This window comes from Beta vulgaris, chromosome 2, assembly GCF_026745355.1.
Source record: "Beta vulgaris subsp. vulgaris cultivar EL10 chromosome 2, EL10.2, whole genome shotgun sequence".
Taxonomy (NCBI): domain Eukaryota; kingdom Viridiplantae; phylum Streptophyta; class Magnoliopsida; order Caryophyllales; family Amaranthaceae; genus Beta; species Beta vulgaris.
In genome coordinates this window covers 29,704,849-29,761,309 of record NC_079203.1, presented here as the reverse complement: position 1 = coordinate 29,761,309, position 56,461 = coordinate 29,704,849, and the positions used below count along the sequence as shown (strand labels likewise).

General features: G+C 37.4%; 3 protein-coding genes across 7 annotated transcripts; 2 read left to right on the top strand and 1 right to left on the bottom strand.

Annotated features, from left to right (window-relative positions):
- Window positions 1-4,175: 4,175 nt before the first annotated feature.
- LOC104887023 (uncharacterized) lies at window positions 4,176-14,618 on the bottom strand. 5 transcript variants are annotated; one of them, XM_048638925.2, is made up of 8 exons: window positions 14,409-14,618; window positions 14,266-14,306; window positions 12,379-12,907; window positions 11,399-11,550; window positions 10,714-10,809; window positions 9,477-9,733; window positions 5,782-6,002; window positions 4,176-4,699 (listed from the first exon to the last, which is right to left on the bottom strand). In XM_048638925.2, the coding sequence occupies exons 3-8, from the start codon at window positions 12,727-12,729 to the stop codon at window positions 4,346-4,348; spliced, it is 1,431 nt and encodes a 476-aa protein (XP_048494882.1). In that variant the 5' UTR covers window positions 12,730-12,907; window positions 14,266-14,306; window positions 14,409-14,618; the 3' UTR covers window positions 4,176-4,345. The 5 variants fall into 5 exon arrangements, with proteins under 5 accessions (XP_048494882.1, XP_048494884.1, XP_048494881.1 ...); XM_048638927.2 differs by having other exon boundaries at window positions 12,379-12,810; XM_048638924.2 differs by having other exon boundaries at window positions 12,379-12,810; window positions 14,266-14,618.
- A 9,489-nt stretch (window positions 14,619-24,107) lies between these two features.
- LOC125494790 (uncharacterized) lies at window positions 24,108-25,917 on the top strand. Its single transcript, XM_057392943.1, has 3 exons — window positions 24,108-24,479; window positions 24,583-24,855; window positions 25,900-25,917. The coding sequence occupies exons 1-3, from the start codon at window positions 24,108-24,110 to the stop codon at window positions 25,915-25,917; spliced, it is 663 nt and encodes a 220-aa protein (XP_057248926.1).
- An 11,810-nt stretch (window positions 25,918-37,727) lies between these two features.
- Window positions 37,728-40,256, top strand: LOC104887022 (major allergen Mal d 1). The gene is made up of 2 exons (XM_010671598.4): window positions 37,728-38,054; window positions 39,705-40,256. Exons 1-2 carry the CDS (start codon window positions 37,865-37,867, stop codon window positions 40,001-40,003), a joined length of 489 nt encoding a protein of 162 aa, XP_010669900.1. The 5' UTR covers window positions 37,728-37,864; the 3' UTR covers window positions 40,004-40,256.
- Window positions 40,257-56,461: the final 16,205 nt, after the last annotated feature.

The following is a 56,461-nucleotide window of genomic DNA, read 5'->3' as shown; positions in this document are numbered from 1 at the left end:
TTAATTTAAAGTAGTTTTTAAAATTTGTTTTTAGTTTGATTGTGTTTAAATGTTTTAGTTTGATGATTTAAGTATTGATGAAATAAAAATTCAGATTTACTTATTATGTTTAGATTGGATTTTTAATTACCAAAGCATGGATTTTTAGTGAGCATTCTCTAGGGATCAATAGTGGATTGTCCATATACAGGTTTGTAGATGATGCATCATTGGGTTCGGGATTGGAGAGCTTGTGTAGCTTAATTACCGTACTTTGGATTTATACATTTTATAGTTGTTTTGGTTTTGAGCTAACTTTGACTTTTTTAGTTGACTTTTGGAGTTAACTTTGTAGTTGATTAAATTTTAATTCTAAAAGTTATTTATTATGTTTTCCGCTGCAAATTATGAATAAGCCGACACGTTATCACACTGGTGATAATGCTTTGTTGATTCTCTAAGTTTTATATTGAAAAGTATTTTTAGAAAAGAAAGAATTATTGGGGCGTTATAATAATACTAGCATTTTTAGGAAAAATTGACAATAATAGAGGTGTGAACTTTGGGAGATGATATTAAAAAAGTTTGAACTATTGATTAACGGTCCCAACTTTAGGGGGTCTTAACTTTTAGCAGGCCTAGGTGACTTATATAAAACTAATGTTTTTTTTTTTAAATCTCACTTAGTTCCTACTTTCCTCCTTCAATTAACCCTTCTGGTCTGACCCAAGTTTTACAAGTTATGACCTATTAAGCCAGTTTCAAGTCACTAGCCCACTAAAAGTTAAGACCCCCTAAAGTTGGGACCTACACAAGTTAATCAATAGTTCAAACCTTTTAAAAATTATCATTCAAAGTTAAGACCTTTATTTTCAATTTTTCTAGCATTTTTATCTAATGTTTGTCATAAATTTTAATTCAAATAATTAAACTAACTTCCTAAAACATTATTATACATTTAGCTATATACATTGTTCATTTGAATCCAGATAACTAACAATAGGCAAGACGTATATGCACTACCAAGCTCAATCTTCTGGGATAAGCTGGGTGGATGAACATGATAGTTGAAGCTTTCTTTGTTATTGTAACATAATAGTTGGGTCATCACCCAAAGCCCCATAGTTGGATCATCACCCAAATTCCCATAGTTGGGTCATCACCCCAAAGGCCGATAGTTGGGTCATCGCCCAAAGCCCCATAGTTGGGTCATCACCCAAGAACCCCCCAAAATTGGAAAAGGCCCAACAGTCAAGTCCTGTTGAATTTGATAAAACATTGAAAAACCCAAAAATCGATTAAACGCAAAGCAAGATTGAAGAACATGATGGTTTTGTTCATGCGAAATGGAGGATAGACCTAAATCAAACAAATGAAGACAACTAAAATCAAATTTTTCCCAAAACCAAAACCCTAGATATGTAAAGAAGACTGAAATTGAGCTTTCCCTAAAAGCACACTTCCACCCTTTGTGTTTGTGTAAGAAGATTCACACAAGTGAAGAGTAGAGTAACAAAAGAGTAGTTGATTGATTGAAAATGGTCGAGGAAGGAGATGAGATGGGTGGAGAGAGAACGCAGGGAAGGAAGAAGGATGAAATCGGGATTCGGGGGAAAAAGAGGAGAGAGAAAAAAAGATGGGTAAGTTTTTTTTGGTGAAAATAATTAATTTTAGAAATATGAAATATTAATTTTTTTAGGTTTTTCTTCTTATTTTTTTTTTTTGGAATTTGCAAATTTATTTTAAGTATTTACCAAAAATATTTCTATTTTTAGCAAAACAAATGAAAAGAAAAGGGATAGCTGAGTTGGTAGAACTTGTGGTTCTAAAGCCACTTGACTTTCATTGACTTCGGTGATCATATTTTTACTATGATAAGTTAAGAATCATCCTTCAAATGTAGTGGTGGACCGTGGAGGAATGCGCATAAACAATTATCGAAATTAGACATGAGGCTCTCACAAATACAACTGCCGACTTATTATGAGCTTGACACGAACACAATAAAAATACTAGAGAGGGGGTTTGATGACATAAAATGGTGATGGGTCGTGAGTTGTTGAATTGCAACATTATTGAAAAATAGTGTAAGCTTGACACGTGTGTGACAGAATGGTCTATTCGTAGGGTCACTTATTTTTCAACTAAAGAGATACAAATCATGAATTTCTCAAGGGGTCCCATTGGAGGCACGTAGGTTGAGTGGTGCAAAGGGCCTCTTTCGAAAATGTGGCATGAGCCTAGCACGTCATGACTTTTTACAGGTTTATCAGCCCACTGCATTACGAGGCTCATGACCAACTCTCTAGACGTGGCCCGTGGGGATAGCATAAGAAAGAGAAATACTCATAAACTATTGGTTCCAACAATACGAGAAAAAACATTAAAAATAAAAGGTAATGGATATCCTAATCATTTTTTAGAAGACTTGTGATTTATAAAGTACAAACGAAAATTTTGAGCATTGCAATCGACACAAGATACAGTATCACTTATATTTGGCTTGTAAATATACTTTTTAAACTTTTTCTAAAATGAAAAAAAACATGTATTATACGAGTTGTAAAGCAAATGAACCGAAAATTTAGTTTTCTTTATTATTACAGTATACCTTGCTCGGATATTCCATTCCAACTTTAAAAACAAGTGTGAAAAGAATAAGGGGAATTCCCAATCCCATATTTACCCTGTAGGTAGGGGTGTGCAGTGTTGGACCGGGACCGGAAAATTCCGGACCGGTCCATGAAAACTTGGGATTTTGGGTTAATTTTTTTTATAAAAAAATAGGTTTGGTGGTTAAAAAAAAGGTTAAAACTTAGAAAGTTAGAAAGTTAAAACATCATCTTTATTGCATTTAAGATTATTGCTTTTAGTATTATTAATTTTTAATCTATCGAATTTATTAATATGTTTATACCTTAGCAAAAGAAGATTTTTTTGAATAAAAAAACACAAATTTCGGACCAAAACCGGACCAAACCCACAAAAAATTGGATTTCGGTTCACCGGTCCAAAACCGGACCCGTGAACACCTCTACTTGTGGGATTGAATCACACAATCTCATAGTTGTGATATAAACCTTTACTAATAAATAATCTAGAAAACAGACCTACAAGGAAATATACAAGAAAGGATTCCAAGTGTGTGTAGGCCATGTTTCTTTAATATATAATTAAAAAAATTGAGCATTTTTTTTATAGAAGGAAAAATCAATTTTAGTTAGTATTAATCAATTTTAGTCAATAAACTCAGTTCTAATTAATAATCACTTGTAAATTGAACTACATCCTTACAAGATAAACACCAATAATCCAGCAAAATCTAATTCATCATCTCTCTCCACCTCTATTTTACTTTGTTAAATTGACTGAACCTGAATTTTGTTAGATATAAATAATTTATACTAATAAAAAGATAAACTTAACTAATTGAAACAACTTTCCAATGATTAAATCAATTCGTGTTGTTTCTCAGCTTTAAATGATGTTTTTGTGATATGCAATGTATTGATTATTAGCAATTTAAACTTCACTAAAAATTAGATTTGGCAATTGAAACTGATATCGGTTTAGTAAACTGGTAAAGAATAAGCACCTTGGTCTTGAAAACTAATTACGCATTATAACAGAATAAATTTCACCATTTTCAGTTTCTGTCTAAAATAGGTCCCGGCATATTTGTAGTGGAATCTTCTGTTATATATATACCTTTGTAAGAAAAATGTAGATAAGGTCATTAAACCTGTTAGAGGAGATTCAACATGCCAGACAGATAAACAGACAAAAGATCCCTTAATTTTGGTACTTCCTCCGTTTCTTTTTAGATGTTACACTTTCTATTTTAGGAAGTTTTAAATTAGATGTTACACTTTTATTTTGGGTAATAACTACTCTCTATCTCTCTCCTATTACATGTTCACATGGGACCCTTTTGTTTTTCATTCTCTCTATCTCTCTCCTCTCCAAAAATTACCTAGGAGTCTGTGATTTGAAAAGTGTAACATCTAATAAAAAACGGAGGAAGTATATATATTAGGCAATCATGAAAGTTGAAACAACCAAGATGGAATAAACCCATCAATTCTTCGAATAGTGTTAGATCCATAATGGAGTAGCCCAGAATATTCACAGGTGCAGATGGCATATACTATCCCTTTGAAATAATCAAGTGAACCAATTTAACAGAAGCCAAAAGAAAACAAAAACATGAATGGCCTGATAAAGATTATTTATTTAGGAGGAAACCACACTATCTCACAGAACATTTTGATCTAAGACTTCTTCCACTGGATACAATTTCTATACGTATAAGATACAACTTAGTGTTCACAAAAAGAGTGTCAAAAAGAGCTGACGGTTTTACAGACTACCAGCCACTTCTGTACAACTGTATGTCTTTCAAGCTTTGAAACCGAGCAGGAAAAACAACGCATACCAGAAGAAGAAGAAGAGCAATGACGGTGCTTTTCCAGATCCTATCACACTTGATATATTTGAACTCATGAGCGTGATAAGCAGAATGAAGAGATGGGAGATTCTCCACCTCGGTTTGTAAACTCGGTCCAACCACATTGTTATCTTTACCCATAAACTTTGCGCATTTTGGGCACGAGCAATCACCACCAAGTAAAGAAGGAAGAACCTGAAGATGCTCTGACAAAACCTTTTGGTAGTCCTCCCCCAAAATTCGGAGTTTTCGCCTGGTGCCTGGTCTCAACACCTGGTAAGAGCAATAGAGCAGATTAGACTAAACAACAGATAAAGTTGGTTCCACTCTGAAACAGTAAGGATTCAAGGAGGAAAAAAATGTTCAATTACCAAACTAATAAGCCAAAATACAAGGTTTGTTACCTGCTAATAAATCTTTCATTTGCTACAGTTGATATGTTCAATTCAAAAAAAAAAAAAAAAATGTCCTTGACTCTTACACAGGTCAGGCAGTCGGGATAAGGCAATTTCAGCCAAACCTTGACCAGAGCTGTAAGAGAGTGACCTACTGCAGAGCAGATGACAATTCGTTTGGCAAGTACAGGGGTAAATCCCCACTATCTAAGCCAGAAAGTCAAGGTACAACCTGTTTTCCATCTAGTGAAGGCATAACTCGTTTGCTTCCAAATACAAATTATATTGACGTGTGAGCTAGCTAGTAGCTAACAATATAATATAAGCCCCGTCTTTTCATTTTTTTCCCTTATGGCAGTAAGGTAAGAATTCTTTTTCCTCTTTCTTTCTGAGACACACTATTTGGCTACCAGTTAGATGGAAAACATAACATGTAATTACATTTACACTTGTTCAATAGAACTAGTAAAGGGCCTATGGAAAAGGATGTCCTTTCAATGTCTTGGTAAGGGAAAGGAAGAGAGTCCCCTTGGCAATTCCATCTTAACATTAGCCAACAAGTGTTTTGCTTTCTATTAAGGTCACACTGAGACGTAGGTTTGCTCCCTGGTCACCTACGCACTCCCCAGATAAGAAAAGTGGAATTGGGAAGACGCAACAGAAAATAACGTCACACCTTGTCTCACAAGCAAAAAAAAAAGTGAATATTATACCCCTTGATATTCTGTAGTTTGCCCACATGAGTATGTGCATCGGTAAAGTTAATCAGTGCAGTAGAAGGTTGGCATGGAGGTTTAGATCAATCACTTGCGAATTATTATAAGAACTTTCTCAGAATAAACAAATACTGATCACAATATCAGATCTATATAACTAGATAAGCGTCGCAACAGTAGATTTAGAAACCATATGTACAGAGAACATGCAAAGAAAAATGTGAACAAAAGCTCAAGAGCTCACCTGAAATAAAGTTTGTGCAATTACACGAGCGATTGGAGGCAATCGTAGAACAAATAGAGCAGCAAGTCTATTTGGGTAATGGTCTTGCAAAAGGATAGCACAGGATCTCATCATATGTATAGGGAAACCAAATGGACTCAACCCCTCACAGTCCATTAGCACTGTGACTAGAGGATCTTCTGCACGAACTAGGTGGAGAATCCCATACTCTATCTGAGAAACTAATCAAGAAAGAAAAGTAAGCAATCTGATTTCACACATGACAAGGAGAACAGTTGCTATGCTGATACCAGATACTCCCTATGTCCCATTATATTTGCATAGTTTCTTTTAAGATATCATGGTGACTAGTGAGACTGTGTGCCTAAAAATAAATTCCGCCCTTTGATACGTTGCTTATTCCATTTGTGTTCCTTGTGAGTTAAAAAAAAGGTCAACTATCTACAAGAGATTATTCCAACCGTTTGCATGATAAGAGTCAGAAATGTTCCAAGTTGAAACCTGTACAAATCTAGAGTAAATACGGGTATCAAATATTTAAATATGAGTATGTTTCAAGACAATAATAGTAAAACTTTAGGACACAGGAGCTATCTTAAATTTAGAAATGTAAGAGAGCACATTCTTTAATGAAAATTTTACCTTAAAGGGGGAAACCAAGATTATGCAAATCAGAAGATTCTACAAAAAGGTGGAAAGGACAAGTTCATAAAGAAATGATGGACCAATTAGAATATATTCACCAAAGGGGAAAACCAAGATTAAGGTTGATTCTATTCGCATAACAGATTAATCTGCCCCATTCCAAATAAAAAAACACAAAACATAGAAATCCTAGCTTCCAAATTATAGTGGTATGTCTCTCTCTCTCCTCTCTCCGTCCTTCATCCTATCCACCCTCTCTTTGTCCAACGGCAATCTAAGGACCACTTTTCCGAACAAGATGACAGATTGACATCGACCGAGAAGGGTCTTACCTTTTTCCTAACGCTACCGACATCTTGGAAGGGTAGTTCTTGACTTCTTGGTGATGGTCTTCAAACTCCTTTAGCTCAGATATAAAGCAGTGAATATGTAGATATATATACAAACAACTTCCCTTAATGGTTTGTTTGGTTCACCTAGAATTAATTCCCATGTCCATCCACTTTCCACCTATTACGGCATCCTGTGATCTTAAAGCGCGCCCCCTAAAATTCAAACTTCTCGCAAACCTCCACCACAACAACCGTCAACCACTGTTTATCGACGGCCTCCTTTGACCACTATCATCTGTTCAGCATTGACTGCCGGCGTATCATCTTTGTCAATGACTACCACCGCAATCTCAATCGTCAAAATCTTCAAAAGACTATTGGTGGTCCAATCCGATCCACCAAGACACAGATTTTGAAGTCTAAAAATTGGGTTATATATGGTTTTAGGGGAGGGTGTAACGGTTAGGAAAGGGTTCGAGATGGCTGATACTGAAATGAGTGGTGGTGATCCTTGCGCCAATAATGGCGATGGTTGTTTCCGATGATGGTGTTTGTGAAGGATCGTGGCCATTTTCAAGTTGGGTGTTCACAAGGTGGCATAGGTGGTTTTGATTGGTGAAATGACAGTGGTTGTAATGGCAGATCGAGGTGGCAATGGTGGAAGTAGTGGCGGTGAACCGGTGAACTTATGATTTGGCAATTGGTGAGATGAAAGATGATGCAGAACTCGATTGTGGGGAGTTCAAATCAGGTTGAGTGGGATCAGGATTCATTGATATGTTAAAAGCCTCAAAAGTAGTGAAAGGAAACTAAAATAAGTGAGCCAAATTTCTAAAAAGGGCACTGGAGGAGAACCATCCTTTTGTCATGCATTTCGTATCTTGACTTTACCCTTTATTAAACAACCCCTAAATCCTTCTAGGGAAGGTGTGCGACCCATCTTATATGCCAGGAACTGGATTGACAATGGCCCATGAGTCATTTGGCATGGGTATGAACAGACATAGCAAGGTAGGGTGGTATAGGTGACAATAAAATGACAAAATAGTATTGAGAATATTCCGAGTCTCTGAATAGTCTGTACAGAAGCATTAAAAATCCATCAAACAGCAGGAAATTTTTATTGTCATCCTAATGGAGCATGTTAAAGTTGCTGCTTCTGCATGCCACATTATAGAAATCAGCATGTCTCCAAAGTCCAAACCTCTCAGTTTTCATAGAATACAAAGGAATATGAATTGTCAGATCACCACTCCCATGACTCTTGCAAGGTTTGGATGCGGAAGCATGTCCAGTATTTCACAGGAAGGGCAATTGGACTTAAAATGGAAGAGTCATTATACTTCTCGAAAGGAAAGAATGAAATTAGCACATAAAAGATCAGTGTCTTACAACAGTATCCTTTTCTCAATCAGAAAAGGTATCAGACGATCTTTTACTAGTATCGCCACCATTTTCACAGTACAAGCAATTTTAACTTTGTGAAATAGTGGAAAAATAAATTATCCTGGGAAAAGCTAGAATAGAACAGATAGCAGCATCAGAGCGCCACAATGGTGTCCTTTTCTCTGTTTGAAGAGGTAATTAGACCATTTTTAACTACTTGTACCATCATTATATCCTTTCTCTTACTGACGACTCAACTTGATCAAATAAATTGCTAAGTCCCCTACCAGATTCATCCCCCCTATTATAGACACGTATTCTAGAAGGAGAGGAAGGCAGCCAGAGGGCACAGGAGTCATTACTCTCAACAATACAGCTGGCACTAGTGGAGAGGAGGAAGAAGAATTATGCCTTGACCTTCATAACAGAAACTGTTAGGACTTAGGAGAGAGGGTGAGGTGGCAGATGCCTAGATATTTGTACTGCTGTGCATATAAATAGGTGCTTAGCTCACCAGCCAGATTATCCAGAATTTGAGCGAGAAAGTTATGTAATGGGACTCAATGGGAGAGTCCTTACCTCTCGAAAGTAAGGATTGTATTTGAGAGTCTCATCTTAATACAAATTACTATCCTGGGTGACCATTTCACTGTGTTATTTTAGCTTGATTGTTAGCCTAACATCTGGGTCTTAGCATAAATCTTCTTGCACTCATAATATCAGGTAAATACTGGAAAAAAATCAGATTAAGTTTTGTGTGAGGCAGCTATTTTAAAGACGATTCCTACATCAGGAAGCCATAACACAGGCTTCGACCTGATCTTGTTATAGAAGAATTCTGATGATGTTAAGAGCAAGGACAATTGCCAGACCACTACAAGCCATTGTCCACCTTATTGATTTCAGAATCCTAGGAGATCACACACAAAAAGAAAAAAAGGGGGCAGCTAGGAGGAACTTACTTTAGTTTGTTAATCCCTACCCAGCGTACTATGATCTGAAATGCTACTGCTACACTTTAAGACTAGCTTAGAAAAACTAAGCAGGATTGCTTTCTCAAAACCATGCACATCTCAAAGCTTACTCACAAATTAGTAACAGTGCCGGGGGGGGGGGGGTGTTGTCAGAAGATTATGCAGAGGATCAGGTGAAGAGGTAAACAGCCAATTGTAGTCCTTGCAATCCATGTGAAATCATAACATATAAGAAAAATGCCCCTGATGCAAATTCCCCTCTCAACTTTGAAGAGTACTCGGGAAACGTGATGACCATCATGAAAGAAAAACACTTTACCCTACACAATAATATGATCATAATGTTATGAACACATACCAACTACTTCAGGCAAGCGAGATCTCTCCGTTGACATTATATTAGAGCATGCAGATTGAACGCGAATAATTAAGCAAGGGTGTTGCTTAGCATCAATTCCATGCCAAAACACCATCTCTGACCAGTCTTCAAGTTCTTGAATGGACATAAATCTAAAATTTTGTCTCCAGTTGATTGTTCTCTTGACTGAAGATAAGAAACTTGAAAAATCACCATTTGCAACATGATAAAATCTACGAAGGTCATCTTCGGTAATCCTGCAGAAAGGTGATATCAATTCTCTGAACCGTTATATGCTTTATGCCATGTTTAGTTTTATCCTATAAATGACACCATGGAATTAGAGCTTTTAACTAAAACATAACTAAAGAATCATCCAAATAAGTTACTAGAGTCCAACAAAAATGCACATATATCTAGAACTCGGATAAGATCGAACAACTTTGTTCCATCACCCAATACTCTCAATTTTTAAATGATCTAAGATCGACTTCCCTTCTGCCCTCATATTTAAGGTTTTAGCATTTAGTAAGGTAGAGAGTTTCACAGAACCAACTTAAGGAATTAACTTTTCTAGATTGTTATTAGCCTTTGACAACGTCTTTTAGTTTAGAAGTCATACCATAACTAATATGTCTTCCTCGCATGAGATACCACTAAACGGCCTTTTATAAATTAGGATTTAAGCAGGTAAGCAGCAGCTAAGCTCAACAATGAAACCGAAATTGGATGTGAACCATAGTTAAAATTTATGGTAGTCACTGCTCATTTGTTTTGGGGGAAGGAGAGAGGTTGAAAATACAGTAGCCAATATTGCACGGCAGTATTTCAGCCTCACATCATGGCTATCGCTCATGCAGTTAAAACAAGACTTTATGAGTGCACAAAAAAAGCCCTAAATATATATGGTCTTCCAGATCTTTCACCGTTCCAAACCACATCATTACATGAGAGCAAGCCAATAATTTTCAGCCCAATAAAACTGAAAAATCGCGCAAAAGAAATTGCTCAGTCCACCGTCAAAGCAAGAGAAAAAAGAGAAAGGTGTAGGTGGGTTTTTTCTCCCATGATACTCATAAAATCAATATCAGCCAACAAGGAATTACTCAAATATTATACTTGTCATGACAATCCTTCAAATGCTCATAACAAATGCAAGGCCTTGAGCCACTGGATTGAAAGTACTAAGAACAGCTACCAAGCCATCTATGTAACAAAAAGTATACAACATGAATACCTCTCTGGCAGAATTATTTCCTCCTTTTCTAGCTCAGCAAAAAGTTGTAACATCCACCTCTCAGGGGATTGACTTTCGTTTTCTCCGCTGCAAGAACTCACAAACAAAATAAAGAAGGAAATCAGTTTGATCGTAAATATGAAAAACACTAATACTGGGTCTCCTGCCATAGGCGACATTTTAGAAAGTCCAAATGCACACTCTTAATCCAAATAGTCAACACTTAGCTTACATCTCAGGGGAAGAAGATTCACATCTAGTAGACACAAAAAAAGCACTAACAATTACGGCATTAAATAGGTAGATAGTGTAATTAAGATGTCAAATCTCAAATCCATGCACATGTCATAATTTTTTATGCTATCCATCTGCTCTAGGGGGCTATATCGGCTATATCTTGAATCTCACTTTGTCAAATGGTAATGGTAAGGAAAGCAAAGCTTTTGATTGCGCCATTGCTTCTTGCTATCACTAAGTAATTTCAATAAATGATCCTAAGACATTGAAATAGCACAACGTTGTCTCTTTCAGAATGATTGCGACAGAAAAATTATCAAAATCACACATTTTAAAGCAAAAAGAAGAACTGCCAAACATTTAAAGTTTTGAGAGCTGAAATGAGTGCAAGTATGATGAAAAGCAACAGTAAAATGCATAAGAACTGATGATCAGAAAAATTCATCACCTTGAATCTGATGGTCTATTAGCCAAAGAATCAGATTGTAGATCAGTCCTTGGCTGGGAAGCATCTACACTTCCTGAATTGTCTTCGACATTGGCTGATCGATTGGAGACAGATGATGCAACAGAGAGAAGTAAAAGTGGTCTTGACAAAGCCTATCACCAGAAACATGATTGTAAAGAAATAATTAAATTATAGAATAACAAAATCACAATTCATACCTATAAACAAGTAAACAGTAATAACTGGCAAGTTCCTGTAATAAGAAATAAGCAGCACCCCAAGGGAAATATGTTCAACATTTAAAGAGATAAGCAGACAGACAATTTGATTATAATATGTCCCGGCCATTTTCTCTTCACCAAATGGTATCGACACTTGGGGAATGTGCTTTAGCACTGAGAGCAGTTTCTCAGACATTTATTGTACAGGTCAAACGGTAAAGAATTACATGAAATGTGAGCATAAAAGGTCTTCTTTAATTAGAACTCTTTCCTTTCTTGTTTTTCCTATATATGACATTATCTTTGAATTCTTGCCTACTTCTCACTTCTTGTGTTGCACATAATATTTTATAATACAGAAAATGTCAAAAATGCATTTCCGAGACTGACCGAAACCCAACAATTGGAAGATGTCTTCACCGAATTACTTCTTATTTCAAAAATGCATATAATTCTTATAAGCATATACTCGAAAAGCTCTCCAGTGTGACAAAAGTTTGACATATCAATTCCATTGGGCTAACCAAAGATGCAAGCATGGGCAGCTTCCTGTAACTTTAACCCTGAAGTACCATCTTTAGTCAATTTATAAACACCAAATATCTCAAAATATATCTCAAGGTCAATTTGATGTTCCCAAAAGGATATTGCCTAAGTTAAAATTATTATTTACTTTGTACATAATACAAATGATAGGCCATGGAGTATATAACTTAATTGAACAAGATGCACGTAGGCTTTATAAAGTAATGGACCAACCTGCATGCCCTTAACCAAACCTCTAAACAAACCCCACTTCTGAATCCACTTAAATGGTGGTAAACAAACAAATTGCAGAGCCTGGAGACTTTGCCACAAGAATGGACAGTGGGCCTTCGAAAATCTCCTCACTGCCTCTAAAATTGCTGTTTTTAAAAGGAAAAGTCCAACTTCAGAGATAGTACCCATACCCAATATACCTTGCTCCACATTCACAATCCGTCTTAGAGATTTCATTGAACAGTACTTTGGGATAGAAGCAACTATATGATTTTTGGTTTGAGATGTGCTACAAATCATAGTACGCTTGAGCTCCTTTTTGTTATCACCAACATGCAAGGAATCCGCCATGAGCAAAAGCTGGCTCACTCTTCAGCAAGAACACTCAAGTGCTCAATTCGAAATATAAAAACGGGAAGAGCCCATGGGAATCTGTAATTAACGCAAGCAGCATGCCCGAATCAAGAACTCAAACCATGATCTCATATTGAAGTATCCCTTATGGTGATGTCAGAATCTTCAGCAACAGCTGCCACAAATATACAGACACAAAGGAAAAAGAATACTTACTAAAAGAAAACATCAACAAAAAAAAATTGTTCCAATTCATAGATAACAAGTAACAAATCGGGAACTAGCAGAGCTTTAGTGATTTACTAAATTTTCCACAAGAAGATTGGTAAGAAGGGTTTTAATAAGAATTCGTCCCTGAGCTAGCAGACCAGAAGGCCAGAAAATAGCTAGGATTTCGCAAGCCATTTCATTTTATCTCCATATCTATATCTATGTTACTCCGACTCCTCATCTTTCTTTAGATACCCGTATCACATACTCAACACTTCGCCACAAGCATCGTAGTATGGATACTTCAGCACTTCATTTTGGGTCAAAATTACATATAGTTCATATTAATAAATGAGTCAGACACTTAGACATGTACTCTTGCCCGACATGGGTATCCAAGTACGAGTAACATAGACTATAATGTTTTGGGGTGTTGATTTTTCTAAAAGAGTGTGTTTTTGGAGTATACTACATAGTCTAGTACACTAATCATTTTTCATAATTCAATTGCCTACTCAATATTTTTGGAGTACTGTTGTTAGGATTCGGAATACATAGTTACGATAATAATATGACCTACTAATAGAGTAATAGTGGTGCATACTCTAGGATCAGCTTAATAATCATATGAAACCTAGATAATTAACCTGTTGAATATAGAAAAATGCTTGTAAAGCACATTCCTACTTCCCAATACCATACAACTCTTCCAATGATCATGATGCAATTATCAACGATCTCACAACAATAGATCAAGAACCAAAATACATACTTCTATAAACCATAATATATAGCTATCACCTTATTTATTCTTTTAAAAAGTCATATCCGAATAATATGACCTACTAATAGAGTAATAGTGGTGCATACTCTAGGATCAGCTTAATAATCATATGAAACCTAGATAATTAACCTGTTGAATATAGAAAAATGCTTGTAAAGCACATTCCTACTTCCCAATACCATACAACTCTTCCAATGATCATGATGCAATTATCAACGATCTCACAACAATAGATCAAGAACCAAAATACATACTTCTATAAACCATAATATATAGCTATCACCTTATTTATTCTTTTAAAAAGTCATATCCGAATAAACCCACCAATTTCACATAAACATTATTCATCCAATGCCACAAAATGACCCATTAAAGCTTTCATCTTCAAGAATATTAATCTTTCTTTGAATAAAATTTCCCCACTTCATCATTCCACCAAAAAAATTGACATAAAAGGATCATTACATAAATTGAGAAGGAGAATGTCATAAACAAGATACAACAAACAGCTACAAGGTGAAAAAAATAAATTCACATACCAAAATTCGGGGAATTGAGAAGCAAAAGGAGGTCAGAAAACCTAATCAGAAAATTTTGCAATGAGGAAAATCAATAGCAAAGAAAGGAATAATATAAGCTGGTAAAAAGAACTTGAGAAAATTCAATTTAGGATGAATCTAACCACCAATATACGTTGCCAACAAGTTTTAGTAAGGCAAATAAGAAGAAAATTAGAAACTTTGCAAAATTTGATTTCTGAGAAATGAGAATTGTGTAGGTTTTCGAAATTGGCAGAATGTTTGGAATGTCGCACGATTTTGGACTTCTAGTTTGTGCGTGTTGAAGAGAGATAGAAAGAAGACCCCAGAAAAAAAAAAATGGTGAAGTAGGCACGTGAGGAGGATTGTATTTTTGCAAAGATTGTTGGTTGTTACCTTCCAGTTCCACCCGCCAATTGTTAAATGTTAAGTAGTGAATACTAATATGTAAGTAAATCTGAACTTTTTTCCAAGATAATGCACATTTGAGTTGGTCTTGTATGATATTATGAGAGTAACTATTTTTAATTCAAAATTAAGCAAAGATCGAAATTCAATATTAAGACAGCACGAATCACCTTTCAGAATATAATAACTAGGTTAATATATTCAGTGATCAGTTTAATTTATTTAATGATTAGTTTAATCTATTCATTAATCACATTCTTTAATCACATTCAGTAACTAGGTCTTTTTGATGGTTATGGGCTATTGATATTCCCAGCAAATAAAAAAACTTTCTCTGGCAAATCTACTATAACAGTCTTAATGTTTGCGGTATTCTACATAGAAGAAAAATAATCCTATTCTACTCTTTTCCTCTTTGCAATCTCCAAGTCAAAACTATACATCACTTGTTCTGTCAATGCACCAATATCAAGAATCTTTGAGACCTCCCTGAAGTTAGGAATTGGCTTTCACTTTCATACCCCCACCAAATTCCCTACTCTACATCTGGTATCATCGAAAATCTATAGAAGTTTTAGCTTCTAAATTTAGCTTTCTAATTTGGAATACTTGAAAAGAGCGCAATGACCTCATATTTGATAATTATACCCTAAACATACATAGAGTTTTCCACAAGCTCACTTCCTGTATGCATAATGGTACCTACGAATCTCAATCGAATATTGTCAACAAGTTCTCCCTACTCTAGTTTCACTACTCGTTTCCTTAACCATCATCCTTCTCTTTCCCATTTTGGTAGATTGAGGATCCTTCCCATATCTTTCTAAAACTCAACTTCGATGTGTCAGTTTGTTGCTCCTCTATAGTATTCGGAGTCATTATCAACAACAAATCACCAAGGGCTTACCGTCAAAGCATGCCTACAACCTCGGCAAAACTCAAGCCTACAGAACAAAATAAGCCACTGCTCTACAATAAGGTATTATGCTTGCAATCCATGAAGGCATTAAAAAATTATAATTGAGGGTGATAGCCTACTTGTTATCAAAGCAATACAAGGAATTTGGAAAGCCATGTGACAAATAGTAAACACCATTAATAACATTCTCACTCGCCTCAATTCTTTTAACAACTAGAGCATTCATCATATCTACAGAGAAGAAAACAAGGCAGTAGTCGAGATTGCTAATGTTGGTCAGCTAGCTAGTTAATTCTTAGTTTTTAATAGATTCTTGTAATTCCCCGACTTTAAATTTAATCCTTGTAAAAGATGTTTTAGTAGTCCCCTTTGTGCGGAGGGCCTCCTAATTCTCTTTTTTCGTACCTTAAAATATAGAAGCGCTATAGTCGTGTAAAAATCATGTTTTTAGCCTAAACAATTTTTAATTTACTTTGGTTTGAAGAACAGTCGCCAATTAATTTTCAGGAAAAGCTAATAAACAAAAATCTAAGAGATTTTGAGTGGGATGAATTTCCTAACTTCATTCAATTAGATATTTAAATTGCAAGCACATAATATTGATTAATCGCATAAAAAGAAAAATACATGAAAAGTCGGTCTTTTAACATATAAGATCTAATTTTGGTGATCATTTTATTAAATCACACGATTAATAGATACCTAGATCATCGTTCAATGTATCTTATTAGGTGTAATTTAACTACTTTGCAGGTCTAGATTAGCAAATAATAATATATGCGATCCAATAATCGCAATTAAAAATATTCAAAGGCATATTAAAGAGTTGGAGAGCACAAGGTTCACATGTGCACACAATTTAATTCCTACATAATGAAAATAAAAAGGAAAAATTCACATGAATAATCCGAACTATGAGCGATCTTCCAATAATAATCCCAACTATGAATTATTATAGTATAATCTAAACTAATTGCACCTCTTCCAATTTTGATCCCACTTGACCGGCAACCTGTTAATCAAGTTAATCAAATGATTAAACTTAAGTTTTTTTATTATTATATTTAACAAATTTAATTTAGTAAAAACAAAAAAATCAGATATTAAAAAATAAAAACAAAAATCAGAAAAAAAAATCAAAATCTAATTAAACCCTACCCCTCTCTCCCCCTCACTCTCTCTCCCCCTCACTCTCTCTCTCCTCACCGTCTCTCTCTTCCCCCAACCACCTCCGCCACCACCACCAAACCGACACTCCTCCCCACTCTCTCTCCTCCCTCGCGTCACCACCGGCACCACCACATACCTCCTCTTTCTTCTTCTTCTTTTTTTTTTCTGGATGGGTTTGAATGGGTTTTGGGGTTGGGGTTCGAATGGGTTTTTGGGGTGGCTGGGGTTGCGATGATGTGGTTGTGGGGTTCGACGGTGGGCGGGATCGGGGTTCGAATGGGTTCGACGGTGGGCGGGATCGGGGTTCGAATGGGTTCGACGGTGGGCGGGGTGAGGGTGCGATTTGACGGGATGGGGTGGCGGTTTGTGGGTTCGATGGGGGGGGGTGGTTTGAAGGTGGTGGTGGTGCGATTTGAAGGTGGAGGTGGTGCAATTTGAATGGGTGGGTTGTTTGGGGTTGATTTGGGTCGATTGGAGGTGGTGTTCTGTGGGGGTTATGGGTTCGATGGGGGTGGGGTTGATTTGTAGGAGTGCGGCGGTAGGTGGTGGTTCTGATGGTGGCTAAGGGGTTCGAAGGGTGTGGCGGTGCGGGTGGTGTCGGTGTGTGGTTCTGGTGGTGTCGGTGTGTGGTGGCTGTGGTGTCGGTGTGTGGTGCTGGTGGTGGTGTTGTGTGGTGCTGTGGTGGTGGTGTTGGTGCGTGGGGTTGGTGTATGCTAGTGCGGTGGTGGTGCAGTGGTGTTGGTTGGGGGTGGAGCCGTGGTGTGGTGGTGGTGGACTGGTGATGATGATTTATGATTGATGATGATGATTTATGATGATTGAATAATTAGATAAAAAGAAAAGAAAAAAAAAGGAAAATGAATTTAACCTGTATATAACAAGTTACAATAGGTAAATGGAGTAATATGGGAAGGTAAATGCTTTAGTTAGGATTATACTAGAATAACTCATAGTTAGGATTATTATTGGAAGATGCTCAATAGTTAGGATTATTCATGTGAATTTTTCCAAATAAAAATCGTTAGTAGAAAAGAAATTAAATTGGAATTGAGCATCAGGAATTATACCTTTGTTGCCTATTTCTTACTGTACGGGCGTTGGAGGACTCAATATTTAAATTTGAAAAAGGGAAGAAATTCGAATGAAGATTTAAGGAAAAAAAGAATGAAAGAAAATTCTTGTGTTTGAATGTATTTTGAATGTTTGAATGTGATTTAGATGTGTTTTAGAGAGTCTTTTGATGCCAAGTATTATGTTATTGGAAGAATGTCGAAAGTCTGTTGTAAAAATAGCTTAAAATCTCGTGAAAATCAAGAATTTATAGGCAAAAAATAGGGTTTTAAAAACGATCGTCGCAGAGAAAACAGGGTCGTCTTGTCAGATGCACAACCTGTGCCTGGCGCATGGTACATGCGACCAACACTGAACTTTACATCTCGCGCGTCGTAGCTATGCTCCGTGCAACATTTCAGGTTTTAAGCGACCTGCGCATCATCGTTTTATGCACTTGGCGCGAGATTGATGCGTCCATTGCACGATTTTTTATCCAAAATTTGTTTTTATCTTAAAACAATTGATTAATCTTATCTTTTATCGATAGTTATCATCGATTAATGGACTAAATTGTAAAATATAAAATTGTGAAATTAATTTAATAAAAGATTCACTTTTGTGTTTTATTATGTATCATGAATAATTAATTTGTATTGAAATTGAGTTTCTTTTTAAATGGACACTAAAACATATTTTAGACTAAAAACAGATTTCCGACAAGGCTTTTAATGACTCCTCTTCAGTTTGGACCAATTGGGACGATAATATGTTTCATCATGGAGTGCTAAAAGAGGAGACAAATTTATGCATCTACCTACACACACATACATATTTTGGGCATTTGATAAGAGGCTTATAGTGTGGCGTTAAGGCACCAAAAATCGCTTTTCAAATAAAATTTATAAAGCCTAACAAGCAATTGCTAAGAACGAAGTCGATCCACAAGGAAAATAGGATTGATCAAAATCAATCAAGTCTAGGATGTCTAATTGAGGGATTTCTTTGAGGGTTTAAAAATGATTTTGTAACAACTAAAACTAACTATTATCAAAGAATTAGCAAATAGCACGAGATGAAATATCAAATAGAAAGACAGTAGAGTTAAGGTTACTAGTATGGATTAAAGTGGACAACGATTATTAATGCAATTGTGATTCCAAGGCGACAATTATGGAAGGTTTAGTTTTCCTCTAAAACACTGGAGTCCTCTCTCGAATGGTCCTCAAGAATAATCGCTTAATCAATCAACTAAATCCTCTCTCGAATGATCTTTAGTCAATTGATTAAGAGATTCAATAAGTACGAAAACCCCTAATAAAGGATCCCCATAATTTCTACCCAATATCTTGGCCTAGAAATTAAGTTGATTCATAGGGATGATAAAAGAGTTCCAAAATCGATTAAGAACATTTGAAATCAAAATACCAAAGCATAAATGTGATCAATATCTATCTTAAAGCCTCCAAACACCAAGATCAATGCATAGTCATCTTTAGATCATCACAATCACATTAACAATACATTTAAACCCTAATCCATACTTTCACCCTAACCCTAGATAGGAGACTACTCACTAATCATGGATTCTAAGCATAAAGCTATGAACTCTCTAACTAATTTAGGGATAAACATGATTAAGGAATAATAATTCTAATAAACATAAGCAATTAAGAAAATACAATAAATGAGATCTAATATTATGGAAGAACAAGGAATAACAATCAAAAGGGAGAATAAAAAATGAAAACTTTGAAACTAATTAATTGAATTAAAAAGTACCTTCAATGTGTAGGAATCACAAACTATGATTTAGAATCTCAAATCTTTGACAAAATTAATGTGTTTTTCTCTCTAGTATAAACCCTAATATTACTCTCTATAACATAGAATAAAGCATAAGTCTAAAAACTAATCAACTCCCTCTATTAACTAGGCTTGAGCCTTACAAAATTCTGACGGAAATCAGTGGTGCGGACTCACCCTTGAAGTGGTGCGGGAGCACCAAAGTTACTGTCAACTGGGTCCAAATTTCGCAGGACGGTGTGGGCGCACCTCAGAGTTGGTGCGGGCACACCTAGTTTTCTGATTTCTAGGAACTCAATATGCAGGGTTGTGCGGGCGCACCAAAGTCAAGTGCCCGCGCACCAATGTGTGCGGACACTTCTAAGGTAGTGCGGATGCACAAAGTCCTCATCACGCTTTCTTTCTTCTATTTTCGCGCGTGCAAACTCCCACCTTATGCCGTATCTCCCAACTCTCGACCTTAGAAAAGGTTACACCTGCAATGAAGCACGAGAAAATACGGTGAAATTAAAGCAAATGTACTACAAATTCAGTCAAAATTGACCAAAAATCTAGCAAAAGGTCGCTATGATCAACATTGATCAAGTGAAAGAAATTGAGAAGGAAATAAGGAAGAAAAGGGAATAAAGAGGATCAAACTAAGCTAAAAGGAGCACATAAAGTGCGTTAGAAACGCATTTATCAAACTCCTCCAAGCTCAACATTTTACTTATCCTCAAATAAACCAAGAATGAGATAAAAAAAAAGAGAAGAGGAGAAAGAGATGAAAAAGAAAAATCATGCAACAAACTAGCCTAAATGCTATATATGCGAAGCTACAAATATGACATGCAAGCTAAATGAGTTCATAACAAGATTTAGGAGACCAACCAAACACAAGAGGGAAGATGACTAGGAAGCACAAGAGTGACTCAAGAGATCCAATCCACCAATCAATCGAGTCTCCTTGAAAAATAGGCTTTCTAAGAGTGATTTCTCACTCCTCTCCACTTTCAATTCCCGTTTGACTCCTCCCTAGGGATGCTCAACCATAATGGCTCGCCTCTACCACATTTTGATGACCCTCATCATGTCTTGCACAAAATCTCACCCGTCACTACTAAATTGACCAAGTCTAATCTAGAAGTCAAAAGGCACTTTGTTAAGGTTGTAACATGGCTAGGATAAAGGTGTGGATAACAATTTAGGAATGTGGTGCAAAAAGGGTAGATTGGAGTATAAAATAGGGGGTAAATACTCCCCCAAGCTAGTCTAAACACCAACTCAAATTGAAATCTAACACAACTTTGATTATCACTTTTTGAGCACATTTTTTTTCTTTCATTTTTCTCAACAATTTTCTCTTCTTTCTTTTCTTTTCAATAGAAATTCAGATGAAACAATAAGAGCTTTCTTTCTTTCATTTCTTTTGCCTTTCCTTTCTCACAAATTTCTTCAACTTTTACAATTATATAGACACGTAATTAATTTACTTTTGAACCAAAGACTTAGTATCAAAACAACTCAACTCAATGACAACTAGACATATACTCCACTTTGGGGAAAGTTTGGCCATGACTTATTATGAGGGTTAAGCAAAAATAAGATATAAAGGCTCAAATTGGTTAAGAAGTGGATAGTTATGCTGGTATAAAAGCTTTTTGGCTTTTGAGCTCCTATTTCTAGCAAAAAGAAACGCCTTAAATGATTCTTCTATAGGCTCGGTCTTATGCAATCTTGGGGAGCTAAAATGCAAGTCACAAGTTAGGCGATCAATGCCTAGGGTTGTTAATGAGTCTTACGAGGTTCTTGGCCCTCCTTCGGGGTTCACCGCACAAGGGACAAGGAAATCCAATCAACCAACTGGCCTAGTTTCAAAAAGACTCTACCAAAAGTAATCGTTTTCAAAGATCACCTAAGTCACACCTAGGCTTCCAAAACCATTAAGTCGAATGTAGGGAAGGTCTTCCAATCAAGTTATGAACACTCTTAGCCTCAAATCATGCATGCAACTAAGCTACCCTAAATGCAGAAAAAGGGAAAACAATTTTTTTTATGCAATGCAAACCTACCAAAAACAAACTACTAAAAATAAGCTAAAAACCAACTACTAAAACAAGCTATACAATGGTGATTTGGAAAGAACAGGGGTGGGGAAAAAAAACAAGAAGATATAACCAATCACTAACTTGTACCCAAGACCGATGGCACCCCACATCACTAACCACCTAGGACCCCAAATTCCCGAAAACATAGGCATAAATGCAAGGCCCCCAAGCTTAAGTGAAACTCTGCGCTCGGAGTTGCAAAAGAGGGGAGGGGGTTCATGAATAGCACATAGTAGTTCCCACCATCGCTCCCATCAGGAGGGGGGTTAGGAGGGAAAAACGCACCTAAATACCTGTCTGGGAATTAAGAATGGGTAGTGGGGGTAGGGACGAAAAGGAGGCTCCTCAAATGGCCCTTCACGAGTGTCAAAGACAGGAGGGTAGTAGGGGTGCATGGTTAGGGAAGGGTAGGTCATGTCTAGAGTGGACATTGGTGAGATGAGTTCGCCAAGCCACCCTAGACACATGGTCAAGATCGGTGCGAATACTGTCAAGGGTAGCAGTGATCGCACGGTGATTGACCTCTTGAGTGGCCTGCATCTGGGCTATGACTGCCATGATGGAGGCCATACCAAAGGATTGGGAGGAGGAAGCTTCAGCCACCTCACTCACGAGAATGTAGTGGTGGACTGAAGGTAGGTCTTATCAGGGTCAATAGGGGTAGGGGGAACCCGCCATCAGTTATCACAGTCAGGGGGGGAGGCTTCTAGATGAACTCATTGCTCATATAACAATAGGGTCTCCCCCCACAAGCCAAATGCAGAGAGTCGTCATATAATGAAGCAGAAATTTCATTTGCTGTAGGGCTACAACATCCAATAAGTTGGACTGACCAACAGAAGGCACGCTTTCTTCTAAGCGGGCCAGGTCCTCGTCCAACTCGAGGTAAGACACTATCCGGGTGATCATTCCACCACAAACGATCTCCCCGGATACCAACCCCTCGAATTTCTTATAACCGGTTAAGGAAGAGAGCTGCAAAATTAATCCAAGCTCGATGGTGGGCCCCATCACTGGCCAACCAGAGAACCAAAAGCTCTTCCTTTCTCAATTTCCCTACTTCATGCTTAGGAAAGATTGTATAAACCAACATCCTATGAAAGTAGCGAAGAGCGTGATGGATTATCTCCGAAGCTTTGTATGAGTTTGTTCAAAACGGAGTGGTGCCATTAGTAATCTTTATCCACCACTCCTGATCATTGTACCCCTGCCAAATTGTCCCTAAGGGGGCATCACAAGGGGCACTAGAGTCCATACCAAATGTGCAATAGACCACATCAAAAGATAGTGTTATGACTTGATTGAAAATGTTGGAGTTAAGGCTTGGAAAAGCCTTGGCTCATTTTGTTGTTTGTCCCACGTTGCTTGTGGGAGGGAATCTCTTCATGTTTATATATTTCCTCCCTCCTTCCATCTATTGAGTTGGTTCTAGAGATGCTTTTGTGGTTGGATGATATATTTGGTTTGGGCTTGCTATCACACACGCGCGCGCACGCCGCACGCCCGGACCGGGCCAGGGCCAGGGCCATGGGCCTTGGGCCTTGGGCTTTGGGCTTTGGGCTTTGGGCTTTGGGCTTTGGGCTTTGGGCTTTGGGGAATAAACTTAACTTAACTAAAGTTCTGGACCCGGGAGCTACGCGTGTGTGGCTGTTGGAATTCTGTAACGTTTTACCGTTATAGTATTCATGGCAATCCCTAATTATCCGCCCATTGATTTCTGTCTTGATTGTTGTCCGTTTTTGTCTTGATTTTTCCCTATAAAATCAGTGCCTTCTGTTCAGTCAAATACACACAAATACAATCTCTCTCTTCTTCCTTCTCTTCTCTTCTCTCTTCCTGGGTTTTCGTGCTTATCTCCAAAGCTCAGTTTGCTAGTGGTGGCATTCTTAGCTACTGTGTTAACCTTGGGGAGCATTCCGGCCACGTTCGATAACCACCAGTGTCGGGCCGTAATTGCTTTCAAGTCAGTGGTCTTCTACCACGGCACAGTTCTGAAAGATCTATTTCTGCCTTTGCGAATCTTTTATTCCATCAATTTGAAAGCAATTAATATTATTTGCAATGGCAGAAAGTTCAACCAAATCAATGGCTCATCTGTCCAAACTTGAGTCCCTTGATGGAAATAACTACAAACGCTGGGCTCAGAAACTTCTTATGTTTTTCGAGCAATTGGATATTGACTATGTCTTGTTCAATGACTGTCCCACTGCCATTACAACTTCTGCTGATTCATCTTCTCTTCTGCTGCTGTCATTAAGCAGAATGAGGATAAAATTTTGAAATATGAAAAAGATAATAAAACAGTTCGTTTTCATCTCCTTAATCTGATGACTAATAATTTGTTTGATTTATTTATGGTTCATAAGTCATCTAAACTGATTTGGGAGGCCCTTGAGAAAAATATGGGGCTGATGATGCTGGAAAGAAAATACGTTGTAGGAAAGTGGTTGTCTTTCCAAATGGTTGATGACAAACCTGTCATGGACCAAGTTCATGTCTACGAGAATTTATGTGCTGATGTTCTAAATGAGGACATGAAAATCTGTGAGGTTTTCCAGGCTAATGTTCTGCTGGAAAAATTTCCTCCTTCCTGGAGGGAGTTCCGTAACAATCTGAAGCATAGGAAAGAGTTCCTGTCTCTTCAGGAACTGATCAGCCATATGAGGATTGAAGAGGCCAACCGGATAAAGATAATCAGGACTCGGCTCTTGTCAATGTTTCCAAAGCTAATCTGGTGGAATCTGTTGCTGCGCCAAGTTCTGATAAGTTCAAGGGTAAGGGCAAGAAGGTATTCAACAAGGGTAAGAAGCAAGGAAAAGTGAACAAACCAAGTGGTAAGATTAAAAGAGGACCTTTGTGTGCTATGTGTGTGGAAAGCCTGATCATAAGGCTTACCAATGTCCTCAACGCCAAGGTTCTGTCCAAAAAGAAACTCCTCAAGCTAACCTTGCTGTTTCGGATGATGTTATTGCTGCTGTGGTTGTTGAAGCAAATCTGGTCGAAAATCGTTCTGACTGGATTCTGGACACCGGGGCTTCAAGGCATTTCTGTTCGAACAAGGAGCTGCTCCATGACTTCCAGGATGCAACAGAAGGTGAGTGCGTCTACATGGGGAATGCAGCAACTGCTGGAGTGCTTGGACATGGAAAGGTCACTCTAAAACTTACCTCTGGAAAAACCCTCTCCCTTTCAAATGTCTTGTATGTTCCTACTATGCGTCTAACCTAGTGTCTGGTGCCTTGTTAAACAAAGCTGGTTTGAAAATTGTTTTTGAGGCTGACAAGGTTGTAATGACTCGTGGTGGGGAATTTGTGGGGAAAGGGTATCTGAGTGGGGGTTTGTTTATTTTAAATGTTGCTTCTTCTGTATCTGCTATTAATAAAACTGTTTGTGGTTCTGCTTATATTGCTGAGTCTTTAAATTTATGGCATGGTAGATTAGGACATGTGAATGTTGCTTCTATTAAGAGACTAAGGACCTAATTGATTCCTAATCTGTCCTCAACCGAGTTTTCTAAGTGTCCTGTTTGTGTTGAAGCAAAATTTACCAAGAAACCTTGCAAAACCGTGACTCAAAGGACCACCCAACTTCTAGAATTGGTTCATACAGACTTAGCTGACTTTCAGAACACTAGAAGTAGAGGAGGAAAATTCTGGTATATTTCCTTTGTTGATGATTACTCGAGGTTCACTAAGTTATACCTTCTTAAGACCAAAAGTGAGGCAGGGGAAGCTTTTTGAAGTATAAGGCCGAGGTAGAAAACCAACTTGATAGGAAAATCAAGAGGGTTAGGTCTGATAGGGGTAGAGAATATGAGAACTTCTCTTGAATGACCATTGTGAGAAATTGGGAATCATTCATGAACTTAGTGCTCCTTATGTACCCAACAAAATGGTATAGCTGAAAGGAAAAATAGGTCCTTGAAAAATATGATGAATGCTATGCTTGTAAGTTCTGGGTTCCTGATGAAATGGGGGGGAAGCTGTTCTTCAGCTTGTCATGTTCTTAACCGAGTTCCTCACAAAAGGTTAGATAAGACCCCTTATGAGCTATGGAAGGGTTATCCTCCAAACTTGAGTTTCTTGAGGGTGTGGGGGTGTCTAGCCAAAGTTGGGCTTCCTGACTATAAAAAGTCAAACATTGGACCTAAGACTTTTGATGTGTGTTTATTGGTTATGCTCATGCTGCTTATAGATTCATGTCTTTGGGTGATAGGTCTATTTGTGAGTACAGAGATGCTGATTTTTTGAACATGTTTTTCCTTTGAAAAAAGGTGATGTTGCATCTGTGCCTTCTTGTTCTTCTCTGCTGTTGATTTATCTACTTGTTCTACGCATGATGTTGTTCTACTACTAGTGATATTCCTGTTGATTTGACTTTGAGTAGTAGTTCAGTTGACATGCATGCTAGTAGTTTTCTGTCGTAGATGAGCCTAGGAGAAGTAAGAGACCTAGAGTAGCAAAAGACTTCGGTTCTGATTTTGTTACTGCTTTTCTATCTGAAAGTTCTTGTGTTGACTTGTTGAGTGATGAACTAGTTTATGCTTTCATGATAGAAGAGGACCCAAAGACCTTTGATGAGGCAATGAGATCTGTGGATGCCAGTTTTTGGAAAGAGGCCATTAAGAGCGAGTTAGATTCCATAGTGTCTAACTCTACTTGGGAGTTAACTGACTTACCTAAGGGATCAAGACCATAGATAGTAAATGGATCTTTAAAAAGAAGTTGAGACCTGATGGAACTATGAGAGGTTTAAAGCTAGGCTTGTCATCAGGGGCTTACTCAGAGGAAAGGACTAGATTACTTTGACACTTATTCTCTGTGACTAAGATAGCCACATTAGGACCCTGCTAGCTCTTGCTGCTATGCATGACTTAGTTATACATTAGATGGATGTTAAGACTGCTTTCCTGAATGGTGACTTAGAGGAGGAGATTTACATGTCTCAACTCTAGGGTTTCGTGGTGCTAGGTCAAGAAGATAAAGTGTGCAATTGAGGAAGTCCTTATATGGTCTCAAACAAGCACCAAAACAATGGTATGAAAAATTTGATAGTACTGTGTGTCAAATGGTTTCATTATAAACAACTCTGATTCTTGTGTTTATTCAAAATTGATAGGATCAGATTGTGTGATTATATGTCTTTATGTGGATGACATGCTGATTTTTGGTAACAACTTAAAGGTGGTTAATGATACTAAACTTTTCTGTCTTCAAAATTTGAGATGAAAGATTGGTTGGGAAGCTGATGTGATTTTAGGAGTCAGACTTAAGAGAGTCTCCGGTCGCATTTCCCTTAGCCAGTCTCATTATGTGGAAAAGGTGCTTAAAAAGTTTAATTCCTTTGATGTTGTTCCAGTGAGTTCTCCCTATGATTCTAGTATTCATTTGACCAAGAACTTAGGTGAAAGTGTCTCTCAAAGTGAATATGCAAAATCATAGGTAGTTTGATGTACCTCATGAACTGTACTCGACCTGACATAGCTTATGCAGTGAGTAGACTTAGTAGATATACACATAACCCTAGTAATGAACACTGGAGTGCTCTTCATCGTCTTCTCAGATACCTAAAAGGAACTGTTGATTTTTGTTTGCACTATTCTAAATTTCCTGCTGTTCTTGAAGGATTTTGTGATGCAAACTGGGTATCTGGTAATGATGAGTTAGTTCAACTAGTGGCTATGTGTTTACCCTTGGTGGTGGTGCTATATCGTGGAAGTCTTCGAAACAGACTTGTATAGCACGTTCCACCATGGAGTCTGAGTTCATTGCCCTCGAGTTGGCAGGCAAGAAGCTGAATGGTTGAGAAACTTGCTGTCTGATGTTCCTTTAGGGGGAGGACAGGGTGCACCTGTCTCTCTTCACTGTGATTCTCAAGCAGCCATTGGTGTTGCTAAGAACAGTGTCTACAATGGTAAGAAGAGACACATACGGATCAGACATGGAGTCGTCAAACAACTCCTGAAAAATGGGGTGATTTCTTTGGACTATGTGAGGTCCGAAAGAAATCTTGCGACCCCTTTACTAAGGGGTTATCTAGGAGAGTTGTCCTAGAGTCGTCGAGGGGATGGGGCTAAAGCCCATTAGTTGAGATTTTAAGGTGGATACCCGTTTGAGGTCAAACGAAGCCATAAATCTTAACTTGCACTACATTTCCCATCCCTATGACACATGGTAGTGCTTTTATCCATAGCCTATTGGTGGTGCTTCTGAGACGCACTTGATGGATATACATTGAGAGGTTGAGCATTTTGCTCTTAATAGTTCCATATCCCTGGGGTGGTGTTATTGAGAAACACTTGATGGACTACCTACGTAAGTGTGGAGGTTAAGCCGCTTCTATGAAAGACTGGGCTGTCTTTCTAGAGCACTTATTAGACCCAAGGAATGCGCATGGCTATAAAGCGCTTGTGATGTATCGCGGAGATTGCACGATCTTAAGGTAGGTATGTGTTGTGGGGATGAGTTCAAGAGTAATTCACTCACTAGATAGTAAGTTGTTGCCTCATTTCACTATGCATCAATTCAAATCGAAAGATATTGGTGCTTAAGTACTTTCCTTTCCTTGCCCAGGAAATTCTTTTGCTTTTCTGAGCCTTTGTGGGGGATTGTTGAAGTTAAGGCTTGGAAGCCTTGGCTCATTTTGTTGTTTGTCCCACATTGCTTGTGGGAGGGAATCTCTTCATGTTTACATATTTCCTCCCTCCTTCCATCTATTGAGTTGGTTATAGAGATGCTTTTGTGGTTGGATGATATGTTTGGTTTGGGCTTGCTATCACACACGCGCGCGCGCGCGCGCCGCCCGCCCGGACCGGGCCTTGGGCTTTGGGCTTTGGGGAATAAACTTAACTTAACTAAAGTTTTGGACCCGGGAGCTACGCGTGTGTGGCTGTTGGAATTCTGTAACGTTTTACCGTATTGATTTCTGTCTTGATTGTTGTCCGTTTTTGGCTTGATTTTTCCCTATAAAATCAGTGCCTTCTGTTCAGTCAAATACACACAAATACAATCTCTCTCTTCTTCCTTCTCTTCTCTTCTCTCTTCCTGGGTTTTCGTGCTTATCTCCAAAGCTCAGTTTGCTAGTGGTGGCATTCTTAGCTACTGTGTTAACCTTGGGGAGCATTCCGGCCACGTTCGATAACCACCAGTGTCGGGCCGTAATTGCTTTCAAGTCAGTGGTCTCATACCACGGCACAGTTCTGAAAGCTCTATTCTGCCTTTGCGAATCTTTTATTCCATCAGAAAAGACGAGCTTGGATAGTCAGAGCACCGCCGGATTTCGACTCCCAATTTATGTTCAACGTAATCAAGAACTCAAGAGTTAATTGATCATAAGCAGGCTCACGAACGTCAAGGAAGTCTAACAACCCTAGATTAGCTACCATCTGCCTTACTATCGAGTCGATATTAAGGTGATTGCAAGTACTAGAGTCATAAAACTTCGTGGGACAAAGTGTACGACCGAAAAGCCGTGTAAAAATTGACGGTACGCTGCATTCGGGAATTTGAAAGGATAGATGGGTGGGGGATTAGAGCTAGAAGAGGGTGTCTGCGAGGAGGTCCCTATTTTAGCTCTCTTAGGTAGGGAGGATGATCCCTCGCCACTTTTCCTTCCCATGCTGGTGTTTTAAAAACGATTTGAAAAAGATTTCTTTTCAAACGAGGGAAGAATAAAGGGCGTGTCTGGTTCAATGGCACAACTCAATACCATGGACAAGTATATCACCACACAAAGAAACACACAAAAAAATCTAAAAAGAAAATCTATCAGCAAACAAATCCGACAATCAATAGCAATGAAGTTGCTAACAATCAAGAACTTGTATCTACTCAAAAATTTCAACCAAATTCACAAAATTATTCAAGTCCCACGATCACCAATCCAAACAACATCAATATCAATAATTTCTCAATAAATCACTTCAAGTACGTAGTGCAATATAATTCACAAAAATCTCAGAGACTATAAGATTTCCACAAAGAACATAAAATTACACTAGTTCATCACAACATCAATCACAATTTTGGACAAAACTTTATGAACAATTCCAATCTAGAAGAAAAACAAGCATGCAATCAAAAAGAAAACAAACTTGTATTCCAAATAATAAGATGAGAAATGAAAAACAAGAGTACGGAAAGAGATTACCGACTTGGAGATGAAAATCCCCAATTTTGAAACCTTATAAATCCAAATCTTAAAAAACCCCCCAATTTGATGGTTTTGAGTGTTGTAGAGATGAAGAAGATCAAGTTTCCGATGTGGAGATGGCCGAAAGTCGCCGAAAAAGTGTGGTGTTGCTGGATCTAGTGAGGAGGAAGTGAGTGAGGGAGAGAAGAGGGTTCAAAAATATGAAAAACAATGCTTGTGAGTGCCGAAAAAGAAAACACAATTCATGTTTTAAGGGCTATCGAGGTTTAGTGTAGGTGCAACTTAGAAGAGGTGCAGGTGCAACTTAGAAGAGGTGCAGGCGCACCAAACTTCATGCCAGGTTTTAAAGTTCTGCAGAGAGGTGCGGGTGCACGGTTCAAAACTTTTGATATTTGTTTCAAATAGTGCGGGCGCACCTCAAAGGAGGTGCGGGCGCATCAAAGTCTCTACAAAAAAAAAAAAACAGATTTGGTCTAGTTGGTGCGGGCGCACCAAACAGATTGCCCAACAAATTTTCATTTGTAAATTTGACTTCTCATATGAATCAAATGTCTTAAGCTCAACGTAGATCTCATGGCTGGCTAGTAAAACAAAAATCAAGACTAAAAAAAAAAAGAAAAGAAAAGAAGAAGAGAAACGGTTGCCTCCCATGTAGCGCTTGCTTTAAGTCATTAGCTTGACTAAAAGGATATGCTCTTCAATAGGTGCACTCTGGTGAGCGAAGGATCAAATAACCAATAGAACGCTGCCTGGTGGCTATCTTAGTCACATGAGAATAAGTATAGAGAATAAATCCGTCCTGATCCGCTGCCTCTTCCTCCCCCTCATCATCAGACGACTCCTCAAAGACGGGAGGCTCTTCACCGGCCAACATTGTCCTGTGGAGGCTCTCCTGGAAGTCCAGACGATGCTCATAGCGAGGAATGTCATCTGACTTAGCCAACATCTGAAAGGCCTTCACAACGAGGAATTGGATGTATTAATAACCTCGCTTAGAGCCTCCTTGGCATCGTTGAAGGCTTGGGCCGCATCCTCTTTCAGCCAAAGATTATTGACCCTTAGGAGGATGTTAACCCTTCTCAGTTGAACGGCGGCCAGCAGGGCGGTATTTCTTTCAGCCCTGGGGTCGACCGAGACAACTCGTAGAGCAAGTTCCATCTCATCCTTCTCCTCAAAAAGGGTCTTGATGCGAAGGAGGTAATTTTTGTCAAGGACTCCAGCTCGGCTGAATGTTTTTCCCAAGCCTCCCTAGATTGGCGGTGGAGAGTTTCCACCATCTGAATGTCGAACATAGCCTTGTCCCTGGACGTCGTAGCCTGGTGGGTAAGCTTCTTATTTTCATTTTTGAGCATTTTAGCCCAGTCCTTGGTTATTATGCTGCGAGCGAAGAGTTGAAAGGACGAAGATAAAGTGATTTAGTACTACGATTGCATAAAAAAAAGGAAGATATATTATAAGTATAAAAGTAAAGCATCAGGAAGAAATATACCTAAGTAACAAGCTGAGACATGTAACCTACAGGCCCAGAAGAAGCATCTCTCAAGCCTTTGATGTAGGGATCAGGAAAGCACTTAAAGAGCTCATGTTTGAGCTTCTCGCGGTCGGCAGAGTTCATCTTGGAAAAAGCGGCCGAGGACTCATCATTCGATAACGTTGGGAAAACTTCAGGGGAAGCTTCAGCAGGACCCTTGCCTTTATCTGAAAGAGGAGAGGAGTATCTGTCTATGACGGGGATGACTACTGATAATCTGTTGGACGGAGTCATCGGACATTCGCCAACACGCAGTGTCCTAACCACGTTGGAGTAGTAAGATTCACCAGAAGACAAGGAGGCGGATCTATAAGCTGGGGGAATCTGAGATACCACCCTGGCAATATGGGCACGAAAAGTCGAGCCCTCTTTTTTAGCCGCGTCCGACTGGTTGACTACTATGGTGGTGGAGGAGGGAACATTGGTGTCATCCCCGACAAAGGGGACAATGGTTGTAGTGTCGCCCATCTTGGAAGGCTTCTCAACCTTCGGGGCAGACGGGCGATCTGCCTTCTTCTTGGTCGTAAAGCCTTTGGATTTTTTGGGAGGAGGAATGTGCCTAGTTGTGGCCGACCATTCCTTAGCAGTCAGCTTCTCTGCCAACGCCTTGGACGTTGGGGAATTTTCCTGAAGATAAAACCACAAGTATAAAAGCAATTGTCTAGAGAAAAATGCAGAAAGCAAAATTATCTGATAATAAACTTAGACGCTCCTTGGTTGAATAAGCAAGCTAGCCACATAAGGCAGTGCTGCTTAAGTCCAAAGGAGGTCGGCCTAAGCAAGAGTAATGTTCATCCAACCCTATATTGTTCTCTAGATGAAGTTAGCCTGAAGAATGAAGCCAACCTAATTAAGCGAGCTTGATATTAGTATGGCTTATACCTAAAGAAAGGAAGTCGGCAGGGAAAGCCAAAGAGAGTTGGCTGCCTTCCTAAGGGAGAAGACCCTCGTCCAACAAGATGATTCAATCCTTGGACGAAGGACTCTCATTAGGGGAAGACGACCTGGTTGGCCACCTTTCTTTTGTCCAACCAAACCTTATTCTTCAAACGAGGGCAATAGGTGGCTTCCAACAAAAAAAAGAACTAAAAAGGTGGCTAATTAACCAATTTTTTTTAAAAAAAGGTGGTTTCCCACAAAAAAGTGGTTATAAAAGGTGGTTTCTAACAAATTTTCCTTAGTATTATGAAAGTACATCTTTAATTTCAAAAATCTGACGACATTATTGAAGAATTGAAGCATTCAAGCTCCCACACTTTCAAATAACTAATGTAAAATTAAACTAATAGAAGAAAACCAACTCTTGTTGCTTCACCACAATCAAATCTCCGACGACATTAATGTGGCTAATTCTTCATGGATTATAATGCTTAATCAACCTCGTATTAGGCTTTCGATTTTCTTGTTTAGTATTTTTCCTTTTATTGTCCCCTAATTCAAATTTTTTTTTTTAGTTTACAAAATTTAAAAAATCGTTATAAAATTTCATAATTGCAGAAAGAAAGTCAAATTAATACATAATAACGACAAATTCTAACTCAAAAACCTAAAACAAACTACTATAATTGCAAGTACAAAAACCTAAAATCTAAAACAAACAATTGAAATGTGCAAAAACAAAAACAACATAAAAAATAAATGATATATGAGTCAATATCAAAAAGATCATAAAAAAATTTGAATTACAAACGCCTATTCTTTTTACCGACATAACTGCATCTATTTTCATCATTTTAAAAGAAGAATATTTTAGGGGTGGATCCAAGGGGGCCTGCCAGTGCCTTGGCCCGCCCCATCGTCAAAATCTAATGAAGTATTAGATGTCTCAATAGTACATAGAACAAAAGAATTCTGCAGCTGAGTTGGTACTTCATTTGATTTTAATGTAATCGCAGGCATATATGCACTGTTCAAATTCCTTTGCAACAATACATCTCCTATATTGTCCACATGCCTTCTTAAATATTAATTGCCATTATTCTTTGTCTCTTTTGTTTTCCCTCAAAAGCTTTTTACTGTTCTTTTTTCAACTTTTTTATGCATATAATTGCTTTATAATATAGTATATTAGTATATATATTCAAATAATATTGTATTTTAGGTTGCACTTTTTTAACGTTAAAAATATTTTTTAGGTTTAATAAGTTCTCACTTCATATAAAATAAGCTTTGTTTTCTTCAAATAAGTTTAGGTAATTAATAAGTAATATGGGAAAATAAGGTGGAAAAAAAATTCACTTGTAGTTGTAGTATACCCTTCATGATTATAAAATCGTAAAGGGATATTCCATTTGGTACCATTGCACTTTTGGCTTTTCCATTTAATACCACTATTTTTCAAATATTTTACATGGTACCACTATAATTTGATTTTATTCTCTATTGTAGCATTCAACTAAGTAAAGTGTAAATTTAAGTTAGAATATGCTAGAGTTTTACTTCGATTTACATATTTTAGTTTGCGTTAAGGTTTTAGTAATCGTTTTAGTCGTTAAGGTCAAAGTTGAGGTCATATTTGACAATAAAAAGACATAGAATATTATTATGATCATTTTTATGAAACTTTTAACTGAAAAATAGAGCTTTAAGGGCTAAAACGACACCCTAAAATCTTAATTTATTAAATTTTTGCAACTGAAAATAGAAACATGCAAACCCAAACAAAATCGTATTCTTGTTCAACCATTAACTAACATTTTACTTAAAAAATAGTATGATAAAGATTAATATTAAATTGGAGTGGTATCATGTGGAATTTTAAAATAACAGTGGTACCAAATGGAAAAGCCAAAAATTCAATGGTACCAAATGGAATATCCCAATCATAAAATTAATACTTTCGTTGTTGATTTTTTGAATGTTTTTCCTCTTTAAGTTTTTTGGGTTTTTATTATTGTTGTTGTTGTTGTTGTTGTTTTTCTTTCATGTGACTCTGACTTCATTTAATTAAATTTTCTTTTGGTATTTGTTGAAGTTAAATGGGAAATAAATGTAATATATAATACATATACACACACATACATTTGTGTAATTATACATTAGCATATAATTATGTATAATTTAGAAAAAATCTTATTTTTTAGAGAAAACAACATTTTTAGTTTAGGACTTAATACAAAAATCCTGAATTCGCCATTGAGAACATAGGAGAGAGAGAGAGAAAAAAAAAGATGAAACAACACAAAAAGAATTAATGAAGAGAGAAAAAAAATGAAGAAATCCGATAGATGGAGAAGAAATGGATGGAAGCAAAACCGAAAAAACTAAGAGATAAAGTATTTGCAGAAATGTTAGAAGATGAGAGAAATTGAGATGCAGCAAAATAATAAAGACCCGATGCGCGAAAAGAAAAATAAACTAGTTTTAGACGTGCGAAAAAGACTTTGCTTTAAATGGGTTTTGGTCTATAATAAGTCTATTGTGAACCGGGTTTATTTAAGAATTTAGCTAAAATTAAATGGAGGGATAATTACTGGGATAATGTATTAATGTACCATATCAAGATTATTGTTTTAGCCTCGTTTTTCTTTGTATTAAACTTTCTAAAAATCGATCTATGTTTAAGGTTGTCGGTTGTCCTAACTAACTCACCCTTTATAATTGCGTGTACACCTACAATATACCTGAAAAAACAAAAACATATATATGTATATATATATATATATATATATATATATATATATATATACGTCCTCTATTTTTATTTTAGATGCACCATATACCATTTAGGGTGTTTTGTCCAAAATGCATCATTTCCTTTTATGGTAAAGCTTTTGGGACAACTCCTTATCTTTACGTTTACTAGTCTATACGTATCCTTGAACCTAAAAGCGTGGGCAATTGAGTCTAATTTGTCCCCGCTCCGCTTTTCTTTATAATTATGCCACAAAATATAATGGTGCATCTCCAGAAATCCAAAGTGGGTAGAAATAAGAAAACATAGAGAAAATGACAATTCATCTACAAGATGTACAAATTTTGTACATCATGTGGCGTTTTCATAAATAAAATGTTACTGATATTAAGTGGAGATCTTTTCTTAATTAACGGAAAGTCATGACTTCATATTTACAATTAATATTACTAACATTTATCTACAAAAAATATCACTTAATGTACAAAGTTTATATATGTCTGAGTTGGATTGATGCTCACTCGGAAATATATTCTCTGAATGGACATTAGAGCACCATTATTCACAATTGAAAAAAAAGATCATCTCACTCTCTTTCTAACTTTCTCTCTCTAAAAATTAACATCCACAATCTTTTCCCACTCATCTCCTTAACAATGAACCATTTTTCAATCATCCCAACTACTTTTTCCTCTCTCTCTTACTTTTTGACCCCGAGTCCACTCATGGTACATCCGGGTGTACCATGAGCATGGTACACCCGTGTGTACCATGAGCATGGTACACCCAGGGGCATTTTCGTGATTAATTGGAACTTCAGGGGCACGTTCGTAATTCTGAGTACTCTCTCTCCTCTTCCTCTTCTGCGTATTCTCTTCTTCCGTGTGCTTCGCTGCCATTTTTTCCGGCGATGCTGCCGCTACTTTTGTTACTGCTCATTTCCGTCGATAAGGTGTCGTCTTCTTCCGGCGAAAACGATAGCGGTTTATTTCTCGCTCTTCTTTCTCGCCGGAATCATGAAATTAAAACTTCTAGATTTGAAATTTCGAAATCAAAATGATTCGAAATTGTTTCACAAGTTGCAAGTTATATGATTTGATGAATATGAGATTGTAATTTTCTCTCTTTTCGTCCTATATTGATAATTTGATTTGCATGTTATTATAATGCTAGTTGTTGAGGAGAGAGAAAGTAGTTTGTTCATGGTGGTGGTGGTGTGGAGAAGTGCCCATTTACATAATTTGTGCTCAATCAAGTTTGCTCATTTTCTTAAATGAGTATTTGTGCTCATTCAAGTTTGCTCATTTTCTTAAATGAGTAGAAATGCTTGCTCATCTGCTCATTTGCTCATTTTGCTCATTTGCTCATTTGCTCATATGCCCATTTTGCTCAATTGGCGAAAATAGCCTTGGGTGTACCATGAGCATGGTACACCCAGGTTTACTATAAAGATTCTCTTTTGACCCCACCCAACTACTTTTTCTCTCTCATCACCCAACCACCATCATACAATATTTGTATTATTTACTTTTTAATGATATGAAATATTCATTACTAATTGATATTATATTATTAATTAATTAAATTAATAATTTTAAAATTATAATTATCATTTTAATAATTAAGTTATCTACATATTTAGCTCTTATTAATACGTAGCATATGCAATTAGCGTTTTCATTAAGTAATTAAATACGAAATTAGTTACCACTATCTTATGCATACATAATTAACGATCTACTAATTAATTTATGAGACACAATTAGCATTTTTAATATAATTTTAAGAACGAAATACATAAAATGCTACATTGGTACGACAATTGCAAACTTAATTAAGAAAAAAATACATAAAACTTAACTAAGTACGAAAAACATAAAACTTAATTAAGAAAGAAATACATAAATGGCATGCTGATTTTGTTGCCTAGGCATTTGGTTTTTTGAGCGATTTTAGGGTTGATTTCTTATATAATTAGGATAATTAGAATCCATAATTATAAGAATTTGAAAATAAAGAGCAATGGAAGAAGAGTTAGAACAAATAGAAGAAATTAGTGAAGATGGAGTAAATTAAGTGTGTCCAAAATATAGCAAAATGGGTCCTTATTAATAGATTTCGATAAAATAGAGTCGTTGGTAATTTTTTTTTGATTTATATTTTTTAACATATAACCGTTCCAAATTTATAACGATTATATTTCAATTGCCCAATCGAAGCCAGCCATGTGTCGTAAGTGTCAAATGGCACGCTGCAACTGGCGCTGACACGCGTGTCACTTTTTCAATTTTTTTTGGCTGGCTACGCAGCAAAACGCAGCGTTTTGCTGCGAAGCCAGCCAAAAAAAATTTTAAAATGATGACCAGGCAGTGGGTCCCACTCCCACGCCTGATCATCTTTTCACTCATCCTAACCTTTTTTTTTTCCAATCACCTCATTCACCTCACAATCTTATTCTTACTCATGATTAAGAGCATTTTTTTTCATGATCAACAACTTGATCTTATTTCTCACTCATGAATAACTAATAAGGGTGCTCTTAGTCTGACGTATTAATCAACATTATCAAAAAACCATTTCTTTCAACGAAAGAAAATATACTAAAGACCATCTAGAATTTCATGGTCACTTATTCAGCAAGGGCTGCTCCCTTAAAGTCCCCGATGACTATTTTCGTTCTTACTTATCCAGTTCCCTTGCGTATACTTCCCTCCAACGAACTATAAATACCACACCAAATCTTCGTTCTTTCATCATCTTCATTAGCTAGTTTTCATTATCAAATTAGCATCTTCTTCTCTTCTTTATATTATTTATTACTCCTTTAGGTAAAAGACATAATCATGGGTGTGTTCACATTCACAATGGGTGAGTTCACTACCACCGTTGCCCCGGCCCGTTTGTTCCAAGCTTTTTGCATTGACAACCACAACTTTTTCCCTAAGGTTGTGCCCCAGTTTGTTAAAAGTGTCGAGGTTGTTCATGGTGATCCTACTTCTGCTGGATGCATCAAACAGTTCAACTTCCCCGAAGGTTAGTTACACTACTTAAAATTAAAGTTAAGACCAATTTTCGTATGATGAACCGCTCTATATAATAAATCAACATTTCTAGAGTTTCCAGAGATCCTAGGATCAAGACTCTATGGGCATCCCTCCGTTTCAAATGTTCTTCCTACTTCGACTTTTTTTATTACTAAAAAAGACTCCAAATAAGAAGCACAAACATAAATGGAGGGAGTACACTAATATTAGTTATATTGAAATAACAATAATACTCCTTTTGTTGTCATAAGTTCTATTATATTATTAAATCTCTGATGCTCACCTTTAACCACTACTATCTTTAATTCCATATTCTTCAAAAATTATAATAACTTGATATTAGAAAAATACACATCAAATTAAAGTGAATCTAATGAGATCCCATATCATAATGATTTTCATGTAATATGTTTTTTAGTAAATGGGTAAAGATTAGAATACGAGAGGAAGTAGTATAATAATAATATTTCTAATGAAAATACTTTAATAAATTAATAATATTACATTATTAATGTCATTATCATAATTAATAATAATAACTAGTTATTAGGCCTGGGCTATGCCCCGGGTAAGGAAAATTTTCATTTATTAATATTATACTTTAGAGTAGTAATACTAAATATCACTTGGTCTAATTGTTAAGACTTTAATATATAACCTTGAGGTCATGGGATCAAACTTTATGCTATGCAATTTCTAGTTTTTTTTTTATTGTTTGTGAATTACATGGAGTAAAATACATGCTTTAGGGAGAGCGCCATGTGGCACGTTTCACGTTTAGGAACGCCTTTTAATATATTAGTATAGATTATTATTATTATATTTGTTATTATTACTATTGCGAAAACTACTATTATTATTATAAATTAAGATAAGTCTAATTCATACAATAAAGATTAGTTTAGTAAAAAAATAATTTTTAACTTGTAACTTACCTTGAATCAATAAAGTAAGATCAATTCAGTATAATCAAGTAAAGTGATCAATATGAGACCGGCTCAAGCCAAGACATGCCTAAGATGGGTATGATCAGTGTAAGCCTAAATTTAGTAGTTTAAGTCAAACATCTATCAGTTTAACTTAGAAATCTATCATTTTATTCCAAACATCTATCTATCAGTTTAACCTAGATATACATTAGTTTAACCTAGAAAAAATTAGATCAACCTAGACTTATATCAATTTTACTCAAGCATCTATTAGTTTAACCAATAACATCTATCGAATTAACTCATGATATCTATCAGCTTAAGCCAATAAACTGATAGTCTTATCAACACAAATGATTTCAGGGCATTATCTCACACATGACGCTTTATTTGTGTTGATTTTTTTAACGCATCACCTCTTATTCTTATCTTATTTATGATGGGTAAGAAAAGTATCGTGTTTAAGTTAATCTATGATAGGCTACTAGCCTAATAAAATCATTGCTTACATCTTAGATGTAATCAATTTATGAAGCTTTAATCTGATGCCTGAAGGCGAATTAGTTTGTCTGCATGTGTATACATATAATAATAATGACGATTTTTTTTGGTGTAATATAATAATGATAATAAAATTAGAGCTTTTGTCATAGTAATAGCAGTCATAACAACTATCTTATGTGTTTTGAATGATCGTGATCAATGTTTAGGTTATCCATTCAAATATGTAAAAGATAGAGTGGAGGAGATTGATTCTAGTAAGTACTACGTCAAGTATACCAGTTTTGAAGGAGATGTACTCCGTGACACTTTAGAATGTACAGTTTTTGAGATCACTTTTGAGCCTTCTGGCACCGGAAGTCACTACAAGAACATAGCACACTTTCACACAAAGGAAGATAACCATGTGATGACAGAAGAGAATATTGCTGGTGGAAAAGAGAATATTGCTAAGATGTTCAAGGCCGTGGAAGAGTATCTCATTGCCAACCCTCAAGTTTATGCTTAAAATTACTTTATACAGGTCCAATGACTGATCTTCAGTACTATTTCTAGTCTTTGGTGTGACTATGAAATTGCAAAAAGTCAAATAAGATTAATTAGTATACTATTTATGTGTGTTGTCTTTTGTTTTTTTGTTTTTTTGTTTTTTTGGTTTTTCCTTGGAGAGGATGTTGAGAAGAAATAAAAATGCTGAAGAAGCACTTTGTGAGCTATAAATTTTGATATGCTCAATGAAATCTTGAGTTTACCAGCTTAAATTATTTCTTTTTATTGTAATTGAAAAGTGCAGAATCTCTAAAGTAGGAAAATTTTGCAATGGGTACAATAGATTTATAGCCATTATAATGCAATCTGGAACTATATTTTTTTAATAAGGAAAGAAAAAGTAGGGAAGATCCCATGAACTCAGGCCCGACCCTGAGCCTTGTTTGGAGGGGCATTGGCCCAGGGCCCACGCCTACAAGGGGCCTAGTCATCAAAAAATTCGCTGGCAATAATATAGGAAAGGGGCATGAATTAAATTGGGAAGAAAGAGAAAATGTTGTGCTGTCAAACTCAAGTCCCAACTTAGCGTTTCATCTTCTTGGACATCACTCTTTTAACTCTTGAGTCATTTTCTCTCTCCTTTCAAGACTCAAATCTAATCTTCTTTTAATCTCCATAACTTTCTCTAACCACCATTAAAATTATAGAAAATATTTATAATTTCCAAAATATAGTGTTAACCTCCTGCCTCCTCTTAATTATTTTTTATAGAAGTTTAGAGTATACGAGTAACAAAAACAAAGAAAAGCAAGATCGATTGCAAAGGAAGAAGCGCTAAATATGGATCTCCACCAAGGTATATAACATTTTCAATATAATCCAATTCCTGATTTCTTCTCTCCAGCATCAGTAGCCTTGGTCTACTTAACACCATGAATCTTCTTGGCCCTGTTATTTCTTTTCTGGATTTCTGAATCTTTGTTGCCAACCCATTCTTGATCAACCTCCTCTTAATTATAACAACGAGAATTTTTTTTTTTTGCAATTTTAATAGGGAAAGTTTGCATTTGTATAATGCATTATTCACAAATTTTACTCTTAATCAATTGAAATTATTAAGAAATCTCGAAATTAAGAACTTTTTTGGGGGAATATTGGCTGATTGACTATGGAAGATTGTCGGATTTGTCGAGTCAAGTTTCGGTTTTTCTGCCTCACGACGGTGGTTCGGTCCCGTTTCGGTGTTCCGACGGTGGTTGTGGTTCGCTGCTGCCTAGTGCCTAGGCCTGCCGGATTTCTTACACATTGGTCAAGGAAACAAAGAAAACTTTTAATAGAACTACGGTTATAAGTTTTTTATTTGTTCTATTATAGATTGCATTTTTTTGAGGGACCAATTTCTCATTTAGCCTAGGGCCCCAAAAAGGTTAGGACCGGGCCTGCATGAACTCGGCCACCCTATTGTTTCGTATGGTTACAGAAAACAAAGTATACAAAGAATCAAACCAATAAGTAAGATTAGAAGTATAATAATGCCCCCGATGCGCCACCACAACTCTGTTTGCTTCCCTAAAACCATGGTTGATCCGCACCTCTTCGAAAACCTTCAAATCTTCACCTCCATAAAAAATAAGCGAATTAATAGTCCAAGAAATTTCTCAAACCCTTTAATTGCCTGAATAACAGAGAAATCCCCTTCAATAATCAATTTTTTTAATTCCTAATGAGATAGCTCCTTTAATAGCTTCTCATAATCCCCAAGCTTCATCTACAAGAATTGAACAACTAGGAATCAAAGATTTAGCCCCCACATACCTTAATATCCCCTTTCTCATCTCTAGTCACAAAACCGAAAGAAACATCATCATTTGCAACTTAGTACCGTCAGCTAAGCTTCCAAAAAGGTCAATAGGAGCTAGGTGACCAAACAGTATCCCTACGCTTGTGAATTAAGCTTATCCAAAACAAAAATTTTGCTACTTAAAGTGACTGCGTCGAAGCTAAGCTTTCACCAGCCATACCCAACTTCTTTATATAAGCTCTAATTATAATCCCCAGTTTAGCCGGAGAAAAAGATTCTTGTCGAAAGGAGATACTAATACGGGCATACCAAATGAACCACCAAACTATCGCAAATTGGGCTATAAGTTCATAAGAACTAACAAACTTTAACTGAGAAAGATAATCGATAAAGGTCATACCAACCTGCAACTGGGGGGATAAACCACCCTTCTTGAACACACAACTCTTTAAATACATCAAAACGAAACGGACAGGAAGAGAAAAGATGATGAGAATCTTGCAAATGAAAATTACAAAGAAACACACTATAAAGGAAGAAACACATGACTTATTTCTATCCGCTTTTTAGTTGGAAGACCATTATTACAAATTTTCGTAGAAAGAACTTAATTTTTGTAGGCCTTTAATTTTTCAAATCCATCTAAAACCCCCCGGTTCAAGAGGGTGCAACCCATAACCCTGTAATAAATTAACCGCTAACTAATTAGAGTAACAACCATTCGGAGATAACTACAAAACTACTTTGTCAACCATCTCATTTACTGGAATACACTAGAGCATAATAACCTTAACCAATTGATGTGAAACAAACTAAGCTAATTTCTCAGTATCCAATTGTTTATCATGAGAAATAAAATAAGCTACCGACAAAGATTCAAACCCCACAATTATATGTTAAAAAGCCCAATTATCAAATCAAACCAGAAAGTAATTTTCTAACCATTACCCATTATCCATCTTAAACCCTTTTTAAAAGAGCTTATAATGGCCATCAACTTCCTCCATTGCCAAGAGACATTCACTTTTATCTTATAAGAAAATAAATTATCATCTTTGAGATAATTTATAGATATTAATTTCACCCAAAGATTATCAGGATTATCAACAAGAATGTTTGAGAGCAGCTTAAATTGTAATGCCACATTATTAATTTTCGTTTTCCTTCAGCCCAAATCGCGAAACTTTTTTGGTTTACAAATTTTCTTCCAACCTGCTATCAGATCAAGAGATTTTAATTTGACAAAGCATCTTTATATTCCAGAAAAAATTTCTATAACAATTATCCAACGAATCAATGATTGAATTTAAAAGAGAAAAATATTGCATCTGATAATTAGCTTTAGCAGCCAAATTAGCTGGTATTAAAATAGTACGATCTGCTTGAGATAAAGGATTGGCATTCCATTTTGACAGTTGAGTAGACACTTTTTCCTGAATATTCCCGAAAGTAGCATTAATGACTTTACTATCAATAATAGGGCACCCTAAATACTAACCTAAAGAGAACGATTCCTCCTTTTGTAATAATTTGGTATAGGAGAAGACTAAAAGTACTAGAGAAGTATTGCGCGTACACTAGTATGCTAATTTATGAAAATTCACAAGTTGCCCTTACATACTACAATACTTATCAAGAATAGATTTAATAATATTACAACTCTTAACGAAACTTTCGCAAAAATCATTGTATCACCAGTAAAAGTTAAGACAGGTACTTTAATGTGGAATGACCTACTTTAACACCAATAGTTTTTGAACCTAATATACTCTCTTTATAAAGTTGACGAGCCAGAATCTCCGCACAGAAAAAAAAAATATATGGAGACTAGAGGTGATCATGGGTCGGGTCGGGTTCGGGTGGCCGCGGCCAAAAAATTTTGCCTATTGGTCGCTCCAGGCCTAAAATCAGGCCGAATTTTTGTGTCCAATGCCCGCTATTTCGGGCCTAAATTAGCGGGCTTTAGCGGGCCAAAACGGGCCGGGACAAAAAATAAACTAAAAAGTAGTTTTTGGCTTACCCAAAACCCGCCCAAAGTCAAAAAAAAATATGGGCGGGCCGGGCCCCGTCCGGCCCGCGGGCTAAAAAATTCTGCCCAAAACCTGCCCCAAAAACGGGTCGGGCCAAAATGATCACCTCTAATGGAGACAAAGGATCTCCCTAACGGATACCTCGATAGGGGATGAAAACATCTACAGAATCCCATTAACTAGAACAGAGAAAGAAAATGTAGTTATGCTCTCTTAAATACATCCCAACCATTAGTCACAAAAGCCTAGTTTCTGAAAAACTTTAAGAACATACTTCTATTCAATTCTATTATACGCTTTTTTCATATCTAATTTAATTGGTAGGAAAAATTACCAAAAATTAGCCAACATTTGCCCCATCTGCGACAATTAAGGCAACCTTTTAAAAATACAGAGGTAGTACAAGCTTACCATCATTTAAGGCAAATTTAGGTTAGTGATTTTAGTTTACCTGCTATCACATGTTGCAACAAGTTAATTATGGTTAATTATAATTCATTATGATTAATTTTATTTTTTAGTTACTCTTATATTTTCCTCTCTTCTCCCTCATTATGACCACCACCTCTCTCCCCCCTCTTCCTGCTGCTCTCCTCCCCCACTTCTGCCAAATCACCCACCCCTCTTCTTTCTCTTCCCACAACCACCACAACCAAACCTATAACCACCATAACAAACCCCACCACAACTGAACCCACCCCACTACTAACCAACCCCACCACCAACCCATTATCGTCTCTTTGCCATCGAAACCATCGAAACCCACCACACCCAAACCTATAACCCACACCTAAACACCTCAGCGGGAACTACCTTTTTACCAGCCAACTCTTACTTGTATGGGTGAAATGAAAGTTCTTTGGATGCTTGAAGGTATACCTACCCAAACCCACCCATCTCTAAAACCAAGCGAAATTCACACCCAGACTCGGAACCAGCCAAACCCACCCCACCCCCAAAACCCAACCAAAATTCACACCCAAACCATGAACCAGCCAAACCCACCCCACCCCAAAACCCAGTCGAAATCCACACCCAAAACCCTAAAACCACCCAAACCAACCCCACCCCCAAAACCTAATCGAAATCCACACCTAAACCTCAAAGAAGATGGCACACTGTGGTAGAGAAGGAGACATAATGGATATGGTGGTTGGGATTTTGGTGGAGGAGAGAAGGGGGTTGTTGTTGTTGTTCGCAGTGGTGTAGGAGAATAAAGGAAGTGGAAGGAGGAGAGAGAAAGATGTAGAATAAATAAGAAATAGGAGAGATTAAAAAAAAGGAAAAAAAATCAGAATATTTGTAACCTATAGACAGGTTTCTAGTTATGTAACCTAAATATGGCTTAAATGATGATAAAGTTGTATTAACTTTGGATTATCAAAAGGTTGGCTTAAATGTGGAAGATGGGGCTAAGATTTGCTTATTTTTGACAATTTTTCCTAATTACTAACCACCCATCCTTCCCTTAGTTGTTCTTATAAGAGTGAAATACTTCATGGGCCAATAAGACATTATCTTGAATTAATCTTTTAGGAACAAAAGCACCCTGCAAAGGATGGGTAATTTTACCTAAAACAACTTTTAGGCGATCTGCCATTATTTTAGAAATAACCTTATAAATTGTTGAGCAGAGACTTATAGGACGAAAATTATTCAGACTGGAGGGAGCTTCTTCAATTTTGGGAATAAGATTAATAAACGTATGATTTACCTCCTTTAAGAGATTACCAAAACGAAAAAAAAGTTTTGACATCTTTTTTTTTTGAAGGGAAAAGCTTTGACAGCTTTTTGGGGGAAAAGGAGGAAATTGGTCGGCCTAAAACGTACCTTAAAATACCGCAAGTTTACAGGTCAATTAAAATAAATATAGGGTAAGCAAAATATCGTTTCCCACAAGGAGGTCTATAATCAATTACCAAAATAAGAAAATCTGATATTATTTAGACGATTCGGGTGACATGAATAATGATAATAACTAAAACAAAATAATAGGAACTACTAATTCTAACACCCAAAATGTCAAACAAGAGGTAAAAATCAAATATGAGAAATACTTTTAGGACTTAGAATTCACCAATTGCCTTCTACAATGAATTAAACTAGTTGTCGGATTAAAAGCTATTGTATTGCAATGATCGAATATCCTATGATATATTATCTCCTCTTACAAGGTAAAAAAAATGTATTTATACTAATCTTACGCCTAATTTCGCGGTCATAACAATTAATATAAATCCATTACGGACAAAAAAAATCATATAGAAGACCAACACAGGTGTACAACTATTCCTTAAATTATACTACTCAACGTTTGATAATCTCACGAACTAATATTGAACTGTCACTTCCGCTAATAATTAATACCTTTAACATAAAATCAATTGGCAAATTGATAGTATGAAGCAAATCAAGATTATTGTTTCTGTCTAGAAATTGAGGATTGCTAAAGTGTGCCGAGTAGGAGTGAGCTCCAAGAACGTTCGCCTGAATTGATCGTTTGTATGCCAAAACCTGACAAGGTTAGACTACCCCGGGGTTGTTTCGGGATCGCCCTTTCGACGCTCAAGTCAGTTGAGGTAGAGAAAGAAAGTCTAGAGAGAGATGCTTTAGTTTGTTAGGTGATAATTAAATACTTGTTCGTTGATGAGACAGTTGGTATTCATGGCATTGCGAAATCCTAGAAAGGCAACATTGATGGGATGGACTTTCTAGGGGTTAATGGCTATGTTGCCTTTTGAGGCAATTAGCCTTTCCAGCCCCATCTGTAGAATCCTAAATAATCTGGAACTAGGTCAATTTCCAGTGGGACCCATCGTGCCTCCTGTCAGGTGACTCCTATTGACATGGCATAAGTGTTGGGCCGACCCTTTATTGAGCCTAAACAATTAGCCCCACGCCATGCAGGTAGAGGTGATCATTTTGGCCCGACCCACGAGCCCGGCCCGGCCAGGCCAGCTTTTGGGCCGGGTTTTGGGCATAATTTTTCGGCCCGCGGCCCGGCCTGGCCGTATTTTTTTGGCTTTGGGCGGGCTTTGGGTAAGCCAAAAATAACCTTTTAGTCTATTTTTTGGCCGGCCCGTTTTGGCCCGCAAAAGCCCGTTTGGACACAAAAATTCACCCCGAATTTAGGCCCGGCCGACCAATGGGCAAAAATTTTTGGCCGCGGCCCGGCCCATGATCACCTCTACATGCAGGTGAGAATACTACGGTCTGACCTAGTGAAGCGCATCCGTGGCGGTACAAGGACACTCAGGCTCCGCAGGATTCCCCTAGGCCGACCGACCTCTCGTGGACGATCACTCGTTTAGTTGGGCGAATCACACTCTACTCGGGTGAGGGACTAAGGTGTCCTATGTTGTTCGAGTGGGTTCTAATTGACGCTTGGCGATATTTGACTGAATGCGGGAATGACTCGGCCAAGGAGAAAGGGTCCCCTATGAGCCGAGTGGGGTGGATGCCACTCGGATGAGGGGATAATGAGCCCCAAGCTGTCTGAGTGGGTGCCTTTTGATACTTAGCCACATTTGGCTAAGTATGGAAGTGACTCGGCCAGGGGGGGGTTATCAGACGAGTAGGGTGGAAGCCACTCGGATGAGGGGCTAATGAGCCTCAAACTGTCCAAGGGGTGCCAATCAATACTTAGCCATATTTGGCTAAGTATGAAAGTGACTCCGCCAGGGGGGAAAGGGTCCCCTATGTGCCGAGTGGGGTGGATGCCACTCGGATGAAGGGATAATGAGCCTCAAGCTGTCCGAGTGGGTGTCAATTGATACTTAACCATATTTGGCTAACTATGGAAGTGACTCGGAAAAGGGGAGAGGGTCCCCTATAAACCGAGTGGGGTGGACGCCACTCGGATGAGAGGCTCATGATCCCCAAGCTGTCCGAGTGAGTGTCAATTGATACTTAGCCATATTTGGCTAAGTATGGAAGTGACTCGGCAAAGGAAAAAGGGTTCCCTATGTGCCGAGTTGGGTGGACACCACTCGGATGAGGGGTTAATGAGTCCCAAGCTATTTGAGTGGGTACCAATTGATACTTAGCCAATTTAGGGTCCCTCCTAAGCGTTAAGCTAACAGAAATTATTGAGAATTTTTGACGTTTTGTCTTCCTTAGACCATGGCCTTTTGGTTGAGTTGGTCAATTTGGGACGCCTAAAAAGCCCATTAAGACAAGCGGGGAGTTTGTGTTGCACTTCCCCCAAGGAGTGTCTCTCAATAATCTCCAACTCCTCTCCACTTTCAAGTTCAATTTTCCAAGTCTCTCCATCCGACCAGGTATGCTCCTGATTTACTTTTAACTTTTTGTTTCTTTTCTCTCAAATAATATCGGCCTACTCCCTTGTCCATAAATAATGGGAGATTCGTCCGAGTTAGTGACATCCTCGAGCTCGCCTCCCTATAAATGATCCGAGGAGATGAGGGGGATGGGAATAACGCTGGTGTGTTGACTGTAATAAGTTGTCCCAAACCCTCGGCTGTCGCTGACACTGTCTCTCTTTCGAGTCCCTCATCGCCAGTGGAGGAGGAGGCCGAGGGCATCATTCCCTACCCTTGGGAAGTGTCCCTAGCCTTTCTTTCATCGATGAGTTACTTAGGTACATGTAGTTCCGATGGTGTAGTTAGGATCACCATGTCGAACGACAAAGAAAGGGCGTCAACTTCAAGCCGATTGGAGTACCCTGACCTAGATCCGGAAGGGGGTCCATGCTCGAAATTTCCCTCTCAATTAAGGCGTTGATGGAGGATCCTCAGCATCAAGCGGCTAGATTTCAAATAAGGGACCCATATCATCTGGTCTGACCAAAGGCCTTTCATATTGTTTTGACACGTCCTTCCGGATGCACCGCAGTGTACAACAAAGCCATGAAAATGAGGCTCCTATTCCCTTTAACTCCCTTTGTCAAGGAACGCCTACAACCTAACACTTAGCCAAATTTCTCCCAACTCCTGAGAAGGAATAATAACAGTTGAAGCTCATTGTGAGATGCTCGGTGTCCGACCGACTCTAACTCTTTGAGGTCATATGTATAAGCTAATGGAGATGATGGTAGGGGAGAATAGTCCACGATGGTAGTGCTTCCAAGTCCGACAGGGGTACTGGACTGTTCTCAACCTCCTTTCTTCTTAGAAATGATTTCAGAGGAAGTTCGCCTTTGTATATTTTAGCGGAGAATGGGAGGTTCCAACGGTACGACCGGATGTTGAACCTAACTTCAAACTTAAATTTTGCGTCCCTTAACTCTTAGACGAGGAAGGGTTAGCGGCTTGCTATATGCAAACACAATCGAAGATAGTCCGAGGGGATGAGAACTTCGTGGCGAGTAACTGGCTCCTCAGCTGCCACATGTTTAAAAAGGAGCATCTCCTCTCTGCTATGGGCCTGAGTAAGACTTTCCCAAAGGGTAAATGCCGAGGGGCGTCTCCGATTTGCTGTCGGTTTTGATTTTATGTTTATTTTGATGACTAACTGTTATTTCCTTCATTTGCATCTTCTTCCCGAGCCCACTTAATCAAATCCTACCCCTACATGGCGGACAAACTCAGTAATGCAGCCACGAAGGCAGCCATGATTAGGGCCAAAATGAAGGAGAAGGCCATGGGCGTGCCTCCGCCTCCCAAGGTTAGTACCATGCTTCTTTCCTTGATTCTTCTTTTGAGGATTAAACTGATGCTTCATCCGGCTCAGGACCAAGCGAAGTCGAAGACCTCGAAGAAGAGGAAAGACCGAGCGACTAATAAGGTCGCTCAAACTAAAAAGGATGTGGCCAAAGCTCGGGCCGAGCGGGAAAAGGCAAAAAGAGCCAAGTCGATGGAGGTGAATAGCCCCTATAACTAGGACAAGGATCCCATACCGTCGACCGAGGAGGCAATTCTATCCCTCCACTCTTCGTACTTTCATCAAATCGGGGGTATTCCGCAGTATACCGTTCTCTCCTCATCACAAGAGCAGTTGAAGAGGGTTTCAAATGACACGATCTTGACCAGTCCTTCTCTATGTTAACTCACCAGGAGCAGGATAAGCGATTGACTAACGCCATAGACTTCATCTACACCCCCGCCGACCAGGAGTATATCAACTCCACTTCGGGGGAGAATGAGACGAACGAGTTGTTCCGTTTGTGGGTCGAGGTGAGTTTCCATTCTGGATGATGACTAACTTCTTCTGTTTTTTCATTTTTCTCTTGTCTAAATGTTGCTCTATTTCTTCGGCAGTTCTCCGCTCGGCTGGCTAATGTTTCCCAGAATCAGTTCACCTGGCCGAGGCAGTAGCGGAGCTGAAGGCGAAGGGGAAGAGCCACTTCGATCACCTCTTCCGAGCTAAGGAGGGTCCGCGCATCATCGAGTCCAAGCTTGCGGATGCTGAGAGGGCCATTAAAGTCGACCAGCAGGGATTTAAAGAAGAATGCGAGATTTGGGCCAAGGAGAGGGTCAATCTCATCCTTACCCGTGACTCTGCTGTCATTGCAAAGGCCGATGCTGAGGCCAAAGTTAAGGCAGCCGAGCTGAGGGTGACCGAGCTAGAGGGTCAGTTGGCGGAGGCTAAGAAGCTCGTCAAGACTGAGGAACAATGGTTCCGCGACTGGCAGCAATCCGAGGCTTGTGGGATTTTTGCAAATGAGGTGGGCATCAAGGCCTAGAAAATGGGTGAGGACGAGGTGCTGGATCGCCTGAAGAATGTATTGGTCGAGTCCCACCCTGATATAGCTTGGGCCGGTATCTTCTCCAAATACCAGGCACCTGTTGAAACCAAGGAGGCTGCAATCCGGGCGGAGATGGGCTTGGTTGAGGAGGAGAGGATTTCAAGGAGGAGGAAAAGGGCGCTGACTGGGGGGTTCCATTTGCTGACCCATTGGTGATGTGGTGGTCGAGGTAGCCTAATCTGACGAGCTAGTTGGCGACAACACTGTTGCCACTACCAATGATGCATCTGATTTTCCCCTGAGCTAGTTAAACAAATGAGGTTACTCATTTGAATAAATGAGGTTACTAATCAGTTTACTTTTATAAATGAGTGATGTTACTCGTTTGAATAAATACAATTACTTTTGTGAACCTTTGGAGTTACTCGTATGATCAAATGAGGTTACTCGTATGATTTATTGAAGTTACTTGTATAAATGAATGAGGTTACTAGTATGAATTAATTGTGTTACTCATAAGATTAGATGAGATTACTCATAGATTAAATGACATTACTAGTATAAATTAATTGGGTTACTCATATGATAAAAATGGGGTTACTCATATAATAAAATAGGGTTACTCATCAATCTTCCTCACAATAGCTCGCAAAAGTAACCACATTTTCTTAAAAGAGTAACCACATTTCTTTAGGAGTGATACTCTATTATTGTTAAAAGTAACCACATACTCAAACAAATAACTCTATTTGGTCATAAGAGCAACTCCATCTGTTCATAAGAGTAACTCCATTTGTTTATAAGTGTTTGCATAAGGGTCAACTTCAAAAACTTATATCTCACATCACACTTAATATTTTGGGAAAACTCAAGTTGGAGATGAAAATTTAGCTCGATAACTTTCCAACGTCTGGTCAAAAGCTCAATTTCGATGAGAAACAAGTGAGATATGACCATTTGAAAATGAGCTGACGGGTTGACAATGTGTCGCGCGCGCGGCCACACCTGTAACTTCCTGTGTGGCCGGCCGCATATAAGAATATGTATTCTATGTATTATGATTGATCTATTATAGTTGATTATACAATTGAACCTATTATACAAGTTATTGTCAGTTTCGATGTAGTGTATTTGTATGTGGTATAGTGTGTTTCTCTGTGCTATAATATTTTTTTTGCAAGAGCTATAGTGTTTTTTGTGTTATAGTGTTATTGTATGCTATATAGTATATTTCTATCTTATATATTATATCTGTTTGTAATATAGTGGGTTTCTGTGTATTATAGTAGTGTGTTCCCCGATTCACGTGTGTGCGCTTGATGCACACTGATTTTACTGTGAGCTAGGTCCACACAAGTCGGATTGTAGAAATATTATATGCCTACATTGAATAGTTAGTTCGGTATGATTATATTTTTCTTCTCTGCTAACTGTTTTGTGTCATTCTTATGCTTTATATTATTGTTATTCTTGCTTATTATTTATTGTTGGGAACATACGCTAAGTGAAAGTATCATTTGCTTATAGATGTCGTATTCATCTATTATGTGATCTCTAGACATGTGTGATAGAGAAGATACTCGAGTAAGGAGCTACTTCAACCCAATTGTATTGAGTGATGATGAGTATGATGGAGAGTCTGATAGTGAGAGCTACACCAGTTTAGACCTTGTTATGCGTTGTGTTTTGAAAGTAATCATCCATGATAGCGATGATGAGTTAATTCAAGAGTTTGATCGTACTAGATGGGAAATTCGAAAGAACATCTACAATGTTACTTGGAGACCTCATCTGAGCGATGTGAGTGATTCAGAGTTGGACGAGGATGGACATCAACCCAAAAGGATTCAAAAATCTATTAGACCTATGAATCCAGGTTATTATTATTATAGTGAAGAGTCTGGAAATTTTGAAGATGAAATGTTAATCCATAAAAGTATAAAGAAAATAAGGTTGGTAATGATAAAAATATTTATTTATGTTCAAGGATAGCAGTTGAATAAGTAGCTAAGCTAGAATGGAATAAGTTTCCTTCTTTAGCATCTTTATATTGTTGAGGAATAAATTGATTATTTTGGATTGGAAAAATACTCTTATTATCGCTCGAGGAATAAAATTTATTATTCAGTTATTTGAGTTGAGTGAGAATATATATTGGTACGCGAAAAGGGAATATGTTATTGATTTATTGTGATTGGTTTCATTTGATCCTTATGTGATTATTAATGTGAACATTTATTCATGTGTGTATATATGATTGTTATGGTTCACAGTGTGTAAACTTAATGTTGTTATAATTCCATGAACAATTGTATGTTGATACAATCTTGTATGGTCAAATCAAGTGTTGCCTTTGTAGACAATGGCAAGTAAGTTATGAATCGAAATCTAAAGTAGACCTACATTACATTTAAGCTCGTGAAGTAGAATGACCAACAACAATAATGCCTTAGCCTCTACTATTCGCCTATTGTAGAGAAATTGACTCAAGAAAGAGTTGATCGTCTCGATCGCGCTGGGAACATGTTTGAAATACTAGCTAAAATTAAGCCACCATACTTTGAGGGGCAACCTGACCCTACCTTCTTAGAGAGTTGGATTAGGGTGTCTTAAGAGATTTTTGGATCTATGAATTGTCCTGAGAGTATTCAAGTTGTATAAGATGGGGCTGACTTATGGTGGAAAGAGAATAGGACTAGACTTATTGTTGTTGAAGGGTTTAATTGGTGTTCCTTTAATTCTGCTTTAAGAAGAAAATATTACCCTGCTTTTATGAGGAAACAGAAGGCCTAGGAATTCATAAACCTTTATATGGGGAGCATGACCATCTCAGAGTATTATAGTAAGTTCATAACACTATCGAGGTTTGCACCTGAGGTTGTAGCCACTGAGCTAGTAAAAGGCTCAAAGGTTTTAGCAAGGTTTGACTGAGAAAATCCAACTAGGTTAGGTGGTGAGACTTTTTCGTCCCTAGATGTTGTGTATGGAAGAGTCGCCCATATATATGGTCTTCAGTCAAGGTGTGACAAGAAGAATGTTGTAGTGTGTGAAAAAAAAGAAGAGAAAGGACTTCAACGTTGGGAGAAATCAGATAAACTTTAACAAGAATAGAAATGGGAATGGAATTTCCAGGTAAGGAAAGTTCAAGGCTTTATTGATAAGGGTTAGTCTAAGAGGAGTTATAACTGTGAAAAGTGTAAGAAGAACCACTCTGATAGAGATTGTAAAGGAGATCTAATAACCTATCATTACTGCCGACGTAGTTTCTAGTACTTGTTCTATTAACTTCGTTTTAGTTAAAACATTACTTGAGTTTGGAGCGACCTATTTGTTTATTTCTTCGTCCATTATAAGAGTTTGGGGATTTTGAAGTAATTGACCTGCCTATTAGTATAGCTACTAGAGAAGTCATAAGATGTACGAAGTTGTTTAAAGATTTGCCTCTGAAGATAGGACATTGTGTATTTCCTTCTAATTTGATAGGGTTCAATCTGGGAGACCTAAATGTTATTATTGGGATGAATTGGTTAGGTTTTTACAAGGCCAAAATAGATTGTGAAGCTCATAAAGTAGTGTCGAGAAGCCATTTGGGAAGCCTAAGAACTTTGGGGTTTTTTCAGCAATGCAAGTGAAGAAGTTAATGAAAAAGGGGTGTGAACTGTTTTTTCTATAGTGTGCAATATGTGAGTAAAGAGGTTGGATTGAAAATTGAGGATGTACCAATTGTGAACAAGTTTATGTATGTGTTTCCAAGTGAGATTTGGGGTATGTCGCCCGTAAGAGTTGTTGAGTTCACCATAGACTTAGTTCCTAACACTGCACCTATTTCCAAGGCATCATATAGAATGGCACCTCCTGAGATGAGTGAGTTGAAGACGTAGTTGCAAGAGTTGTTGGAAGAAAGATGGGAGTATGAGGTTGTGCATCAACTATAGAGAGTTAAACAATGTCACTATTAAAAACAAGTATCCTTTGCCTACGATAGATGACCTATTTGATCAGTTGAATGGAGCGAGTATGTTGTTGAAGATTGATTTGTGTCGGGGTATCACTAGTTGAGGGTAGTTGACAAGGATATACCTAAGACTGCATTTAGGACGCAATATGGTCATCATGAGTTTACCATGATGCCGTATGGATTGAGCAATGCTATATTTATGTATTTGATGAGTAGGATATTTCATGAGTTCTAAGTAAGTTCGTTGTGGAATTCATTGATGATATTCTGATTTATTCAAAGAGCGAAAAAGAACATAATGAGCACTTGAGGATTATATTGGAGACGCTTATTGTAGACACATAATCGTGTCTCCCCATTTAGTACCCTATGATGACTAATACCCTGTTCCAATTGGTCTTGATCGAGGAAAGAATAAAGAACGAATCTAAAATAAAATGTTTTAATCCCAAATCCATTTTCTAACTCTTTTTGTTAACTCATTTCCGAAAACCCTTTTTATAATTAGTTTTACTAAGCCCACTTCCTAAAACGTTATAAAATATTTATAAAACCCCTTTTTTAAGCCTAATTTAATTAATAGAATTAATTAATTATATTAATTAGTTGATTAATAAAAAATTCTTTTACAAAAATAGTCTTTTCCCAAATTATTTTTTAAATTATCCTTTATCTAACTATTTTGATAAAAATCTTTTAAAAACCTACTAACTATTTTTTAAAATCATTTAAAAACCTACTATCACCTATTGCAACTCAACTACTCAAACCTAAATATACTTCCACAACACCAATCTAGGGCTCACTCCTCCTCAGTCCTCACAACACAAGAACTCACAACTCGCCAATCTCCCTCGCCTCCACCTCCATAATTCTCACTCACCTTCATACATCTACATTCTACACTATTATATTCATCCCACACAAAACAACTACAGCACCATACTCTCAATCTCGATCTCACACGCATACGCCTAACACCATCATCCCTATTCATCAGTAGCAGTACCTTATCACTCCAATTAAGTGATTAACAACCCCCTCACCACATACTGCATGCCCTAACTATAATTAATCATCATCACCCTAAGTCAACGTAGTGCCCTTATTCATCAACCAAAATTCATGTTTAGTATGATGATAACCCCATGAGGAGTAGGTTTAGTCTTTTACTTTTTTTCTTTTTTTTTTTTTTGCTGTATTTAGCCTTTTTGCTATATATAGTGCTTATATATACAAATTAGGGTAGAGTTTAAGCGATTTCAAGTTATTCAAGTTAACATATTCAACACCAGTAATGCATTGAGAGTATGTGGTACATTATACGCAAACTTAGGGAGACCCGGTGGATTTTTGAAACCGCGAGCACCTTATGAATTTCGTAAAACCTAGGTGAAAAATCCATTAATAATATTAAGGATAAATTGACATGAATAATCTCAACTCTCACCATTTTTCTAAAAATAATCCCAACTTTGAATTATTTCTAGAATAATCTCAATTTTAGGGGATACCTTCTCAAAATAATCCGAACTATTAATTTTCAACAAGTTATAGACCTTAAATGGATTATTATATTCAAGAAAAATGATAATTTGACTTATTTTGAGAAGGCTCTCTTAACAATTGAGATTATTTTGAAATAATCTAAATTATTTTGAGAAGATTCTCTTAAAAGTTAGGATTATTCTGGAATAATCTAAAGTTAGAATGATTTTAAAAAAATAAATTAAAATTAAAATTATTCATATCAATTTTTCCTAATATTAATGGCATAATTCGTGTTTGGAATTTTGCAATCTCCCAAAATTTGCAAAAGTTGCAAGGAGTTGGAAGAACTTATAACCTATAATGTGACCAACAGGATATCAATGTTGTGGCTCATAATTTGGAGAGATTGGGAATGGATATGGAGTAAAATAGGAACTCATTTCTCCCCGGCCCCGCCTCCAAGTGTTATGGATGATTGTCAAAGATATTAACTCTCTCCCATAGGAAGGAAGGATCTAGAATTTACATCTTTGTTTGTGACTCTGTTTGGT

Bases quoted from the DNA above. Each gene is read 5' to 3' on its own strand.
- LOC104887022 (XM_010671598.4), top strand. From the start codon at position 37,865: ATGGGTGTGTTCACATTCACAATGGGTGAGTTCACTACCACCGTTGCC. The intron at 38,055-39,704 runs GTTAGTTACACT...ATCAATGTTTAG, and splicing joins ACAGTTCAACTTCCCCGAAG to GTTATCCATTCAAATATGTA.
- LOC104887023 (XM_048638924.2), bottom strand. From the start codon at position 12,729: ATGGCGGATTCCTTGCATGTTGGTGATAACAAAAAGGAGCTCAAGCGT. The intron at 10,810-11,398 runs GTGATGAATTTT...TTTGTTTGTGAG, and splicing joins AATAGACCATCAGATTCAAG to TTCTTGCAGCGGAGAAAACG. The intron at 4,700-5,781 runs GTGAGCTCTTGA...TGCTCTTACCAG, and splicing joins TTGCACAAACTTTATTTCAG to GTGTTGAGACCAGGCACCAG.
- LOC125494790 (XM_057392943.1), top strand. From the start codon at position 24,108: ATGGGGCTGATGATGCTGGAAAGAAAATACGTTGTAGGAAAGTGGTTG. The intron at 24,480-24,582 runs GTAAGGGCAAGA...GTGTGTGGAAAG, and splicing joins AAGTTCTGATAAGTTCAAGG to CCTGATCATAAGGCTTACCA.